Source organism: Lepisosteus platostomus, chromosome 2 (assembly GCF_059453375.1).
Source record: "Lepisosteus platostomus isolate fLepPlt1 chromosome 2, fLepPlt1.hap1, whole genome shotgun sequence".
Taxonomy (NCBI): Eukaryota; Metazoa; Chordata; class Actinopteri; order Semionotiformes; family Lepisosteidae; genus Lepisosteus; species Lepisosteus platostomus.
Window position 1 is genome coordinate 25,941,493 of NC_142612.1, and position 72,089 is coordinate 26,013,581.

A 72,089-nucleotide genomic window follows, 5' to 3' on the forward strand; every position below is an offset into this window, starting at 1 on the left:
CCAGGAGAGATGAGAAGTTAGGGTTTAAGTTCTAGGTTAGGTGATTAGGAAGTGTTGTAATTGGTTAATTAGTTGAAGTAGTGGCATTTTCTGGAATTACCTGGGACTGAATTAGGCTGAGGGCGTTTCTGATTAGTGGAGGGTGTGACATACAATATATACAGAAAACATGTGCACCAATAAGTGTTTTTTAGAGAATGAGGAAGTGTAGGCAGACTGCTCTGACAAATGCACCTTGAAGACTTTTGTCTTTAAACATGTTACAGGGCACACAGCACTGTACTGGAGGTTTAGTGGTGAAGGGAGAAGTGTATTTTCCCTTATTGACAGCACTACATGTTGACAAGCACACATTCTGCCCAGGTTTACCAGTCCCACTCTACCCTTAGAGGAGTTCAGTCAATTGTGTGCTGATAATTGGGGAATCCCACTTAAGGTCAATTAATGATATGGATTAAGACTCAACCTACAATCACAGGGATTAACATCGCTCAAGTGGATGGTTATATCTGTGGAGCCACTTGAGAGACACACTGAAACAGTTAAAGTTATAAAATACCTCACTTAGTAAATGGTAACACGTGTAACTCCTATAGTACACAATACTAACCTTCCTTATTGGCTGTGTACCTTTAATTTTAGACTGCAGACTAATGTTTGACTTTCTTTAGTATTGTTTTACAATATGTACAGTTAAAAAGTGCTCAATTACTTTGTTTGCATAATGACTCCAGTGGCATTGCAAATTAAATCTAAATTTTGCACTACATATTTTATAATGTTGCTTTAATTATAATTAATAAAACAACATTTTACTGATCTTCAATAAATGTATCTGTATGTATTTTGCAGCCTTACCTGATATAATCTTTTTTGTCCGCAGCTTGTTTTTTTTTACTTAATAATGTCCTGCCTCTTTAAATTGTAGATTAAAAAAAAACATAATTTGATTTGTTTATTTAGACTTTTTATGTTTATAGCCAAGTGAATATCCATGCAAAGATGCATTTAAATTTGTCCTCTATGCCTGAATCTTTCTGTAAATTCTACCTGCCAAGTTAGTGGTTAAAAGTTAAGAAGAAATAAAGGTAGAATAGTAGTATAACTCATTGCTATCCAAGTCAAAATGGCAATACATGTGAATAGTGCGGTAGGAAGAAAAGGTTCAAAATGATTTTGAATTCATGGAAAGGAAAAAAAATCCAAATAAACAGGGTACAGTCCATTAAATTGTACATACATGATGCAATGTAAACAAAATTGCACACTCAGGACATTGAGCTAACAGTAATTTTGTAGTGCCCATTTACACATTAATTAATGAAATAACATAATGACCTAACATGCCGGCCATGTTTTTCCTAGCATTGCAGTGCATTATTTATTGAAAACAAATACACATGACAGGCAGCACAGTGGGGCAGTGCTTAGTATTTCTGCCTGGGATCAATTCCTGGACAGCTGTCTGCGTGGAGTTTGTATGTTCTCTCTCTGTTCTAAAGGGTTTCCATTGTATGCTCTGTTTTTTTCCCAAGGTCCAAAAACATACAGTTATTGTAGGTCAATTGGCTTCTGGGAAATTGGGCTGGTATTCTGTGTCCTGTATGATGGATGTTAAAAAAGGTGAATGGAAAATATATGGCATTTTGAAGTTTTTGTAGAGAAAATGTATCTACAGTATAAGTTAATGCTCTTTATCACTTATTATTTTTTTAAAGTACCTAAATCTTTATGCAGTTTATTGTAAGTATATGAAATGTATTTGATTCTATATCAGATGCTCAGAAAGATTAAATTGAAGTTGTCAGAGAGTGACCAATCCACTGCATATTTCCAGCACAACAGAAGCTCTGGGGAATTTCTAAGTTTTAATTTTTGCATGTCAGTGGTTTCTTTTGAACTATTGTTCAACCTGTGAAAAACTGAATGTAATAAAAGACTGGGTGTGTGTGAAGTGAAAGATAACATTGACAGCTTGGATTTTGACATGGGTACAGGAAATATATTGTTAGCATTTATATTATTGCTAAAGCAGTTAAATCAAACATAGGAAAGTACAAAGCAACATATTCAGTCAAATAAAAATGTATTTCTAGCACAAACCAAAGCAGTATGAAATTTAGTTTAAATGTAATCATCCCTTAAACATGTTGCCCAGTTTTGTTAACACTTTAACAAGTTGTAACTTTAAAAAATGGACAGTCTTTTCACATAATATATAGGGCAACATAATACTTTTATAGCATAAAAATCGAAGAAAGAAAACACAGATAACATTATTTAAGATCAGTTAAATCCATGAGAGATTGTTTTATTAATTATAATTAAAGCAACATTATAAAATATTTAGTGCAAAATTTAGATATTTAATTTTCATGACACTGGAGTCATTATGCAAACAAAGTAATTGAGCACTTTTTAACTGTACATATTGTAAAAAAATTACTAAAGAAAGTCAAACATTAGTCAGCAGTCTAAAATTAAAGGTACAAATAAAAATATATATGCACCAACTGAGTTAGTGATACAGAAATTAAAATATGACCATTTTGTTTTCAATGTGCATCAGTATACTCTTATGTATTTAATTAAAAGGAAATTGGAATTTATCGTATTATTTCAATTACATAGCTAAAAGATCAGTAAAATACTACAGGTTTTGAAGTCCTAAGGAATAGTTTTGGAGACTGCTATCACAGAAAACACAACAAATTGCTTTATTTTCAAGCCTTAGGACTGAAGAATTTAAATTGAGTAAATGCATTATATCTAAGAACTGGGAAGAATCTGAGTAAAAACTTTTTGAAAGAAAACTTTATGTATTCAATTCTGGTTTGTATACTTCCTACCCATAAATCAAGATATAAAATGGTTATGTCACGATCGTCTTCCCTCTTCTAGAGGGCGCTCCTACCCTTTTGTATTCCCGTTAGTTTAAGTTCCTACACCTGTGTCTTGTTACCATTTTTACTATTTAAGCTTGGTCTCTCCGCTATTTTGGGCTCAGTATTGGAAGATGGACTTCTGAAGGCCCACCTATCCACCGGGCTCAGGAGAAGCCAGAGGGCAAGGTCTTTTCCCCAGGCTTCCTCACCATCTGTGTCCAAGGTTCGGAGCACCTTGCTCCGTTATGGTTTTACCTTCTATGTTCCTGGATCCTTTTTCCCCGTGTTCATCTGGATGGATCTCCCAGTACCTGGACCTTGAACTGCGCCCTGATTCCCCTTTTTGGACTTTCTTCTGGACTAGTTTGCTACGCCCCCCAAGCACCAGATCACTGCCGTCACCATCCCCTGTTCGTCCTCCCATCCATTCTTTGCCATGTCTTCATTTTGTCCTTCTCCAGCCACTTTCAGATTATACCATCTGCATAGGGCCTTTACTACACATTTTTTCCTGATTGTTGAAGCATAAACAATTACCTTAACTGCTGCAGGAAAGACCTGCAGATCCTTAGATGTTTCTCTGGGGTTTTTTGTTACTTCCCGGATGATATTCCAGTTTACCCCTGGGGAGTTTTTGGCAGGGTGACAAGTCCTGAGTAGAGTGACAAGTTCTGACAGAGGACAGATCAAGCCCCACCTATTTAGTAATGGTCTGGTAACCTTCTACAGACAGAGCATACGAGCATCACATACTCTTTTTGTAAAGGTCCTCTGAACTGTCTTTTGTTTGTGGCATGACACGTTACCAATAACATATATAGTGAAAACAAGATTCTTACCATTATATAGGACAGCTCTGCCCAAACATGGTCCTTGTTTACTCGTTACCCAACTATTTGGCTATGTGATTGTAATAACCCCCTTAATTGTAATTGTAAAAGAACCTCTATTTCACATACACTGATTTTTTATTATTTTTTTTCTACTTCACACACCAATCCATTATTGGAATTAGTAAAAACCTAATTGATAAAATAAGGGTACCATCATAAGAAATTATCATTCCCATTATTATATAGAGAGTTCCAAAACTTTTTTTTCATTGTAACCCATACCAGATATTGGATTCATAATGACACTGAAAATGATTTTAAAGTTATCTATTTCTATCTCAGCATAATTTCAGTAACATATTTTAGAATATGCTTTGTGGCTATTTATCAAAGAAAATTATAAAATGAACAAGAGAACAGAAATGAGGAGGTTTTAACTAAGCCTCAGATTGCAGCATGGAGTCAGTGTTTTGGGGATTATTTTGGGTGGGGGATGTATGACAGCAGTGATCTCTGACCAACACTGTCATTTCCTCAGCAAAGCGATTTATAGCCAGTATTTAGGATGCTATCCATTCCTATTCAGTGGTTCATTTTGGAGTTATTAAAATTTGACCATACAGCTGAAATGATGTTATTGAACAGAAGTTTGAGTAGAGGTAAAAATTCTAATCTTCCCTTCTCTATGCATTAAAACTCCCTGACTGAACATGGCACTGTATGCATCTTTTCTAGCAGATCTCCCATCTACTCTAACATCACCACAGCATTTTCTCCCTGCTTCATACCTTATAAATGAGAGTGGTGCACTGATCTCCCACCAGTGCTTTCATTTTCTCAGCCACATGAGTTAAAGCAAAAGTATGATGCATGCTGTCCATTTATAGTAGGTGTCTCATTTCATCATTAATAGAATATTTGATGGAAAATAAACTTCATCCCTGTGTAAGAAGGTATCAAATACTCTACTAGTTGTGTATTTGCACCTTTCTGATGTGTTGTGTTATATAAAAAATAAAATAAATAAATTATATGTAGCCTGGCAAAGAACACACTAAGTCAGGCATTGTCAGGCCTAATGCTTCCATGTCTAACTCCAAATATCCCAAATATGGAATTTCTAATCCATTGGCTGCGATCAACATATCTTCATCCTCCCCACACAAATGCTTTCTGAAAAACTCCTCTGTTACGGTGCTTACTTGACTTCCGGTATCCAACAAACAGGGTGCAGAAACTCCTGCTATCTTTATGTCAACCACTGGACAAACGCCAATAGCACGTTCCATTACTTGATCTCGAGATAGCTTCACTTGTTGGAGTCTACTGCTTGCCCCTCGATTGTCCGACTCACCACAACCGAGGGCTCTAGTTTTCCTGCTAACTAGGAGCAGCTGACCCCTCCCCATTTTCAGTCAGCCTCACTGGACAATTTCATGCTTTATGTCCTTCCATCTGACATTTAAAACGTATAGGCTTTCCATCATCTGTGAACTTCATCTGAATGCTTTGTTTACCTCTAACACCGCTAGGCCTCATTCTTTGGACGGCAAGATCTTTTACCGCTTGTGATAGCTCTCTAATGGCTTTCCCTTGCTCTAAGTATAGGATCCTCCCTCCTAAGTATAGGATCTTTGACTCCCTCTATATGAACTGATCTCTAAGCATCTCTCTCTCTTTGGCTCTTTGGCCACCCCAGGATCTTGTTTTAAGATCAAACTCCAAGCTTGAGACAGAGCATGTGAAAAATCTCAAATGTTCTCACCCTCCTTTTGTTTTCGGCCATAGAAATCATTCAGCAACTGAGAAGTACTGCACATATCTCTGAATGCATCTCTGAGATAGCCAAATATATCACTGATTTGATCCCTTTCATCTACACCATGCAGGCGAACCTCTTCTAAGGCGGGACCTCTCGGAAGAGACATAACAAAATCAAACTGATCAACAGGTGACAAGTTACGAACACGCAATACCCGCTCTACTTCTTCAATCAACTGACCTGCCATCTTTTTCATAGTCACCCCTAAATGGAGAAATATGAAGTTCCTTAGGGACATAGACATACAGATGCAGCCATTCAAAATGCGCGGTAAAAACCCGTGGTACAGTAACCTACCCACAAGCCACCGCAGGGCAACGGAGGGCACCGCGGTAAGTGATTGGCTGGCCAAAATGACCGACAGGGGCACTCGTGGTGCATTGGTTGGTAGTGCAAAGATTTAATCATTTAATGTCTTTAATGTGCACATTTTAATCCGCTTAGTTTTGAATATTTATATGGATTTTACCACTAAAGGGAAATTTTAGTAGCTGAGCATAAAAAGAAGAGGAGCATAACGCATCTGAAGGTCATAAACGATATTAATTTAGGAACATAAACATTACTGTATGTATGTAAACTGTACTGTGTATGGCTGGTCTTGGTAGTTTAAAGAAAAAATACACACCAGTCTTCCATTTCTCCCTAAACATTTTAAGCATGAAAGTTTTATGAAACGGTACCCAAATATGCGATTGCTGTATAGAATGAATTTTAATTTTTAAAAAATATTTAACACGAAAATTAAGCTGTTTACATCTTCCGCATGAGAACAGTCACCCGTTGCTACCCAACGCAGAAACACAGCCACTAACTAGCAAAGAGAGGACATTAGCTAGCCAATATGATAAAGAAATAAATGATTATATTGTTTATTTCTTTTGCACATTTATTTGAACATTTCCATCGATTGTACAAGCACTTGGAAACTGTCCAATCCCTAGTTCATCAGGCATTTTACCGGTCTGGCGCTGGTCTGTGTCTTCTAGGATATAATGCCAGCGAACTCTTGTTTTTATGTCCACTATAACAGACAATCCCCTTTGCTTTTAACCAAGCGTTTAATAATTTCCTAAAATGAAAATGATTTACTTTATTTCCCTCACGGGATCAAGAAAAGTATCTATCATCTGTCTAAACTATGGGACAGAATTCTGGGGTCTCCCCATACCAGAGATTATGGTAGGGCTTCAGAATGGTGATTGGCTGACACCATCTGACACCCCTCTGATTGGAGAAAAAAGACGTGCTGGTTTGCTATACATACTGTACCAGGAAGAGGATTTCTTTCTATTCAAAACGTGTATTTTAAAAGTTTAAGAAGTAAAAACCTTACAGCTTACACAGATTTCTAAACTGATCAGGATCGTTATCTTTGTCTTATGCATAATAATGTTCACCGCTCTGTCCAGCAAATTAATAATAAACTTTATTTTATATAGCGTTTTAAATGAATAAGTAATTAGATTGCTCATAAACCTAATCACTTGCTTTTTCTTTTTATTTAGGCTCAGATTTCAACTATAGATCGTATTATTAATAACCATAATAACAACCAATCAACAAAAACAACCATATAAACATAATACCAACCAAAAACATAGATAACAACAACAATACAAAATCAAATATATCAAACCATTTTACTCTCGCAAAGTCCTCCAATTATCATAATCCCGCCCCTTATGCAAAACCAAACCTTCCTCCCATCCCAGTTTATCCTGTTTATCATAAACAAAATCCACCTCAATTTTCAACATAAAGCATTACACAAAATCAATACCTCAACACTCCATACTCAACAACGATAATTCACAAACAGCCAGAACATGTAACTACACATTCCCAAACAGACCTAATTTTCATAGCCCCGCCCCTTATGCAAAACCAACATCCCTCCCCTGTTCTCTCTCTCCCCTGGCGGTTGTAATTGTTTTTATTTTCAAATAAATTTTAGCAAAGTAATGTATTTTAAAAATCTTAAGATTTTTATATTTATGTCTTTATTTTGTGGTTTCATTAGTGACAAAGGCTAAACTTTCTTGGAAAAATGTCTTTTTTGTAAACCATGTTTGCTATTAATTCATTCAGGGCTAAAATATGTTCATTGTCTTCTAATGAAAGAAGGGTTCCTTTCGCCGTAGTCGGGTTGAAATTAGAAGCTTGCCACGCCCGGACTGTTACACCAACGCATTAGCATGTTAAAGCGATTTCATTGAGGAGCCTAGCCTTTAACTAGTAAGTACTGTACTTACTGGGTTTTCGCTGGAAATCTCGCCTCCTACTTTGAAAATACCCGTGAAACCGGTTCAATTCGTCACAGCCAGCACTCCTGCAGAGAGGGGGGTTGTACTTGCAGTGTATACAGTACACGCGTTATGCTCTTCGTTAATGTCTAAGCCGGAACATATCATTATATCTCATTTTGTATTTCTTAAAAAAAAATCGTTTTCCCAGCCTAACAGTATTGTTTTTAACCTGTAAAGCGCTTTGAGGAGCCACCTTTAAAGGCGCCATATACAATAAAGTTCATTATTATTACTATTGTAAATTTGCTGGACGGAGAGGTGAACATTATTACACAGAAGACAAAGATAGCGATTTACGTTGCATTGTGTATCGTGCTGCTTTAATACAGTTTTAAATAATTGAAAGTCTAAACAGTATCAGCTTTATTTATGGGTTTTAAATAAAGGTGATTTAAACGCGATTTAAATCAATATAAATGTTTATATTGTAACGCATAGGTGACTATTCATTGTTATTAAAATGACTTAAATTAGATCATGTTGTGATATTTAGAAATATACATTTGTTTGGTGCGAGTGAAGTTTTATTTAATCTCTGAGCCATACTGATTCTTCTGGAAGCCAGTTTCCGCCAGGGAGTAAAAAAAAAAACACACTATGGTATTCTCTCCAATGCAGTGCAGTTAAAAACATACCTCTGATGCTGCTCCTAAATGAATATCGTTTATGACCATCAGAAGCTTTATGCTCCTTTTCTTTTTTCCAGTGGATTGAACAGGGAGAGGCATTTCATGATGTACTTTTCACTGATGAAACAACAGTGGCTCTGGAACAGTTTTCAACCAAGTCGTTTTATAAAAAGGGGAGATATGTACACGTTACTGAAGCTAAAAGTTTAGCCTTTGTCACTAATGTAACCACTAAATAAAGACATATAGAAATCCCTACGTTACAGACTGTATATGGCTGGTATTGGTAGTTTAAAGAAAAAATACATACCGGTATTCCACTTTCTCACCAAACATTTTAAGCATCAGAGTCTTACATGTGGTTATTTCGGAAACGTTTGTACGTGCTCCTTCTGACCGTGTTACTGTTTACTGTTACTGACCATATTAAGTTTAAGTGCCTGTGGGCACTTTTCCTGTCCGTGGGGGGTGGACCGTCTTTCATTAGAAGGTTAGTCTGTTCTACTCTGAGAATGTAGAGGGGATGGAAAGTGCCCGCGGTCATTTAATTAGTATTAAAATTCACACTGATTCCCTTGCGAAGATACGGACATAGGAATATTCGTGCGTGGTCAAAAAATGGCATAAAAACGACAAAGTGAAGGCTGTGAAAACATTCACAATGTACTTTATACACAAAGCAAATATACCCCCCCCCCCCCTCTCAATTCAATTCAAGCTGCTTTATTAGCATGACAGATGGGTACAATCAGTGTTGGGTATTTACTTTGCTTTGAGATGCCACTTTTAAAGGTGATATATAAAATCAAGGCTTTAACTTGCTTTAACAACGCCAGTCTGAGTTCTTGTGTCTGTCCTATCTGAACCCAAAAGTATTACAATATGTATCTTTATAGCAGGTGGTGTACAGCTTTTTAGTATAGATTACACTTTTCTAAAATGTATTTAAAAAATAAAAACAATTACAATCTAATCTTTGCACGTTTGATCCCAAAATAAATCTAAATGAGGAGAAAGCTATGCTGAAAGTTTATTAAGATACTTAGAAGACAAAGATATCAATTTATGTTGCATTTGTCTGATTGTGAATCAAAAAACACATATATTTAAACCCGCATTTGCGACTTAAATCAAAACGTTATTTAAATCAATATAAATGTTTATATTGTAACGCCTGGGTGACTATTCATTGTTATTAAAATGACTTAAATTCGATCATGTTGTGATATTTAGAAATATAAATTTGTTTGGTGAGAGTGAGGTTTTATTTAATCTCTGATTCAGTGGTGGCCTGGCACGGTGAGGTGCGCTTGCAGCTATGTGACGCAGTGGTGGCCTGGCACGGTGAGGTGCGCTGGCAGCTGTGTGATGCAGTGGTGGCCTGGCACGGTGAGGTGCGCTGGCAGGTGGGTGATGCAGTGGTGGCCTGGCACCGTGAGGTGCTCTGGCAGCTGTGTGGTGTGACGCAGTGCTGGCCTGGCACGGTGAAGTGCGCTGGCAGCTGTGTGGTGTGACGCAGTGGTGGCCTGGTACGGTGAGGTGCGCTGGCAGCTGTGTGGTGTGACGCAGTGGTGGCCTGGCACGGTGAAGTGCGCTGGCAGCTGTGTGGTGTGACGCAGTGGTGGCCTGGTACGGTGAGGTGCGCTGGCAGCTGTGTGGTGTGACGCAGTGGTGGCCTGGCACGGTGAAGTGCGCTGGCAGCTGTGTGGTGTGACGCAGTGGTGGCCTGGTACTGTGAGGTGCGCTGGCAGCTGTGTGGTGTGACACAGTGGTGGCCTGGCACGGTTACATGCGCTGGCAGCTGTGTGGTGTGACGCAGTGATGGCCTGGCATGGTGAGGTGCGCTGGCAGCTATGTGGTGTTACGCAGTGGTGGCCTGACACGGTGAGGTGCCCTGGCAGCTGTATGATGCAGTGGTGGCCTGGCACGGTGAGGTGCGCTTGCAGCTATGTGACGCAGTGGTGGCCTGGCACGGTGAGGTGCGCTGGCAGCTGTGTGATGCAGTGGTGGTCGGGTATGTAGAGGTGCACTGGCAGCTGTGTGTTGTGATGCAGTGGTGGCCTGGCACGGTGAGGTGCGCTGGCATATAATGAATATATTCATGTGCATCCAACACACAGTTCAACGCTAGCAACTACACAAAATCTAAAATATGAGCTCTACTTGCCACTTACAATACCAACAGTACCAGCTAACTTTAGTAGTGACATTTTCATGGATCTTTTTAACAATAAAATTTACAACATCAGACTTCAGACACAATTAAACAGGCCTCATAAAAGTCTGGTACAAACACTTTCAGCATGGTGAAACATGGTGAACATTTCCACCACTGCGTCACACCACACAGCTGCCAGCGCACCTCACCGTGCCTGGCCACCACTGCATCACCCAGCCGCCAGCGCACCTCACCGTGCCAGGCCACCACTGCATCACACAGCTGCCAGCGCACCTCACCGTGCCAGGCCACCACAGCGTCACACCACACAGCTGCCAGTGCACCTCTACATACCCGACCACCACTGCATCACACAGCTGCCAGCGCACCTCACCGTGCCAGGCCACCACTGCATCACACAGATGCCAGCGCACCTCACCGTGCCATGCCACCAGCTGCGTCAAACCACACAGCTGCCAGCGCAACTCACCGTGCCCGGCCACCACTGCATCACACAGCTGCCAGCGCACCTCACCGTGCCAGGCCACCACAGCGTCACACCACACAGCTGCCAGCGCACCTCACCGTACCAGGCCACCACTGCGTCACACCACACAGCTGCCAGCGCACTTCACCGTGCCAGGCCACCACTGCATCACAACACACAGCTGCCAGTGCACCTCTACATACCCGACCACCACTGCATCACACAGCTGCCAGCACACCTCACCGTGCCAGGCCACCACTGCGTCACATAGCTGCAAGCGCACCTCACCGTGCCAGGCCACCACTGCATCATACAGCTGCCAGGGCACCTCACCGTGTCAGGCCACCACTGCGTCACATATATTTCAGCACCATATATTTCATGGATATTATGGAATATAATGGATGGATATCTTAGTTATCTTTCTAGTTCACAGGTTTGCATGCATAATTTAATTTTGAAAGCCACTGAGACATCAGGTACTACTGTTGTATTTATGAAAAAGAAACAAAACAAAAAACATACTAACAACTGTGCCATCCTACTCCTTAGTTAATACATTTTATTATTCATAAACAGTTAACATTGTTAGCAAAATATTTTGAATTATATTTAACCCTATTTTTTCTTTAGTTTTGTATTTAACTTATTATATGATAGTCAGACTTAATGTATATTTGAACAATGAAAATATATTTTTACAAGATTTTACATTAAGCACTTAAAATTAATATGGTTAATAATAGTAAACTGTAACATGCTGTAACAAGATCGGTTAAACTCCGAAGAAAATGCTTTCAGAGAAAATGTTTCAGGTGTGAAGAACATAGATCTCCAATGCAATTTCAACCAAACCTGTTCCCACACACCCTGCCCCCACTACCATTAGAATATACACAAACATTTTAGCGTTTCATTCTGAGCAGAAGACCCTCACACCTGAATTAAACCGGTTTTACAGGTTTCAATCACAGACCATGTGACATGGGAGTCAGGAAACTACAGTAACACACAGCGCCACCGGATTTGATAACGCTATAAAAACGCTATAAAATAATTTTACAGCACAGTACAAAAATAAATGCTGACCATGACTTTAGAAGCATAAATTGCCTTACACTCAATTTAAACACAAGCTGTCTTTAGCCCTCTAAGCTGGTTCATACAGAAATGTAGAGATCCAGGCTCAGAACACACAGCTTCATTAGCGAATACATATGCAGGACAACTAGAGAAGACGTTTTACAGAGGATGGATTTTTAGAAACATCCCATCAGTGACATCACTGAAGTCAACTCCTAGATACTGTAACTGTCGTGTGGATAGTTTCACAAGAATCAGACAAAGGTTTAAGCATCGCTTGTTCTAGATAAAACTGCAAAAAAAAAAAACAACAACCCATAATGTACTTCTTTGCGGCTCTGTTTGCCCAAATCATATATTCACAACGTGAAATCTAGAAAATAATATTTAGTAACCAAAATCCGCAATATGGAAACAGAACCTGTGTAATTGTTGATAGATGATGTACTCGTAACATTTTTTCAAGATGAACTACAACATTTAAAAAATGACTTGTATGTACTTGATATCTCTAATCAATCCACGGGTCCCAGCACAAAACGAAAGTAAAACGCATACCGTTTCGCGCTTCTTATTAGTTGCTCAAAAGTAATTTGACCGTATGAAATGCATAATATAAACCTAGAAACATATACGTGAGCAGTACTTAAGCACTGTAGTATCGGTGTTAAGACATACCTCTCAAATACTGTAAATCAAGTTAAAAATATCTCAAGACCGATTCTGGTCATAATGAAACCATGTTTCGTGTATGTTTTCTTTTTCATCTTGAAATAACTCATTTCTAAATACCTTTTTCACTGTTAACATCTTGCAGCAACTCTGCGACAAAATATACACTCTGACAGTTCATCCTGCTACCAACATTAAATAAAACAAATCTTAAGATTTCTATATTTATGTCTTTATTTAGTGGTTTCATTAGTGACAAAGGCTAAACTTTCTTGGAAAAATGTATTTTATGTGTTGCGGAAAAAACTGACTTGCTTTAACAAAATATGTTTACAAATCCTTTCACCTGGCATTTTCGTAGTTAGAAATTATGGAATGCTCTGTTAAAAGCAAGGGAGTTTTTATGTCCGTTGCAGTTCTTTTGCAACATGAATATAATTATATCGTTATTAATTTCTTGAGATACGCGATTCCATATTATATTCCCTTTTAATCAAATTCTAAAAGTATACTTGTTGACTCCGGTATCACGTTAGTTAAAGACTTCGATGCTTAAAATGTTTATGGAGAAATGGAATACTGGTGTGTATGTTTTCTTTAAAGTACCGAGACCAGCCATATACTGTATGTTTATGTTCCAAAATTAATATCGTTTATGGCCTTCACACGCGTTACAGTATGCTCCTATTCTTTTTATGCTCAGCTACTAAGATTTCCCTTCAGTGGTAAAATTCCATATAAATATTCAATACTTAAACGGGCACAGTAAAGACATTAAATATACATATACACACTGTATACAGTACAGTTTGCATACAGTAATATGTTTATGTTCCTAAATCAATCTCTTTTATGAGCATGTGAAAGGCATGGTGAATTGGAGATTCTCAAAAATTACTGTGCTTTGAATGATTGGAAACAAATGCGTGATTGCGAAATGCTGTGGTGTTACATTTACAAAGATGGTCAATGAAAAAAAGAATGTGGACCAGGGCAATACTTTGAGTTTACAGCTTGTCCAAGGTCATTCATAATTAATACTATTAGTAACATCTTCGTTAAAGACTTTGATGGCGACAGCTCAAACATGAGAGGTTGAGCTTTATTAGATCCACCTTGCGGAAATTCCGGATACTATTATTTAGCTTGCGGTACTATAGGAGAATTTACGGTAACTCGCTGTAGACTGCGTAAAGCGCACCGCAAAATAATGCGGTATCGCCCGCTTGTTTTGAATGGCTGCATCTGTAACTACAAGCATTGTTTAGTGATTGGTTTATTTTAGCCTAATTTTTCATTAAATTGCAAAGAAAAAATTATATATTTATCATATATAAACATTACATAGAAACAACAAATAATTAAAATGATAACTGATGTTATAATTGCTTGCACAGAAAGTGAAACCAAATGAACTAGAAGTGTTTCATAAATGAAGCAATATGAATAACAAATCTGAACAGATACTTTTCCAAAATGACTGAGAATTTGTTTATGAATCATAAATATTTTTGTATATTCTGTAGGATTGTGGCAAAAGTCTGGATGCACCTTGAAGAGAATCTCTTGTGCTCTTTGAATCTCTATAGGACTTGGTAAAATCCAGAATGGCAGAACACAGACAATAACTGAACAGACTTTTCTAAAACTGGTCTATTTTATACATTTCTGTTTTGAATTTCCGTACTGTTTACTTAAAAATAAATAACAAAACTTTTATGGGAAAGTATCATCACATTGTCTACTATATTGCAGCGATTCCCCCTTAATTCCCTTTGCAGGGTCTCCAAAGTATGAAGAGAAGAAGGAGGTGGAAGCTGAAGATCAATAACCTGTTGTCCTTTGAAAAAAAGGGGAATTTAGAAGATGAATACACCTCCTCTCATGCAATTTAATGGTTTTCTGCCAAGTGCTGGCAACTGGTGGAGCTGGGGTAGGGAAATGAATGTCAATGCTCTCCTCATATATTATTTATTTGATATGATATTCCCGTGACCCATTTCTATTTTATGTTTGGGTTTATCAAAAGAGAAGCATAGATTAAACATCTATTAAATATGAAATCACCAAAAAACAACAATTGTGGTACTACAGATTTCTCACAAAAGCCATATTTAAAAAAATGAACATCAATTTGAGGAAATTAGAGCATATTAATCTTTCTTGTGTAATACAAACCAAACAAAATACAATTTAATACAATTTAATAGTAATAGTAATTAAAATACTATTTACTTTAGACAAATGTATAAGTAACATAGTTGACATGAGGTTCACATGGTTAAGAAGAGTGATCATTTATTTCAAATTAATACATTTTCTTTATCATTCAATTCTGCAATGTGCACAAATCTTTTGAGGAAAAACAAATTTTCATATTTGAAGGGATATGTAATCAATAAGTTAATCAATCAGAGAAGAAATAGATAATTCCATTATAACACAGGAAAATGCTTAGTAGAAGAAGGCTGTTTGGGATACTGCTAGTAAAAACTACACCTACAGAAATCCGTGGTTCTGCTTCTTTGAGTTCTGCAGGTCCCGACATTTTGCATTGATTTTTTAAGTGTATAATAGTTTTTAGCCTGGATGGGATGCAACAGGCTGATCTGCATCTCATCAGGTAGCCATCTTAAACTTTAGGTTTTTCCTCTGCTGTTCTATATTCTGTAGGGCATCACTATATTCCCTTAGCTCACATGTTAATTTGATATATTACTGTTGCAGTTTTTCCAGGTCTGTGCCTTGCTGATTGTCAGATGTTCTGCTGACGAGTGTTTTGAAACAAAGCATTCACCCCGATAAAGGTTCAACAGAGCACAATAGCCATATTTTAGTTGTGCAGGTTCTGCACTTTGCTGTACAGCATCTGGACCTCAGTCCTTGGTCCTGGTAGCTGTGAGCCTGCAGAGGTCTGACCACCCTCCTCTTGTATTCTTAATGGCTCTTTTGTCTGGGCTACTGTAGCAGACACAGTGTTGTAGAACTCTTCCATTCAACTCTGTTCACCCCTCAAGTAACACTCACCATAAACCATGTTTGTCCTTCATGATCTCATGAAACAGTAAAGTTGATTGTATTGTATTGGGCTACAGTTGTAGACTTCTGATCTTTGATCTTTGACCTGGGACCTTTGGCACAACTTCAACCAATTCTGAGAAGGTCATGGCATAATCTGGTCCTGCACCAGGTACTTCCTTAAACAAGAAGATATGCATGGTGCAGTTCATTGGATAGGGGCAGCAGTGCTACACAGCAGCCACACCTTTTAACTCAATATCTGTGGGTTTGAAATATAACAGGGAAGTTTGCATTGGAATTTACAAAAATATATTTATTGTATGTGTATAAGGTATATAAAATGTACAAATTAGTATTGAGACCCTTCTGTCTCAATTCCAAAAAGTTAAATTTAAATATATTAGTTAAATTAATAAGTAAAATATATCTTCATATTTCCTATTTTTTTTTAATTACTGACCAGTTAAAGGTTAATGATTTGAATTAATAAATACTACTTTTATAATATAGATTCATCCATTTTCTCACTGCTTGTTCCCTGTGTGGTATCCTGACCACAAGTCCATGATGGTGGTGGCTAACGCCAACCTGCCGGCATTCAGTCATGGGTACTGGAAGGTGAACTGGGAGATACTAGAGGAGGACGGCTTCAAGGCACTATTCAAGGAACACTACGAGAGCTGGGCCGAATTGAAGTGTGGGTACAGCTCGGTAGTAGAATGGTAGGAAGCAGTGAAGGAGAGGACCCGGACCCTGGCGCAGACCTACTGCAGACAACAGGCAGCCAGGGAGAGGAAGTAAGCTGCGCAGCTCCAGAAACAACTGGGGGAGGAGTACAGCTCAGCGAACAGGGGAGGAGCCTTCAATTCAGCCCAAGCATGGGACCAGAAGGAGATGCTCTGCAATCTGTACACTAAGAAAGCCAAGGCTTTCCTGTTTAAAGCACAAAGGGAACATTATGAAAATAATGAAACCTGTTCCTCTTATTTCTTTAATCAGGTCCGGGGAGCCTCGAAAAAGAGGGTCATCCACAGTATGAGATGAGGAGATGGAGGGCTGGATGAGGGCAACAAAGTAGAAGTGGCGACTACATTCTACAGAGAGCTCTTTTCAGTTAAGCAGATAGAGGTGCAAGCAGGTGATGCTTTTCTGAAGGGGCTAAAAGCAATAGTGCTGGAGGACTTGAGGGAGGATTTGGAGGGTCTGATTACGGCAGAGGAGCTGAACGCCGCACTTTGGTCCATGGAGAATGGCAAAGTGCCGGGGCCAGATGGACTCCCTAAGGAATTCTACATCTACATCTGCTTCTGGGACATATTAGAGGCAGATCTGGTGGAGGTGGCACAGGAGATCTAGGAGACAGGAGACATCATGAGGGAAGGCGGCATCTCCCTGCTTTTCGGGGGGGGGGGGGGGGCACCACAGACCTCAAGAACTGGAGGCCTGTTACGATGCTCTGTGTGGATGTCAAGATCCTGTCCAAGCTACTGGCCAGCAGACGGAGGAATGCCCTGCCCCACATCATCACATAGACCAGACATGTGGGGTGGAAGGGCGATCCATCAGCTGGAACCTCCAGCTAACCAGGGACCCCATCGCCTGGCCGATGATGCTGATGAATGTGGACCAGGAAGAAGCCTTCAACAGAGAAAACCACAGTTATCAGTTCAGAGTGCTGGAACGCTTCAGTTTTGGAGAAAGTTTCATCCACTGGATAAAGATACTGTACTATGAAGTGGGCAGCAGGGTCAACGTAAATGGACACCTGGGGGATTTAATTCCCCAGGAGTCCCGAGTATGACAAAGGTGTCCTCTTTCACCTCTTCTTTATGTTCTCTTCACAGAGTCATTAGCAGAGGCACTGAGACAGGACCCTGTCATCAATGGCCTGAAGACACCAGGAGGCTTGCGGAAAATTCTCAAGATCTTCCTGTCATGATCACTAACCCCCTCCTCTTAAGGGCACTCCAGCCCTTCCTTGTTTTCTCCCATTGTCTGTACCTGTTCCCTATTCCCGCACCCCCTTAAAAGCCAGACGCAGACTTCACTTTGCGTTCCTTATTGAACTCTGCTTCGTGAGAGCCCGGGGTCCTGCTGCGTCTGGCTCCATTATGGTTTTAACCTTCTGTTCCTGATTCCCTGCCCCGCCGGTCCCGACCCGGCCCATGCTTTTAACCTTTGGATGGATCTCCTGGCCTTGGACTCTACTCTTCCATTTGGATTCTCCGTTTGGACTTTGGCTTTGTTTGTTCGCCCGGACTCACTTTCCCAGGACACCTGCTCACCTCAGACACGCCCCCCTGTATCCAGACCCTTTTCTGCATGACTTTCTCCCTAGTGTATCTTCACAATTCCAGATCGCGTCGTCTGCACAGGGCCCGGAAAGAACTGCTTCGTGACACTTCCAGTACACAGATGACACAACGCTGTTCCTGAGCTCGGACAGGGGGTTGAAGAGAGCCCTGCAGGTCATAGAGCAATATCCCAGGGTCTCTGGATCAAAGCTCAACCGCCAAAAGTGCAAACTGAAGTTCTTCATACCCTGGAAGGACAGGACAACAGCACCAGAGGATCTTAAACTCTGCATGAAGCCCCTCAAGATACTAATTCATACCAGAGCCAAGACAAAGAGACCATTAACTGGACTGAGTTGATCGCCAAGGCGAATGCGAAGCTGGGTCTGTGGAAAACGCGGTTGCTGTCCCTGACGGGGAAAGTGATGGTGTTGAAAACAGACATCCTCCCAGCTTTGGTTTACCTGGCTGTGGTTTACCTGGTGCCAGCCAGTCTCAGACAAGCGCTGCAAGGGATGGTCTTCAAGTTCGTTTAGGGCGGTATGTACAAGTACATCACAAGGAACCTGATGTGCCAGTCAGTCAAGGAAGGGGGGAAAGACATGTCACATTTCCTCCTGAAACTCGAATGCATCTTCTTCTGCAACTTCTGTCGGGCGCTGTGGGAGCCCATCAGCGACAGGTACCAGTACTTTGTCAGGTGGTGGCTCTCCATCTCAATGAGGCACCTGGTCCAGTGGACAAACACTGGGCACAAAGCACAAAGGTGACCAGAGACCTACACCCACGCTATCAAGGGGAACAGGAGGCACGAGGCCACAGAGTCCTGTACAAGGAGGTGAGGGGGCAACTGGTTGCAGACCACAGGCTGCGGATTCTCAGACAAATCTGGGAAAGGACGCAGCCAAAGGAATTAGATTATAAGATGAAAGACCTCAAGTGGATGGCAGTGTACCAGAGGCTCGCAACCAGGGAGGTTCCTTACAGACACTCGCTCATCAGGAACCCGCATTGCCCCTGGGACACGTGTTTTGCAGAGGGCGCTTGGTCTGGTTTGCCAAAGCAGTGTGGGGCAGAATGAACAGTGGGATCGGTGCTCAGTTACCAGTGTATCCTTCTGGGGCTGGCACCAACCGGACTGGACAAGGGGACACAGTACTTGCTACTGGTGTCCCTAACAAAACAAAGACTGTGGAACATGAGGAACACTCTCATCTTGCACAACACAGAATGGGGAGGGAGCTGGAGGAGAGCATCCTTGTGGACCTCAGAGGGATGATGATGCACGACGTTGCCAAATGGGGCCTCTCTTCAGCTAGGGAGCGCTGGAAGGGACTTTGGGCCTTGTACAAGGACTAAAGTGCAAATCCCTGTTCCCTGAGTTCCTGCTCAGCAGTTTCAGAGCTGGGACTGGGAAATGGACAAAAGGAAATGGTAGGACTTGGAGGGACTCTTTCATTGTCTAAATCTGACCCCATCATCCACTTGAAATGCTTGATAATGGACAATCACCTCATTTGGAAAGTTTTTATTGAATGTTAGTTTGCCAGTCTGTTATAATGTTTACTATTGTGAGATGTTTTCTTTGAAATAAAGTTTATTTTGCTAGAAAAAAAACATATTTTGGAGGCACTTTATAGCACTCCTAATTTATGTGCATTAACTGTTTTAAAAGTGAAGTGTGTTATACAGTATCTTGTATTGCGTTTCTATACAGATGAGAAAATAAGGTTTACCACAACCAACTAAAATATTAAACTTTTTTTTATAAAAGATTTACACTTGAATAAATAGGAGGAGACATTGAAGGTCAATTATAACCAATCTGTAAATAAAAACGGAAAGAAAAATAAATTAAGCAAGGTTAAAGGAAGAAAGTGGTATTGCATTATCTACTCAAAAGGATTCTACTTCTATCATATACTGATTGCATGGAACTAATTCTATTGACAAAGTCTGTGCAAAAAAGCACATATCAGATCTTAAAAAGATGAAATCACTCTTTCTGAAACATATATTGACAGAAATTCTTTAAAAAACGTGTACTGAATTCAGTATCAAGAATTTTCCTATATTTTCCATAAATCAATGTATAAACACAAATCTAAAATTTGATTTTATATGTCCACTGCTTAAATTTAGGCCAAAAGTAAAATAAAATGTTTGGTGTTGTTTTTTTTGCCAAGCAGTATTTTGATAAGCATTCAACTTTACTGTGAGTGAGTGAATAATACACTTCATATCCGATACTTCATATTTTCTAAAAATGTATTGACCTCCAGGGTGATACAAGTGGTGCAGTGGTTAGCATTGCTGTCTTGCTCAGTTCAGTTCCAGATCTAGGGTCCTATCTGTGTGGAGTTTGTATGTTCCCTTCATGTTTGTGTGGGAGTGGCATCCCATTCAGGGTCTATCCTGCCTTGTGCCTGTTGCTCATCGAGTTAGGCTCTGGGTCCCCAGAATTGGATAAAGTAGTTAGAATTAATTTATAATTAAAAAGCTGAACAACTGTTTCTGAATTTAAATCACTTTTCTTTAACTGGTTGCTAATTATTAAAATCAGGAAATGTTGTTCAATGTTCATGAATACCTCAATAATATTTAATTTATCTATTTTAATAATGTCTTACAACAGCTTTTCAAAAAGAACAGCTTAATTGGAAAGTAACACTGAACTTGTATTAAAATGAGTGACTTAATCTATATTTTACTTCCACACATTTATAGTGTAGTGGCAAGGCTTATTAAAATAAAAGAATTGCGTTTTCTGCTGTGCTTTCCCAAATGAGCCCCCATCTCTCTCTTCATCTCTGTGGTGCAGCCACAGAGAAGCTATTCATGCAGGCTGATTTAAAGATGTTTTCTTTTGATAAGGGACAGCTCCCAAATGGGGATGCAGTTAGCTAAGCCTGGCTATCATGATCAATGGTCATCCATTGGCGCCTATCTGTCTAGGGAGTGCCAGATGGACATCTGGACTGCATTCCTTAGTGTCAAGAGTAAGTGACTCATATCTCACCTTGATCAACCAATCAGGGACTGGTAGGGCCGAGTAACCCACGTGGGTCTCTGATGCCCATGAAACTTTCAGCCAATGAACGAGCTGAAGTTCCTCCAGGTAAAAACAGGCAACACAGAGAACTATTCCAAAAAGGAGAATTCCAGGGGTGCGAGACAATTCCAGGGCAGGACGACCCGCAGGCCAGAACAGTTGGGAAGCACAGGACATTCTCGCAGTGTGTCTCCAGACCATCCTGAGACTCAGCCCGGACAACCACGTAACAGCCAGTGTGTCCGAGTGCCAGAACTTTGCTTTGTTTTAAGAGTCAAGAGCGGAGGTTGCCATGAGTAACCAAAGGATCAACCCGAGGTTAGCATCAGCCACAAGCTTCGTGAACAGGTCGGAATTGTGGACAGCTGAATCAGTATTCAGAACTAGTGCTTCATCAGGAACGAACCAGTCCTCTTCCTGACCTGCTGGGACCCACAGTCATCTTTTCTCCTGTGCACAAACTTCGCTAGTTAAAGCCAATGCTAACTAGCTGGTCTTCAGAGAGCACCGCAGAGCATTGCAGGATCTCCACCACTTTGCAAGCCGCAACAGCACGGCTACTGCTTGGCACCAAGCCAGGGAGCACGGATTGGACAGCAACAAGCCTGCAGCTGCTTCTTTGTGCCCGCATGAGATCTGAATCCCCAGAGATTGGATGAGTATTCAACTTCACCGGTTTACTGCTCGAGAATTCAATTGTTATCCCAACCAGTTGATATCAGTTTAATTCCTAAGAGTTATGTACTTGTTTTGACTATCTAGTGTAGAAGTTATAACCAAGTTCATTTACGAAACTGTCTAAATGAATGATATACCGAACATATGTCCTCTTGGTATGTGTAACTCTTTGTGACTGACTGAATATATATCTTTTGCATTCTGATGACCCTCACAATAAGATCTGTTAGGTTTACATGCATATTTTATGTATTAATAAATGTATTCTTGTGTATTAGTATCCATGTGTGTGCATTGTTTGAATTAACCGCATGGTTGGATTCTAAGGCCATTAAAAGAATCATTTTGTGACTTACTGCTACAATTAATAATTGTCCCAGTAAATGCCCAAACCCCTACAGAACTGGTGCCTCGTGAGAGCAGACTAATACAGTATACACATTAATTTCTGCTTGCTTTTTCCATCCAAAGGAAATGATTTCTAGTCCTGTGGTTCCTGCTTTTGACAAATATTTCCAGGTGAAATTATTAATATTTTTCCATTGTATGGATTTTAGCTCTAAACTGGAGACAGACAAAACTGCCTCTCCGAGCTTTTGTTCTTCTGTGCTATTTAATCTTTGCTGTCTGCCCTGTCTTTCTCATACATGCCCCCCCTGGAAAAAATGTCAATACTGCACTTCAGGGGCGTAGGTACAGGTGAGCTTGGCCCACCCAGCCAAAGAGAGATTCCTCTCTGACTCAGTCAATTAAAAGAAAATGAAACAAATAAAATGAGGGAAAGTCTGTGTGATACAATTGGCTGTCTCAGTCAAACTCTTGATTGATCTGGAGTAAAATAAAAAAAATTCTGCCAGTTGTGATACATCGAGTAAGCTACTCGCATACGAGCTTGTCAAAGTTATTCAGTTTAGTATGGAAAACAAATATTTTAAAAAAGCACGCTTAGACTGTTCCTATTCTGGTCAGTTATCATATTCAGTGCCAAACCCTGCCGTATTCGCTTTGTGATATACACGAAACATCCTCCAACTCAAAATACATCTCTACTATATAAGGTAGGGTTAAGTTGAAAATCAGACTAAATTAAGCCTGTTTACAAGATGTTATTATTTTTGTGTCAGTCTTGGCATGTCTGTAAAGGTTTCTAACTTAATTGTCCTTGCTATAATTTCATTGGGACATTTCATTTGCGTTCATTAGTTCATTAGCCAAATTCTCATAGATGGCTTTCATGTAGTTTTTTTTCTTCATGTTGTATTTTGCATTTGTAGGCTGTGTGCTTTATAGCGCATATGGGTGCATTCGTTAATTCACCTGGAATGCCCAGTTGTGCACTGGTTCGTCTTTGATTGGATTCAATTTATGAAGTATACCAAGTTGCATGCTGACTCCTCATGTCCCTAATGTAAGAGGAACAGGCCTCAGAAATGGACTGTTCCACAAGACACCTGAAGAAGGCTCCTCAGCCAAAACGTTGTTTTCTTTCTTCTTTTTTTCAGCATGGAATAAACCTATTACTTGTTCCTGTTCAGAGACTGCTATCAGAACACCATAAAAACATTTAAGCAATGCCTCCAGCAGCCTATTAATTGTGACTGCACAAGCATATGATATTCTGCTGTGCCCATTTGAGAGTGCATGCTTCCCCATTGTGCCATATGTTTCTATATGTATATAGGGCCAAGGTGGCTTTTTGCAACCGTAAGAATAAATTACTCTTTGGTTTTGATTCGAACTTGTCTTAAGTTCTGTATTTGTACAACATTTTGAACAAGATTTGAACTTCAAATGTAATGACATGTACAGATGCAGCCATTCAAAGTGCGCGGTACAGACACGTACCGGAGGTAATTGGCTACGGCGTCGTGCATCGTGACGCGCGATGACGCAAAATACCGCGGTACGTGATTGGTTGACCAACAGGGGCACTCGTGGTCCGTTGGTCTGTCGTAGAAAGACTTACTGTAAACGTCTTTACTGTGCCCGTTGTAGATATTGAATTTTACCACTGAAGGGAAATCTTAGTAGCTGAGCATAAAAAGAATAGGAGCATACGTAACGCGTGTGAAGGCCATAAACGATATTAATTTTGGAACATAAACATACAGTATATAGCTGGTCTTTTAGCTGGTACTTTAAAGAAAAAAATACACACCAGTATTCCATTTCTCCCTAAAGCTTCGAAGTCTTTAACTAACGTGATACCGGAGTCAACAAGCATACTTTTAGAATTTGATTAAAAGGGAATATAATATGGAATCGCGTATCTCAAGAATTTAATAACGGTATGATTATATCCGTGTACTGCGACAGGGCTGTGTAGGGCTGTTTCGCCTGTCTGTTCATGTGAGCTGTCTTGTAGCCTACTGGTCTAAGTGCGTGACTACCAACTAGCAGGTTGTGTGTTTGAATCCAGCTGGTGCTGGACTTTTCTTTTAACAAACATTTCTTCGAAAAAATAGGTTAGCGATATTATGGACAATCAATTGACTTTTATATTTCAAAATATCGCAACATGATCGATATTTGCAATATTTTGAACATATCTTCCCTTCTGACAGCGGTTCCTGCTTCTATTGTGTGTGTGTGTGCAACAGAGTAAATTTTTATAGAGAAATGAAGACTGGACAGTATGCGTTACAATATAAACATTTATATTGATTTAAATCGTATTCTGATTTAAATCGCAAACGCGTGTTTAATTATGTGTTTTTTAATCATAATCAGGCTAATGCATTTCTACATTTTCTGTATGAACCAGCTTAGAGGTTCATACAGAAAGACAGCATGTGTATAAATTGAGTGCAAGGTAATTTATGCTTCTAAAGTCATGGTCAGCATTTATTATTGTGCTGTGCTGTAAACTTTTTCTGTGCCTAGTCACATTATTTTATAGCGTTTTTATTGCGTTATTAAATCCGGTGGCGCTGTGTGTTAGTTTCCTGACTCCCATTATTTAAACTACGACACTGATCATTCATCTCTAAATAAACTTTATTTTATATAGCGTTTTAAGCGAATAGGTAATTAGATTGCTCATAAACCTAATCGCTTTTTCTACAAAAACACAGCGTGATTGGTCTCTGAAAATGCTTTTCCTTTATTTTTAAAGTAGGCTCAGATTTCAACTATAGATCGTATTATTATAAACTTTCTTGGAAAAATGTATTTTATGTAAACCATGTTTGCTATTAATTCATTTAGGGCTAAAATACGTTCATTGTCTTCCAATCGAGTTGAGTTGACATTGGAAGCCTGCCACACCCGGACTGTTAAACCAACGCATTAGCACGTCAAAGCCCATTGAGTCAGTATTGGCTTTAGTATTCCCCCCCTCTCCCCTCAATTCAATTCAATTCAAGGTGTTTTATTTGCATGACAGATGGGTACAAGCAGTGTTGGGTATGTATATTGTAACGCTTACGGCAGACAGGCACTGTGTAAGAGCCGGCGCACCAGAGGAGCGCACCGAGGGAGAGTCTGCATTTATAACTTAGTTTTTAAAATTAGTCAAGCAATATGAAGCATCTCCTTTTACTTAGTGCCTGAGCATAAAAAGAATAGGAGCATACTGCAACGCGTGTGAAGTCCATAAACGATATTAATTTTGGAACTTAAACATACAGTATATGGCTGGTCTCGGTACTTTAAAGAAAACATACACACCAGTATTCCATTTCTCCCTAAACATTTTAAGCATCGAAGTCTTTAACTAACGCCATACCGGAGTCAACAAGCATACTTTTAGAATTTGATTAAAAGGGAATATAATATGGAATCGCGTATCTCAAGAAATTAATAACGATATAATTATATTCATGTTGCAAAAGAACTGCAACGGACATAAAAACTTCCTTGCTTTTAACAGAGCGTTCCATAATTTCTAACTACGAAAATGCCAGGTGAAAGGATTTGTAAACATATTTTGTTAAAGCAAGTCAGTTTTTTCCGCAACACATAAAATACATTTTTCCAAGAAAGTTTAGCCTTTGTCACTAATGAAACCACTAAATAAAGACATAAATATAGAAATCTTAAGATTTGTTTTATTAAATGTTGGTAGCAGGATGAACTGTCAGAGTGTATATTTTGTCGCAGAGTTGCTGCAAGATGTTAACAGTGAAAAAGGTATTTAGAAATGAGTTATTTCAAGATGAAAAAGAAAACATACACGAAACATGGTTTCATTATGACCAGAATCGGTCTTGAGATATTTTTAACTTGATTTACAGTATTTGAGAGGTATGTCTTAACACCGATACTACAGTGCTTAAGTACTGCTCACGTATATGTTTCTAGGTTTATATTATGCATTTCATACGGTCAAATTACTTTTGAGCAACTAATAAGAAGCGCGAAACGGTATGCGTTTTAGTTTCGTTTTGTGCTGGGACCCGTGGATTGATTAGAGATATCAAGTCAAGTACATACAAGTCATTTTTTAAATGTTGTAGTTCGTCTTGAAAAAATGTTACGAGTACATCATCTATCAACAATTACACAGGTTCTGTTTCCATATTGCGGATTTTGGTTACGTAATATTATTTTCTAGATTTCACGTTGTGAATATATGATTTGGGCAAACAGAGCCGCAAAGAAGTACATTATTGGTTGTTGTTTTTTTTTTTTTGCAGTTTTATCTAGAACAAGCGATGCTTAAACCTTTGTCTGATTCTTGTGAAACTATCCACACGACAGTTACAGTACCTAGGAGTTGACTTCAGTGATGTCACTGATGGGATGTTTCTAAAAATCCATCCTCTGTAAAACGTCTTCTCTAGTTGTCCTGCATATGTATTCGCTAATGAAGCTGTGTGTTCTGAGCCTGGATCTCTACATTTCTGTATGAACCAGCTTAGAGGGCTAAAGACAGCTTGTGTTTAAATTGAGTGTAAGGCAATGTATGCTTCTAAAGTCATGGTCAGCATTTATTATTGTACTGTGCTGTAAACTTGTTCTGTGCCAAGTCACATTATTTTATAGCGTTTTTATAGCGTTATCAAATCCGGTGGCGCTGTGTGTTAGTTTCCTGACTCCCATGTCACATGGTCTGTGATTGAAACCTGTAAAACCGGTTTAATTTGTCACAGCCAGCACTCTTCAGGTGTGAGGGTCTTCTGCTCAGAATGAAACGCTCAAATGTAATGTAGGCTCTGAATGGGTTCAATTATGATTTGGGCTTGATTAAGGTCACTGCCTTTCATCTAAAACCCTACTTGAATCCTTCTAAACTAAAAACCAGTGTTAGTGAGTTCTAAATAAAGAGGTATCCAGGTAACAGTGAAACGGGCGGACAGTCTGGGGAGATCGCCCGTTTTCCAAGTAAATAGTTCCCTGGTTCCGCACCCCTTCGTGTTTCTCTCGCTCTCTCTCGGGTCACCTGATCATTAGCTCGAAAGATTTGAGTGCTTTGTGTATATTCTAATGGTAGTGGGGGCAGGGTGTGTGGGAACAGGTTTGGTTGAAATTGCATTGGAGATCTATGTTCTTCACACCTGAAACATTTTCTCTGAAAGCATTTTCTTTGCAGTTTAACCGATCTTGTTACAGCATGTTACAGTTTACTATTATTAACCATATTAATTTTAAGTGCTTAATGTAAAATCTTGTAAAAATATATTTTCATTGTTCAAATATACATTAAGTCTGACTATCATATAATAAGTTAAATACAAAACTAAAGAAAAAATAGGGTTAAATATAATTCAAAATATTTTGCTAACAATGTTTACTGTTTATGAATAATAAAATGTATTAACTAAGGAGTAGGATGGCACAGTTGTTAGTATGTTTTTTGTTTTGTTTCTTTTTCATAAATACAACAGTAGTACCTGATGTCTCAGTGGCTTTCAAAATTAAATTATGCATGCAAACCTGTGAACTAGAAAGATAACTAAGATATCCATCCATTTATAATGGTGGCAAAGTGGTTAGCATTGCTATCTTGCAGCACTGGGGTCCTAGGTTCAATTCCTGTCATCCTGTGTGTGTGGGGTTTACATGTTCTCTCTGGGTTACATGGTTTTTCTCCATATGTGTGATATGACTCCCTCTCGCACTCCAAAACATACTGATAAGTTAATTGGTTTATGGGAAAACTGGCCCTGGTGTGTGTGTGTTTGTGTCTGTCTGTCCTGTGATGGACTGGCGCTATGTCCAGGGTGTATTCTGCCTTGTGTCCGTTGCTTACTGGGATAGGCTCCAAATCCTCTGTCCTGGATAAAGAGATTAGAAATGGAAGTAAAGGCACTGTGCGGATGGAACTATACACAGTGTTAGAAACCCACTATGAAATGGCAGCATCTCACTGAGAATAAAATATTTTATAGTGCTGGCTTAAGGAAACAGCCTTTCAACCTCTCTTGCACATCAGTATCCATACCTAGTTATTTAAACAAATTGCCTCTAATTATAAATATCTTAATATGCTGGCTCTGTGGATCCGCATCAGCTATGTTTGCCCATTCCTTCAATTCATGTGCATCCAACACACAGTTCAACGCTAGCAACTACACAAAATCCAAAATATGAGCTCTACTTGCCACTTACAATACCAACAGTACCAGCTAACTTTAGTAGTGACATTTTCATGGATCTTTTTAACAATAAAATTTACAACATCAGACTTCAGACACAATTAAACAGGCCTCAAAAAAGTCTGGTACAAACATTTTCAGCATGGAATAAACCGTTACTTTAATGGTATAAACCTTAAATGGATTCATATTCTCAATAAGATTTGGTGCTCAGTAACATGACTTAGAAAATGACAGAAGACATACGTATCATGCTTATCCTTCTATTTTTCATAATCGTAAACTCCTTAAGGCAGTTACATTTTCTCTGTTCTGACCTGGAGTTACAGAGAAATTTAAATTCTAATAAGAGATTTGTCATGAGGAAAGTCATACCAATCACTCATACAGTACCAGGATTTGCAATTACAATACAAATACTTTCTTTCTGTATGTGTTTATTTTGCAGTTTGAGTCTATGGCATTCCTTTGGGGGTCTATACTCCAAGGCATGACTTTTTTATGGGAACATGACATTTTTTTAAACATATATTTTTGTGGTAGGAGGGCGCAAAACATCAGAATTTACTGCTATTAATCACTGTACGATTTATAGTTGAAATCTGAGCCTAGATATAAAGTAAGATATAAAGTTAAAATCTCGACAAAGCAATGTAGGAAATACAGAGAAAAGAAATCCTTTCTGACATCTAAAATCAGTTTCAATCAAGGTCTCTAAAACGAACAAGAAAAAGAGGATTTTCGGAGTGCAATTACTCTGTGTTTATATAGAATAAGTGATTTATGAGCAATCTAATTTCTTGTTAGTTTAAAACAGTGAAATGTCAGCTGCAAAAGATTGCACCAGAAACAGCACTCTCTCTGCCTGTCATAGACGTTCAGGAAAGGCTGAATGAAGTCATGTCAAGTACAATAATTCGGTGATCAATAATAACAGTTGTAGGACAGTATATAAGGAGGATAAGGATTTTGAAGTTGACTCGAAATCTGAAAGGTAACCAGTGCAAGGACTTGAAAACAGGTGTAATGCATCCCTGATAGGATTCTTGCTGTCATATTCTGAACATATTGAAGATTGCTCAGTGTGGATTTAATTTCCCCAGTGAACAGGATGTGCATTTATTAATTCTAGAAAAAAAGCCTTTCTTGATTTCTCTAGTTCTTAGTTTCTCTAGTTCCCTTTAAAATAAACTATTATTCCAGAATTCAGAGTATAAGATGAGGGTTTATTAGGGTTTTAGATGAAAGGCAGCGACCTTAATCAAGCCCAAATCATAATTGAACCCATTCAGAGCCTACATTACATTTTAGTGTTTCATTCTGAGCAGAAGACCCTCACACCTGAAGAGTGCTGGCTGTGACGAATTAAACCGGTTTTACAGGTTTCAATCACAGACCATGTGACATGGGAGTTAGGAAACTACAGTAACGCACAGCGCCACCGGATTTGATAACGCTATAAAAACGCTATAAAATAATGTGACTTGGCACAGAACAAGTTTACAGCACAGTACAAAAATAAATGCTGACCATGACTTTAGAAGCATAAATTGCCTTACACTCAATTTAAACACAAGCTGTCTTTAGCTCTCTAAGCTGGTTCATACAGAAATGTAGAGATCCAGGCTCAGAACACACAGCTTCATTAGTGAATACATATGCAGGACAACTAGAGAAGACGTTTTACAGAGGATGGATTTTTAGAAACATCCCATCAGTGACATCACAAGAAGTCAACTCCTAGGTACTGTAACTGTCGTGTGGATAGTTTCACAAGAATCAGACAAAGGTTTAAGCATCGCTTGTTCTAGATAAAACTGCAAAAAAAAACAACAACCAATAATGTACTTCTTTGCGGCTCTGTTTGCCCAAATCATGTATTCACAACGTGAAATCTAGAAAATAATATTACGTAACCAAAATCCGCAATATGGAAACAGAACCTGTGTAATTGTTGATAGATGATGTACTCGTAACATTTTTTCAAGACGAACTACAACATTTAAAAAATGACTTGTATGTACTTGATATCTCTAATCAATCCACGGGTCCCAGCACAAAACGAAACTAAAACGCATACCGTTTCGCGCTTCTTATTAGTTGCTCAAAAGTAATTTGACCGTATGAAATGCATAATATAAACCTAGAAACATATACGTGAGCAGTACTTAAGCACTGTAGTATCGGTGTTAAGACATACCTCTCAAATACTGTAAATCAAGTTAAAAATATCTCAAGGCCGCTTCTGGTCATAATGAAACCATGTTTCGTGTATGTTTTCTTTAAAGTACCGTGACCAGCCATATACTGTATGTTTATGTTCCAAAATTAATATAGTTTATGGCCTTCACACGCGTTGCAGTATGCTCCTATTCTTTTTATGCTCAGCTACTAAGATTTCCCTTCAGTGGTAAAATTCCATATGAATATTCAATACTTAAACGGGCACAGTTAAGACATTAAATATACATATACATACTGTATACAGTACAGTTTGCATACGGTAATATGTTTATGTTACGCGATTAAAAAATTAATAAATACAAATGAAAATTCCAGCACCACCTGGATTCAAACACACAACCTGCCAGTTGGTAGTCACGCACCTAGACCAGTAGGCTACAAGACAGCTCGCATGAACAGGCAGGCGAAACAGCCCTACACAGCCCTGTCGCAGTACACAAATTCTTTAGATACGCAATTCCATATTATATTAGCAGAAAAGCTTAAAACTACCACTTTTTCACACGCTATTTCACATGCTAGTTAAATACTTCGATGCATAAAATCGTTAGGGAGAAATGGAATACCGGTGTGTATTTCCTGGAATCTGACTGGCTGACACCCCTCTGAAGTGGTTCCATAAAATCTGGTATACGGAAAAGAAAGCGTTGATAAATACAAGTGTCTTTTAATACACTCTTTGCTGTGCTCTTGAGGATCCTTGTGATATTTTAAGCTATAGTTGAATGATAGGTGTCGCATTTTAAATCATTTTCGTAGTTAGAAATTACGAAACGCCCTGTTAAAAGCAAGGAAGTTTTTATGCCCGTTGAAGTAAAACAAAATGCCTGACAAAGTATGGCTTGGACAGATTCCAAGTGCTTGTACAAATGTGCTAAAGAAATTATACTTTGAGTATACAGCTTGTCCAAAGTCATCCGTTATTAATACTATTAGTAATATCTTCAGTAAAGGCTTTGATGCATAAATATTTCTGATAAAGGTAGGTTGTGTACTTTTGTCCAACTGACCAACTTGCTTTCATAAAATATACAAACATTTTAATGACTGATGATTAACATGCTGTAATACACAGTTCAAAATTAAAGGCTCAAATGCTGTACATGAGAGGTTAAGCTCCCCCTGGCGGTTTTACAAGGCGACGCCGGATAGTTAACCACGTGACACCACGTTAACTGCATGACACCGCGTGATACTGCGACACGCCCACCGGGGTATGCCGCGAAATACCTCACCCATTTTGAATGGCTGCATCTGTAGGGCACAGTTGTGTTTGTTGCTTAGGAGTGATGTGTGTTAGCAGGGAGAGGGGGCCCCTGAAAATCTATAGTGCTGGGGCCTGTGATAATCTTAATATGGCCCTGGTCATCAGAACAATTATACTTGTTGCAAAGTGATTCCAAAGTTATCAATTTGCACAGGAGGCAGAAGATTTGAATAGAAAACATACTGGTAATGTAAGTCATCCTATTGTAGTCAATTGTAAAGAGACAAACTGAGTCTACATTTATTGAAGCATCTGATTCTTGTAGTTAGTTGTATTCATTAACATGAGGTCCCTGCAGCACTATATGGTATCAGTGCATACTATAATATAATTATTTACAAATGCCATGAAATACCTTATGACACCTCAATATACATGTCAACAATCAACTATTAAATAAACATTTTAAAATGATTTGATAAAAATAATAATAAACTTGATTTTATATAGCCCATTTAAAAGTAGCATCTCAAAGTGCTTTACGGTAGGTTTAAAACGTTACAGTATAAGGATAGCAAATTACAAATAAACAAAAGGAACACAAACAGTTAGAAGTGAAGTGGTTTCAATGGTGGCAAGTGTGGTGGAGAGAATGTGATGCTGGATATTGTTAATCTTGGTTGCAAAAAATAAACAAAAAATGTTGTAATTTGGGTTGAGAGAGTTAATATAGTAGGGCAGTTAAACTTTAGCAATCAATTGATGGTGGAGAACAGGTATCTAGGATTGATTTGGTTATTCTCAATGATATGGGAGACGTAGCTGGATCTAGCAGACTTCATTACACCTTTGCATACAATCAAGTATTCCTTCCAAAACTGTAGATGTGCATTCAAGCAAGAAAGACACCAGCTACTTTATAGCTTGAGGGAGACTGCCTTCGTTGAATGCAACTGGTCTGTATACCATGGTACACAGTAAATATAGAAGATATCAAGTTTCAACTGAAACATGATTGCAGATCATTTTGAAATAAAGCTTTTTCCTACACAATGAATGTAATAGTACACATTAATTGTAACCTATGTGTATACAAACTACATTTTACAAATAATTATATTTACTATATAACTTATTATACACTTAAACTGAGTACAGGCATCCTTTGATTTACAAATATAATTCCTTCTATATAAATTGTAAAGCAAATGAAAAATTAATTATCATAAGATTATATGTAAATTAGATTTATTGCTGAATCTCAGAAAAATCACACAAAAAGAAATCAAATTTACTTTTGTGTAGTACAAAAGCACTGTAGCACAAAAAATGACATAACATTTTATGTTATTTACTGACCATGTAATCAGGGAGAATTAATCTAACAGACCACTTTCCACATTAAATAATATTTCTGAATAAAAACAGAAATGAGTCTCATAATAAAGAAAACAAATATATATTTAATAAAATATGTACATAATTAATTGATTGTGTCATTGTAGACAAATGTATAATAGAAACTATATATTATATATAAGAGTGGATGAGGTAGGATGCTTGGATTTATGCTACACATAAATACAGTGGTTCCTCCATCCACTGTAGGATGCTCACCAATAAACACATTTTGTTCATTATGCGAAAACATGCTTTTTCAAAGCATTGGAATGGATATTCAATTATTTGTAACCGAAATTAATTATCTGGTTGTTTATAAATCAAAGTATGTCTGTATATAAAATCTAAATTTAAATTGTGTTCTAAATATTATACTATGGGGCTGTCCATTGCAAGCTGTATTATATTAGTCCTTTACTTTCTGATGTTTTTTTAATACTATCTTGGGGCCTACATTTCCTACAGATGCAGCCATGCAGCCATCCAGAATGTGAAAGGTGTCAGTAGTACTGTGGTATCATGGAGTGTATTGCTTCATTGTTTTTTGTTTCATTCACATGCAGGACTGCACTACTCTGTAACACTTACAGGTGGCACAGTGAATCCTTTAAGTAGCTATGGTTGTCAGACTATTATAAATTGAGATGTTACCACATTACTACAAAACTCCAAATAAATTATGTCACAATACAGCATAACACTAATAGATGTATTGTTTTTTTATTTTTATCTAATTTTTATTTTATCTATTTTTATCTCATTTCCATATCATTTTATTTATTATTTAGCTGCCTGCAACTAGAATTCATTCCTTTTATTAAACTTTTAAAAATACTGTGCTTATTTTTTTATTATTATTATTTACATATACTTTAATAACAGAAATGGCTCTGTCTTAAAGAATTCAAGAAATCGATAATTCAACGCAAAAAAGTCTAAATAAAATACAGATCCAGCCATTCAAAATGTGCGGGCGATACCGCATTATTTTGCGGTGCGCTTTACGCTGTCTACCGCGAGTTACCGTATATTCTCCTATAATACCGCAATTAAAATAATAGTATCCGGAATTTCTGCAAGGTGGAGCTAATAATGTTTGAGCTGTCGCCATCAAAGTCTTTAACGAAGATATTACTAATAGTATTAATAATGAATGACCTTGGGCAAGCTGTAAACTCAAAGTATTGCCCTGGTCCACATTCTTTTTTTCATTGACCGTCTTTGTAAAAGTAACACCACAGCATTTCGCAATCACGCATTTGTTTCCAATCATGCAAAGTACAGTAATTTTTGAGAATCGATTCACCATGCCTTTCACATGCTCATAAAAGAGATTGATTTAGGAACATAAACATATTACCGTATGCAAACTGTACTGTATACAGTATGTATATGTATATTTAATGTCTTAACTGTGCCCGTTTAAGTATTGAATATTTATATGGAATTTTACCACTGAAGGGAAATCTTAGTACCTGAGCATAAAAAGAATAGGAGCATACTGTAACGCGTGTGAAGGCCATAAACGATATTAATTTTGGAACTTAAATATACAGTATATGGCTGGTCTCGGTACTTTAAAAAAAACATACACACCAGTATTCCATTTCTCCCTAAACATTTTAAGCATCAAAGTCTTTAACTAACGTGATACCGGAGTCAACAAGCATACTTTTAGAATTTGATTAAAAGGGAATATAATATGGAATCGCGTATCTCAAGAAATTAATAACGATATAATTATATTAATGTACCGCAACACAAGAATAGTACACGCTGTACATTGTCTGTTGGAATCTGGAATCTGTCCAAGCCCTACTTTGTCAGTCATTTTCTTGGAGAAAAAAAAGAAACTGGCACTGCTGGAGCAGCACTGTCAGACCTGGGCGCTGACAGTCAATCTGAACAAGACCAGAGTTATGGTTTTCCAAAAGATTAATAATAATAATAATAATAATTGCTTACGCTTATATAGCGCTTTTCTGGACACTCCACTCAAAGCGCTTTACAAGTAATGGGGACTCCCCTCCACCACCACCAATGTGCAGCATCCACCTGGATGATGCGACGGCAGCCATAGTGCACCAGAATGCTCACCACACATCAGCTATCAGTGGGCAGGAGAGCAGAGTAATGAAGCCAATTCTTAGTTGGGGATTATTAGGAGGCCATGATTGGTAAGGGCCAATGGGAAATGTGGCCAGGACACCGGGGTTACACCCCTACTCTTTTCGAGAAACGCCCTGGGATTTTTAATGACCACAGAGAGTCAGGACCTCGGTTTTACATCTCATCCGAAGGACGGCGCCTGTTTACAGTATAGTGTCCCCCTCACTATACTGGGGCATTAGGACCCACATGGACCACAGGGTGAGCGCCTCCTGCTGGCCCCACTAACACCTCTTCCAGCAGCAACCTTAGTTTTTCCCAGGAGGTCTCCCATCCAGGTACTGACCAGGCTCACATCTGCGTAACTTCAGTGGGTTGCCAGTTGAGAGTTGCAGGGTGATATGGCTGCTGAATACTAAAGTATTGGCTTTAGTATTAGCCATACAGAATATTAAAGTGCCCCTTTCCATTCAGCGGATGTATGAGCCGCTGTGTCCTATCTTCTGACAGTCGCTGTTGTGAATGTCTGTAGAGTGTATCTTATTTTTAGTACTATATTTTTATATTATATTCCCTATTAATAAAACTCTAAGAGCACTCTGTCAAAGTGCAATGAAATACAATATTGTTGTTGTTGCTGTTATTGTTGTTTGTTATTGTTGTTATTGTTGCTGTTATTGTTGTTTTTATCCTGTAAAGCGTTTTGAGAAGCCACCTTTAAAGGCGATATATAAAAGCGCTGATTCTTATGGAATGTGTTCCGCCGGGGAACAAGTATAACCTTATTCATGCACAAACAGTGGCATGTTACATTATTAATTTGGGTGTCTCCTCTTGCAAGAAAGCTCTAAATTGCATTTTGAGTGCGGTTTTTGACTTTTTTTAAATTGCAACCCGTAAATAAAGCTGATACTGTTTAGACTTATATTAGGATTAAGATTTATATTAGGATTATATACTTTGTGAAAAGTTATAGTCTTTTAACCTTTTCTGTGAATTCGCTTGTTATCTAACAAATGCATACTTTTAGAATTTGATTAACAGGGAATAAAATATGGAATTTTGTATCTAAACAAATTAATAACAATATAATTATATTCATGTACTGTCTGGCGGAATAAACTGAAGAGGTTAGTTAATGCGACACGGAATTACTTTCCACCCCCTCTACATTCTCAGAGTAGAACAGACGAACCTTCTAATGAAAGACGGTCCACCCCCCACGGACAGGAAAAGTGCCCACAGGCACTTAAACTTAATATGGTCAGTAACAGTAAACAGTAACATGGTCAGAAGGAGCACGTACAAACATTTCCGAAATAACCACATGTAAGACTCTGATGCTTAAAATGTTTAGGGAGAAAGTGGAATACTGGTATGTATTTTTTCTTTGAACTACCAATACCAGCCATATACAGTCTGTAACGTAGGGATTTCTATATGACTTTATTAAGTGGTTACATTAGTGACAAAGGCTAAACTTTTAGCTTCAGTAACGCGTACATATCTCCCCTTTTTATAAAACGACATGGTTGAAAACTGTTCCAGACCCACTGTTGTTTCATCAGTGAAAAGTACATCATGAAATGCCCCTCCCTGTTCAATCCACTGGAAAAAAGAAAAGGAGCATAAAGCGTCTGATGGTCATAAACGATATTCATTTAGGAACAGCATCAGAGATATGTTTTTAACTGCACTGCATCGGAGAGAATACCATAGTGTGTTTTTTTTTAACTCCCTGGCGGAAACTGGCTTCCATAAGAATCAGTATGGCTCAGAGATTAAATATAACTTCACTCGCACCAAACAAATGTATATTTCTAAATATCACAACATGATCGAATTTAAGTCATTTTATTAACAATGAATAGTCACCTAGGCGTTACAATATAAACATTTATATTGATTTAAATCGCATTTTGATTTAAATCGTAAAAGTGGGTTTAAATATATGTGTTTTCTGATTCACAATCAGACAAATGCAACATAAATTGATATCTTTGTCTTCTAAGTATCTTAATAAACTTTCAGCATAGCTTTCTCCCCGTTTAGATTTATTTTTCTTGGGATCTTTGGATCAAACGTGGAAAGATTAGATTGTAATCATTTTATTTTTTAAATACATTTTAGAAAAGTGTAATCTATACTAAAAAGCTGTACACCACCTGCCATAAAGATACATATTGTGATACTTTCGGGTTCGGATAGGACAGACACAAGAACTCAGACTTGCGTAGTTAAAGCAAGTTAAAGCCTTGATTTTATATATCACCTTTAAAAGTGGCATCTCAAAGCAAAGTAAATACCCAACACTGATTGTACCCATCTGTCATGCTAATAAAGCACCTTGAATTGAATTGAGAGAGAGAGATTTAAACTTCGACACTTATCATTCAACCAGAGCTCTCAAGAGCACAGCAAAGACTGTATTAAAAGTATACTAGTGACAAACTAGTATACTTTAGATCTTTTTTTCTGAACCGGGGAAAATCTGATCATGTTTCTCTACAATCTAACAATAATAAAAAAACATTATTTTACATATCACCTTTATGTGATATCACCTTAAGGACAGCACATACAAGGGTTAATTGCACAATGGACCGCGCAAAGAAATTTAAAATAGTCTTCTTTAGGTGTGAGGGCAGGAGTGGATCGCAGAAGGCATAATCGGCAAATTGGGAAAACAAAGAACAGGACAGGCGAGACGTTTATCCAGAGAGCGAGTGATCAGAAAAAGGAACAGCTGTTACGCCCAGGTTTTACGTTCTCTCAGCTGAATGAATAAAAGCATTTTATTAAAAACGCGTTTGCGTTTGTCTGGGTATTTACTTTGTAATCTGTGGTTTACATCTACTGTATTGCTTTGAGATGCCACTTTTAGAGGTGATATGTAAAATAAAGTTTTTTATTATTGTTATAGAGAAACATGATCAGATTTTCCCTGGTTCAGAAAAAGGACGATTAAAATCTGTAATCTTTCCACTTGTATGTCATCGGAAAATACAAGAAGTTTCTGCTTTGTGTAAGGATGGTATCAAAAAGTAATCTAAGTGGTGAGAAAGCTGTGCTCCTCAAAGCGCTTTACAGGATAAAAACAATAAGAACAATAGTGTTAAGCTGGGCAAACGATTTTTTTATAGAAATACAAAATGAGATATAATGATGTGTTCCGGCTAAGACATTAACAAGTACAACCTCCCTCTCTGCGGGAGTGCTGGCTGTGACGAATTAAACCAGTTTCACAGGTATTTTCAAAGTAGAAGGGGGCGAGATTTCCAGCGAAGACACCTCCCCCCTCCAAAACCAAGGAAGTACATACTTATTAGTTAAGAAAGCTACGCTCCTCAATGAAATCGCTTTAACATGCTAATGCGTTGGTGTAACAGTCCGGGCGTGGCAAGCTTCTAATGTCAACTCGACTCGATTGGAAGACAATGAACATATTCTAGCCCTAAATGAATTAATAGCAAACATGGTTTACATAAAATACATTTTTCCAAGAATGTTTATAATAATACGATCTATAGTTGAAATCTGAGCCTAAATAAAAAGAAAAAGCATTTACGCAATTACAGCAATTACGTAAATATTACGTAGAGCAATTACGCTGTGTTTATGTAGAATAAGTGATTAGGTTTATGAGCAATCTAATTACTTATTCGTTTAAAACGCTATATAAAATAAAGTTTATTATTAATTTGCTGGACAGAGCGGTGAACATTATTATGCATAAGACAAAGATAACAATCCTGATCAGTTTAGAAATCTGTGTACGCTGTAAGGTTTTTACTTCTTAAACTTTTAAAATACACGTTTCGAATAGAAAAAAATCCTCTTCCTGGTACAGTATGTATGTATAGCAAACCAGCATGTCTTTTTTCTCCAATCAGAGGGGTGTCAGATGGTGTCAGCCAATCACCATTCTGAAGCCCTACCATAATCTCTGGTATGGGGAGACCCCAGAATTCTGTCCCATAGTTTAGACAGATGATATATACTTTTATTGATCCCGTGAGGGAAATAAAGTAAATCATTTTCATTTTAGGAAATTATTAAACGCTCGGTTAAAAGCAAAGGAGATTGTCTGTTATAGTGGACATAAAAACAAGAGTTCGCTGGCATTATATCCTAGAAGACACAGACCAGCGCCAGACCGGGAGAATGCCCGCATCGTAAAAGAAAATGCCTGATGAACTAGGGATTGGACAGTTTCCAAGTGCTTGTACAATCGATGGAAATGTTCAAATAAATGTGCAAAAGAAATAAACAAAACAATCATTTATTTCTTTATCATATTGCCTAGCTAATGTCCTCTCTTTGCTAGTTAGTGGCTGTGTTTCTACGTTGGGTAGCAACGGGTGACTGTTCTCAGGCGGAAGATGTAAACAGCTAAATTTTTGTGTTAAATAATTTTTTTTAATTATTTTTTTTAATTAAAATTCATTCTAAACAGCAATCGCATATTTGGGTACCATTTCATAAAACTTTCATGCTTAAAAGGTTTAGGGAGAAATGGAAGACTGGTGTGTATTTTTTCTTTAAACTACCAAGACCAGCTATACACAGTACAGTTTACGTACATACAGTAATGTTTATGTTCCTAAATTAATATAGTTTATGACCTTCAGATGCGTTATTCTCCTCTTCTTTTTATGCTCAGCTACTAAAATTTCCCTTTAGTGGGTAGGTTACCGTACCGCGGGTTTGTACCGCGCATTTTGAATGGCTACATCTGTATAGTTTTCCAAAATTATTTTGTTTTACAATATTGTATTTCCACATCTTGAACTAAGTCTATTTTAAGGCTATATAAATCCATGTTCATTTGGGGGAGTTTATAATATTTGGACAATTTAATTTTTATCTTTCAATATTTTTTTAAAAACATGGACTTAATTCTCTGTAAGTGTTAAATACAATTTTATTTTCTGATCAAATCTTGATTTTTTTATAGTCAGAGACAAATCCTGATTAAGGTTTCCATCTACGAAGTTGGTTGGATTGAAAGAAAAGTGAATGCAAAGTGCATCTGAATCCTAGAGGAAAACCTGAATTAACACTGAAGTGGTCTGATGAGTGAATGTGCTTCATTGGCACACTCAAAGTCCCAAATCCACTTGAAAGGACTAGATTTGAATCCACTAGAAAAAAAATATGACAAGGTTTGCTGTCCATAAACTTCTCAACAAACCCGGCAGAGCTGGAGCATATGTTGTCAGAATAATAGACAACATTAAATGATTACACTGTGCAAGGCCTGTAGAGACAAATTTCCACAAATATAAACAGCAGCGGTTGCTTCAACCAAGTACTGCCACAGGGGTTTGAATGTTTGTGCATATAACAGTATTCAGTTTGATCATGACAGTTTTAAAATAAACAGATGATTTTAACAAACAGTTCACTTATATGTGTGGTCAAATCCACAGGAAAGGCGAGCTTCCATAACCAAACACTGTCAGAGAGGGTGTTAATAGGTCGTTTCCTCTGAGTCATGAAAATATCTCTTTGGCACTTTGCTGATCCAGCGAACCTCACAGTGGTACGGAACGTCTGGATATTCACTCTCAATTTCAGATAGGAAGTTCTTAAGCTGATGGTGATTAAGGAAGGACGATTGTATAAAATTCATTGTCTTCACATATCCTTTACTTCAGATAATGGTACATTTTTACCGCACAAAGCCTGCTGATGAATGATACAGTGTTAAATAATCGGTTTTTACCAGGTCTTCTGTGCGACGATCAATTATATTAGCTCACAGACTTATTTGCTTGAACAAAGCAACTTTTTCTGGACATTTTCTGGTTCATCAGCAGCCTTCATAATACAAGTTTTTATTTACTGCCATCAGTAAATGGTTTCCCTGCCTTATCTATAACATAAGCTATTTTGAAACTTGCCCTTACAATGGATTTTGATTGTTGTGATCACTTTGTGAATATTTCACACTGATAATTTTTTCTTCAGTGTATCTACTTTGATGAGTTGATCCACCCATCCATTCTAAAATTATTATTCAATACAGGATAGCAGACAGGACATCAGTCCAACACAAGGCAGGCACAGAAACATCTAAATCCTTTTAATTTCATAAATATTCAGTAAGTAGCTATACATTTCACAAAAAAGCATATGTGGTTATGCTTGGCTACAAAGCATGCACCTTGAATGTAGCAAAAATCTCTTTGTAATTGTGAAAAATGAAACAAATAATAACAAATTATTATTTAATATAATAATTAATTATAATTAATTATAAGTATACTTAATTTAATAATTAATTAATAAATTATTATTTGTTGTATGAAACAAATAATAACAAAAACATCTGGTGTTTGTAAGTTGAGGTATGGGTGTATTTTTAAAAACAATCTTATTATATCACCTTTTATGACTGACCAACTGTCTGAGTTAATGTATAAATTTATTTTTTTAATAACATAAAAGCTCTTCTATTTGCATTTGTTCAGCTCTTTTAAAGACAGAGTGACTTCCTATAATTATATTTATGTTGCTTTAAAATGATTGTTTAATCAAAGCCATAGCTCAAAGAAAGGATTTGAGAATTATAGTTTCAAGTCATTTGAAAAAAGCAAAGCTTTAAAAATGTACGTCAGCATTTATTTCATGTGCAGGGCAAACTTAAGTGTCAGCTTCTGTTGGCATGCAGTCTAATGTCCATGATATTTCCTGTCTGATGGGCAAGGTACCTAGAATTTGATATTTGTTGATCATTCCACAACACATAGATCCAGGAGTCATTTTCCTTAAAGTACAGTACTGAGAAGGATGGGATAATCCTTAATGTTCCTGGCATTCTATAATAGCTGCCTCCTTGCTTCCTTTACAGCATAACCATCTGCTTTCAGATGATTGCACAGAGTGCAAGAACTAAGTGTCACACAGTTCTTCTATAGTGCATCCAAAAAAAAAACAATTTCTTCAAAGACATTGTATATAACATGCTTTCATACAGAAGAAACAGCCTTTTTGTTAGCACTCAAATACTTTGTCTGAGGTTGGTCCTGATGGATGTATTTATATATATTTATTTTAAAACTGAAGTTTAGAAGGGACTTAAATAAAAGTCTTTAAGGGCCAACCATATGTAGGGCCAGGTTTAAATGTGTTCCAATGAGAAGAAAGACCTCAAACGTTTATTGTAGCGCAAAAGTATTAGAAAATATCACCTCACTGAGATTAATATTACAAATGACAATTACAATTTCTTCCACAGATTCTCAAAAGGATTCAACTTGGCCACTGAAGGACAATCACTTTCTTTTTCTTAAGCCAATACAGTGTAGCTTTGTCCCTGTGCTTTGGGTTACAATTACATCTAGCATGCCCAGCTGCTCAATTTGGAGGGCCAGTCTGTTTGGTCTTCCACTTCAAGGCAGTTGTAGGCAGCCAGTGATCTTGGTGCCTTCCACTTCTTGAAGATCAACTTCTTCTTCTTCTGCAAACTTATCAACAAGGAGTCTCGATACTTTTACAAAGCACTGTATATTTTGGAGCCATTGCATCCATACATTTTCTAATCGTTTTATCCAATACTGGGTTGCAGGGGAACCAACAAAGCCAAATACTTTCTCTGATTTTTGCTATACACAAAATAAGACTGTTGAACTCTTGCAGTGATCATAAGACAATATTTTTATTCCATTGCTTTTACATGTAAAATTTGCATAGAAGATGAATGCAATCTAATATTGTTTATCTAATATGTCTACTAAGTCTACTATGCTCTTTGGTTTTAGACTTTTAGTCGAGTCCAACTCTTCGTGACCTCATGGATTTTAGCAATGCAAACCTGTCCGTCAACAACTGCTTCTCTGACCTCTTGCAAATTCATATTCATTACTTCAGTAATATTATCTATCCATCTTAACCTCTGCCACCCCATTCTCCTTTTCCCTTCAATCTTTCCCAACATCAAAGTTGTGAATCCAGTGAATCTTGTCTTCGCATTATATGGCCAAAGTATTTGAGTTTTAGTTTTACTATCAATCCTTCCAAAGAACAATCTGTGTTTATTTCCTTGAGTATTGACTGATTTGATCTTCAAGCAGTCCAAGGAATTCTTAACAATTTTCTCCAACCCCATGGTTCAAAAGCATCGATATTCTGAGGCACAGCCTTTCTTATAGTTCAACTCTCACATCCATATGTTATGGCAGGGAAGACCATAGGTTTCACTATATGGATCTTTGTTGACAATGTAATATCTTTGCACTTTAATATCTTATCCAAATTTGCCATAGTTTTCCTCCCAAGAAGCAAGCCTCTTTTGATTTCAGGGCTACAATCACCATCTATCAATAAATCAATAAAAACTGTCACTACCTCCACTTCTTCTCCATCTGTTTGCAAAGGATTAATATGGCCCATTGACACAATCTTTGTTTTTTTATGTTAGGCAGCAGGCCAGCTTTTGCACTTTCTTCTTTTACCTTCATCAACAGACTCTTCAACTCCTCCTTGCTTTTGGCCATCAAAGTGCTATCATCTGCATATCTCTGGTTGTTTATATTTCTCCCAGCAATTTTGATCCCAGCATCTGATTAATCTAACCGTTAATTCGCATGATGTATTCAGCGTATAAGTTGAACAACTAGGGTGACAATATACAGCCTTGTCGCACTCCTTTTGCAATCTTAAACCAATCATTTTCTCAATATTCTGTTCTCACTATTGCTTCTTGGTCTACATACAAATTCCTCAATAGGTAAATAAGGTGCTTCGGTATTCCCATTTCTTTAGGAACTTGCCAGTTTATTATGGTCCACACAGTCAAAAGCTTTGGAGTAGTCGATAAAGCAGTACATGTATATCAAATATATGTGTTATATACAGTATAATACTTCATCCTACATCCCATCACTTTTTTGTCCTTTCTCACAACCCTTCTACTTCTAATCCCCTTTCAATTAATCCCTTACTGCTTCCTCTTCATGTTTTATGCAAAAAGTTGCACCTTATCTATAGGTTTGTCCTTGGATAAGGTGCACTTTATCACATAAGAACTAGTAGATATTTATTTGATGATTCCATGTGTATGTTTGCCTTCAAAGCTGCATTCAGACTTTGGATTCCTCACTTGGGAATCTTCATTCAGAATTTGAAGCCCCATATGACTCTTTTAAAATGAAGTGTAAATTTGAAAATTTGCATTTAGTTAGAACCTTGTTCTACCTATTGGGCCCCGACTAGCTCTGTCAGTAGAGCATGAGATTCATAATCTCAGGGTAATGGGTTTGTGTCCCATGTTGGGTGCCAGGTCCAGGTTGGAGGTTGGGCACAAGGCTAACAGCCATACCCTGGATTAAAAACAAACAAATGTTACAGTAACACATGCCGGAAGGCATCACGGGCAAACATCCATCCATCTACCTATTACTTAAATGTTTGAGAATTAGAGTTACATTTCGTGTTGCAATTTTGGGTGACACTGACGTTAGTGGTTAGTGGATATGTATTCCATCATTCATTGTTTGAGGGTTCTTTCAGGTTCCCATAAGTACAGAGTCGACTGTGTTAGATAAAAAGCATTTTATGACCTGGAATGCATAGAAGGAATGATCACGTTTTCTATTTCTTCAGCCTTACTTTTCTTTTTTTTTGGTGACCAATACGCCCTGCTTGATTATCTATTAAAGGCATAAAAAAATTTAGGGTATCCCTCTATGCATCATAGAAAAACTAAATAACTGTGTGTTACAGATGACAATATATTAAAAATAAGCACTATGATTAATAAAGTATAGACTGAAATGATCTGTAGAGAATATTTTTCAATATTTTCTACGGTAGTAAAATGGGGTATTTTTAACTAAATTGTCAGCATTTGTTTTATTTTTCAAAGACTGCTTTATGCTGAAAATAAATAAGCAGCCATTGATGGATGCTAATAATTCTGACTTTATTTTATTTTCTAGAAGTAAAAAACAGTCTGAGTGTTTTTCTTTCAATGGTGTATTTTTTGTTTAGTTTAATAATGTGCTTACAAGAAAATGTACAATATGACATTCAAATACTAATCATTATTGTAACTGTTATTAATAGTATAGCTTTTATCTTTCTAGAAATTGAAAGAGCTAGCAGTAAATTATGACATGACTTCTCATTTTCATGAATTGCTCTTGAAAATTAAGCATGGGAGGTAATGGTATGCTAATGTACCCTTCTGGGAATAGAACCTGATAGACTGCAATCAGTGTGGAAAACAATGTTGAAATGGCTTATTCTTAAACAACTATTACAACATAGTTTATGAAATGCAGTCTCTTGTGTTCCATGAATTTCAGTATACAGTATTATATGCAGCAATGAGCTGCCACATATTCAAAAGGCCAGCATAAACAAGCGTAAATGTAACTTATCCTACTGGTAAAATTCCTAATTGAATGTTTTGAAAGCAAAAATTGGTAAGGCAAAAAGCTGAATTGGTCTTTTCACTATAAACTTGTGTTAACAAAAACTACAGTATGCTTAAGAGTTATTAAACCGTTTTTTTTTTTTTCGCCACAGCCAGCCGGCCCGAACCACAGACACTAGCTAGCCTGCTAGAGCACCACAATTCACACTTAGCCACATCACAGATCACAGATCAGTCCCATTGTGTGAGATCTTGCTGTTTGATCTGTGCTTGATCTTTGATCTGAGCCTTAATAGAGAGCTTGTCTCTATTAATATATTAATATCGAGTTGATATTAAATGCAACTTTTTTTGTATAGATGACACTTTTCTAAAATGTATTAAAAAAACTATCACAATTGGCACGCCTGTAGCTTTTTCACAAAACCACCAAGAGCTATGAAAACACTTGCTGTGTGTACAAAGTACATGTGGCTGTTTTCACAGCCTTCACTATGTCATTTTTAAGCCATTTTTTTAACACGCTCAAATATTCTTCTGTCCATATCTTTGAAAGGGAAACACAGAAAGCCTTCAAACCAAATGCATTTTAAAGACCACGACATGTGAAAATGTTCACAACCTCCACATAAAACTATCAGTGAGCTAATTCTCTTTTTTTAAAACTCTGGTTTTTCATCTATGCGTAATTACACACTAACTGGAAACCAGGGGGGTACACACATTCACAACGCGAGAAATACTGCTTAATACGGCTTCGTGCGAAAAACGTATATTACCATAGGAAGCAGAACAGCGCAGCCTCCAATTACCCAGACTGTAAGCACGGGAATAAAGCTTTGTTTGATTTCTGAAACCCTTTCTTTATGTCCTGTTTTCATTCAGGTAAGGGTCAACTATATACACAATACTCCTATACTTTACTCAGCAGCATCTTAAAAACAGCACCCATGGTGTTCAAACCGATTTTTTTATATACAGAAGACTGACAGAGCTTTGTGTTGTGAATCTGTTTTTCTAAGAAAACATGTCAGAAAACATGTCAGTGGGGGAAGGTGGACTTGTTCTACTTTGAAAATACCTGTGAAACCGGTTTGTTTACAAACAATGTAGAGATACAAATATACAGAGAGAGAGAGAGATGCGAAAACTGCGCAGCACCAGGCGAATGCACAACATTAATGCATGACTTTCGGGCTAACGTGGATTTGCGCTCTACACCCTGCGGTACCACTGTGTACATACAGTACAAACATGTTGTGATATTTAGAAATATAAAAATGTCAATATAATGCCAATAATATTTGCTATTTTAGTTTTTCAAATAAACGTTTATTTGTTAAAAGAAAACTGATGGCGACAGCTGGGATTGAACACTTGACCGCAAGGTTATAAGTCAGTCACTTAAGCTTTCAAGTTATACTGTTATTAATTTCTTTAGATATGCGAATCCATATTATATTCCCTATTAATCCAATTCTAAAAGTATGCTTTTGTTTAATCCGATAACGAGCATATTCGCAGAAAAGGTTAAAACGATCAGTTTTCACAAAGTATATAAACGTACAGTAATATGGTCAGAAGGAGCGCGTAAAAACGTTTCCGAAATAACCACATGTAAGACTTTGATGCTTAAAATGTTTAGGGAGAAAGTGACTGGTGTGTATTTTTTCTTTCAACTACCAAGACCAGGAATATACAGTACAGTTTACATAATATGTTTATGTTCCTAAATTAATATTGTTAATGAGCATGTGAAAGGCATGGTGAATCGGAGATTCTCAAGACTTACTTTGTATGATTGGAAACGGATACGTGATCAGATCAACTAAATGGTGTGGTGTTACTTTTTGTCAATGAAAAAATGAAGTCTTTTCATTTACAAAGACAATTACAAATAATGTGGACCAGGGTAATACTTTGAGTTTACAGCTTGTCCAAGGTCATTCATTATTAATACTATTGGTGATATCTTCGGTAAAGACTTTGATGGCGACAGCTCAAACATGAGAGGTTGAGCTTTATTAGCTCCACCTTGCGGAAATTCCGGATACTATTATTTTGCTTGCGGTATTATAGGAGAATTTATGGTAACTAGTGGTATTTACCGGTAACTCGCGGTAGACTGTGTACAGCGTACCGGAAAATAATGCGGTATCGCCCGCGCATTTTGAATGGCTGCATCTGTATGTATACCTGTCATACATACATAAAATATAATGATGCATAAAATATTTCTGCATAATTAAAATATTTGTGTTAAAGGTGGTAGGTTTTATATTTCATAAAATATACCAACTTTTTAATGTATAATGACTAACATGCTGTAATGCAAAGTTTAAATTTAAAAGTCTAAAGAGTATACAATTTAAATTCTTAATTGAATAAAGATTGTCCCTCAGCAGTGATCAGGATTCGAAACCTGTAGTTTTCTGGTGACAGCTCCACCTGCCGGTTTTACAAGGTGATTCCGAATACTCTTAACATAATCTAATTCGAATCGAATTTGCATATAGTAATCGCGGTATACTGTGACACGTTGTACCGCGGCATTCCCTCTTATTTTGAATGGCTGCATCTGTAGATATACTGAAAAGTTAGAGAGAGCAACAAAATGTATCTACTGTAGGTTACATAGTAGTAACAGGTAGTAAACCTGTGGATTCTGAATTTTGAATACAATCTGTACAAGACTTGACTGCTAGAGGGACTTTACTATGAAGACCTCTCAATTAGAGTGTTAGAATTAGAATGTTAAAAGACTGAATGTCTAATCGGAAAAAGAAAAGTTAAGGTTAATTTTATTGTACCATACAAAATGAATCTAATCACTGCACCCCCTCATTCTAGCAGTAAATAAAACCCTGCTGCTTTGGCCAATCTGTTGTATTTATGTAAGCCTGGGTAGATAGTTCTTCTCTCTGATTTATTCATACCTTCACTCTAAAATCTAAAATCTAAAGTTCCTAGGGGAACCTACAATAGTTGCTGTATAAAACAATCATCTGTTCCTTTAGGCATGTAGACAGTATAGCTCTCTTGACAACAGTCAAGGATAAATTGTGGTTTAATTAAACATCTAGCAACAAAATCAAAAATGCTTATATATATTTTAAAATAATAAAATGCAAAGCTTTGTCATTTCCTAATTACTTCTGCATCCAAATTTATTGACTTTAGCCTAAATTATAATCTCATGAACAAACACAACAAAAATGTTCTTTTTCTGTCATTCACTCAATATTGTACATGCGCAACAGAATCAAAGTGAACATAAGCCTGGGGGTACTCATATCACATTTTAAAAACTGAGAATCATCCAATAAGATCATCCAATATTTTCAATTTTCAGCATTGTTTGGCAGAAGGGGGTCTATACAGATGCAGCCATTCAAAGTGCGCGGTACAGACATGTACCGCAGGTAATTGGCTGCGGTATCGCGTATCATGACGCAAGATGACGCGGTACGTGATTGGTTGACCGACAGGGGCACTCGTGGTCCGTTGGTCTGTTGTAGAAAGACTTACTGTAAACGTCTTTACTGTGCCCGTTGTAGATATTGAATTTTACCACTGAAGGGAAATCTTAGTAGCTGAGCATAAAAAGAATAGGAGCATACTGTAACGCGTGTGAAGGCCATAAACGATATTAATTTTGGAACATAAACATACAGTATATAGCTGGTCTTGGTACTTTAAAGAAAAAAATACACACCAGTATTCCATTTCTCCCTAAACATTTTAAGCTTCGAAGTCTTTAACTAACGTGATACCGGAGTCAACAAGCATACTTTTAGAATTTGATTAAAAGGGAATATAATATGGAATCGCTTATCTAAAGAATTTAATAACGGTATGATTATATTCGTGTACTGCGACAGGGCTGTGTAAGGCTGTTTCGCCTCCCTGCTCATGCGAGTTGTCTTGTAGCCTACTGGTCTAGGTGCGTGACTAACAACGCACAGGCTGTGTGTTCGAATCTAGCTGGTGCTGGACTTTTCTTTTAACAAACATTTCTTCGAAAAAATAGAATAGCGATATTATGGACAATCAATTGACTTTTATATTTCAAAATATCGCAACATGATCGATATTTGTGATATTTTGAACATATGTTCCCTTCTGACAGCGGTTCCTGCTTCTATTGTGTGTGTGTGTGCAACAGAGTAAATGTTTATAGAGAAATGGAGGCTGGACAGTATGCGTTACAATATAAACATTTATATTGATTTAAATTGTGTTCTGATTTAAATCGCAAACGCGTGTTTAATTATGTGTTTTTTAATCATAATCAGGCTAATGTATTTCTACATTTCTACATACGACAGCTTGTGTTTAAATTGAGTGTAAGGTAATTTTACTTACACTCAATTCCCTTACACAAAGCAGAAGGGAAATCTTCTGCCCCTTATGCAAAACCCTTATGCAAAACCAAACCCTCCTCCCATCCCAGTTTACCCTCTTTATCATCCTCAAAATCTACCTCGATTTTCAACTTAAAGCATTACTGCTTACTGGGTTTTTGAGGGGGAGGTGTCTTTCGCTGGAAATCTCGCCTGCCTCCACTACTCAACCCCCTCTCTCCCTGAGTGCTGGCTGTGACGAATTAAACCGGTTTCAAAGGTATTCAAAGTAGGAAGTACAGTGATAAGTGGTAGCTGGGCTACTCCCTCAATAGAATCGCTTTAACATGCTAATGCGTTGGTTTAACAGTACGCTGGGCAAACGTTCCGAGGTCAAATTCTTCCAGCACGGGGGTACCTTTAAAGCGGAGACGACGGCACCGAAATTTTTTGGCGTGCCTTCTCTTTAAAGCCCTGGCCAAATATGAAGACAGTACGTACAGTTATAATTCAAACGGAATTAAAAACTACACATCCCAGTTACCATGGTGGTGCCTGTGATCATTGCGTTTAACCAACGAAACAGGGCGAAAAATCAGTCACATGACTTTGGGGCAGAGTTTCGAAAGTCCCTTAAATACATTGAGCACAGCTTTCTCACCACTTAAGATTGCTTTTGATACCATCCTTACACAAAGCAGAAGGGAAATCTTAGTGCCTGAGCATAAAAAGAATAGGAGCATACTGCAACGCATGTGAAGTCCATAAACGATATTAATTTTGGAACTTAAACATACAGTATATGGCTGGTCTCGGTACTTTAAAGAAAACATACACACCAGTATTCCATTTCTCCCTAAACATTTTAAGCATCGGAGTCTTTAACTAACGTGATACCGGAGTAGTATACAGTAGTCTAAGCTTTATCAGCCTATTTAAAATAATTTTTTTGAATCCCCGGCGGAGCACACTCCATAGGAATCAGCGCTTTTATACAGTATATCGCCTTTAAACACATATATTTAAACATGCGTTTACGATTTACATCAAAACGCGATTCAAATCAATATATATGTATATTTTGTAACACATAGGTGACTATTCATTGTTATTAAAAATACTTAAATTCGATCATGTTGTGATATTTAGAAATATAAATTTGTTTGGTGCGAGTGAGGTTTTATTTAATCTTTGACCAAGGGAAATGTTTCATTTTTTCAAAGAAATGTTTGTTAAAAAATAAAGTCATAGTTCCATGGGATTCAATCACAGACCATGTGACATGGGAGACAGGAAACTAACACACAGCGCCACCGGATTTAATAATGCAATAAAAACGCTATAAAATAATGTGACTAGGCACAGAAAAAGTTTACAGCACAGTACAATAATAAATGCTGACCATGACTTTAGAAGCATAAATTACCTTACACTCAATTTAAACACAAGCTGTCTTTCTGTATGAACCTCTAAGCTGGTTCATACAGAAAATGTAGAAATGCATTAGCCTGATTATGATTAAAAAACACATAATTAAACACCCGTTTGCGATTTAAATCAGAACACGATTTAAATCAATATAAATGTTTATATTGTAACGCATACTGTCCGGCCTCCATTTCTCTATAAAAATTTACTCTGTTGCACACACACACACAATAGAAGCAGGAACCGCTGTCAGAAGGGAAGATATGTTCAAAATATCGCAAATATCGATCATGTTGCGATATTTTGAAATATAAAAGTCAATTGATTGTCCATAATATCGCTATTCTATTTTTTCGAAGAAATGTTTGTTAAAAGAAAAGTCCAGCACCAGCTGGATTCGAACACACAACCTGTGCGTTGGTAGTCACGCACCTAGACCAGTAGGCTACAAGACAACTCGCATGAACAGGCAGGCGAAACAGCCTTACATAGCCCTGTCGCAGTACACGAATATAATCATACCGTTATTAAATTCTTTAGATACGCGATTCCATATTATATTCCCTATTAATCAAATTCTAAAAGTATGGTTGTTGACTCCGGTATCACGTTAGTTAAAGACTTCGAAGCTTAAAATGTTTAGGGAGAAATGGAATACTGGTGTGTATTTTTTTCTTTAAAGTACCAAGACCAGCTATATACTGTATGTTTATGTTCCAAAATTAATATAGTTTATGGCCTTCACACGCGTTGCAGTATGCTCCTATTCTTTTTATGCTCAGCTACTAAGATTTCCCTTCAGTGGTAAAATTAGATATGAATATTCAATACTTAAACGGGCACAGTTAAGACATTAAATATACATATACATACTGTATACAGTACAGTTTGCATACGGTAATATGTTTATGTTCCTAAATCAATCTCTTTTATGAGCATGTGAAAGGCATGGTGAATCACTGTACTTTGCATGATTGGAAACAAATGCGTGATTGCGAAATGCTGTGGTGTTACTTTTACAAAGACGGTCAATGAAAAAAAGAATGTTGACCAGGGCAATACTTTGAGTTTACACTTACAGCTTGTCCAAGGTCATTCATTATTAATACTATTAATAATATCTTCGTTAAAGACTGATGGCCACAGCTCAAACATGAGAGGTTGAGCTTTATTAGCTCCACCTTGCGGATATTCCGGATACTATTATTTTGCTTGTCGTATTATAGGAGAATTTACGGTAACTAGCGGTATTTACCGGTAACTCGCGGTATTTACCGGTAGCTTGCGGTAGACTGCGTACAGCGTACCGGAAAATAATGCGGTATCGCCTGCGCATTTTGAATGGCTGCATCTGTATAAAGTCTACGAAGGACTGGAGGCAGCGGGAAGGCTTTGCCTTCTTTTTCTTAAGTATTTCCATCCATAATTTGGTGGTTTTAGCATAAAATCAATATGTTTTGCACTACTCTGTCTTATAACTAATCACCTTAAATTTCTTTTTTTATGTATTTTCTTAGAACATATTTTAAATGCTGATATCTGATATATTTTAAATGCTGACACCAGAAACCACCTTTGGTTGAGAATCAGAACATTTTTTCCCTACCTTTTTCTTTTCACTTTATCCCTGTCTTTCTTTTAAATCTCCTTGGTCTTCATGGTTTCTTTGTTGAATAACAATGTGAGTTGTAGCTTCAAAGTCTTTATATACATCATGGATATGGTAATACTGGGATACAGGAATTACTTTTGCTTTTTAGCCAGCTATGCCACCTAGCAATTATAAAGAGTGCTAGGTCCCTTTCTGCCTTTAGCAAAAAACCTATATATATATGTACTATAGAGACCTCTTTATATTATGTAATGGTTTTAAAATAGATTAAGTCACTAACAATCTTCTAATAGCTTCTGATTCTGGTTCTCTTTCTATCCTCATTCTTCTTGGTCTCAGTGCTGTTTTTGACACTGTTAACCATGATATTTTACTTTTTCATCTTGAGACGGTGTTTGGAGTTTCTGACACTGCTCTCAAATGGTTCAAGTCTTACCTCACTGATCGCTGTCACTTTGTCTCTCTTTGAGGATTTAGGTCTGAAATTGGTCTCGTTAAGTCTGGTGTTCCTTAGGGCTCAATACTGGGCCCCTTACTTTTCAGCATTTACATGTTTCCACTTGGTCAGCTTTTATGATCACATGGCCTCAACTATTATTTCTATGCTGATGATACACAAATTAACATCCATACCAAACCTGACATTGATGTGGCTTATTCTATCTAATTGCATCTCCAACATAAAAACTCGGATGATTTAAAATTTCGTTCATGTTAACTGTGACAAGACTGAAGCCATGCTTATTGGCACCCCCATCAACTTTGTAAAGCCAATCCTGTAACCCTATCTGCAGATGGTACTGTACTTGAGCTTCAGCCTAAATTGAAAAACCTTGGGGTGATATTTGATTCAGGCTTGACATTTGACCCACATGTGCAGCATATTGTCAAAACATCCTTCTTTCACCTCAGAAATATCGCTAGACTACGCTACATGTTATTACTTACTGTGGCTGAAAAGCTGATCAACACATTTGTCTTCTCCCGAATTGACTATTCGTAGTAGAGTAACACTCTACTCGCTGGGGTTTCTAAATCCTCATTGAACAAACTCTAGTACTGTACGTCCAAAATTCAGCAGCCAGAATCCTGACCAGGTCTAGTGCAAGTGATCACATTAACGTGACTTCCTGTCACGTTTTGTGTTGATTTCAAAATCCTCATGGTCACCTACAAGGCTCTACTTGGCTTGGCACCTCAGTACCTGTCTGAGCTATTATCGCCCTTCTCCCCACCTCACAACCTTCACTCTTCTAAGCCTGGTCTCCTATCTGTCCCCCCAGCCCCTCTACACTCTATAGGGGACAGGGCCTTCTTCAGTTATGCCCCAAAGCTCTGGAATTCTCTCCCCAATGATATCAGAGAGTCACCTTCTCTAAACTTCTTCAAATCAAGGCTCAAAACCTTCTTCTTTAGAAGAGCCTTTACTTAACTGGTTCTGTTCTTCTCCTCTGCTCCTACTGTATTTAATGCCATAATCTACTGTCTCCTCTGTGTATTCTCATCGTGTTTATCTTGTGTATTTTTTCATTTTTATTGTTGTTGTTGTCATTCTGTAAAGCACTTTGAGAGGCCACCTTTAAAGGTCCTGTATAATATAAAGTTTATTATTATTCTCCCTCTATGAATACAATTTTGTTATATTTCACACTATGGGTCTAATTTATTATCATTTTGTGGTTGTCAAATAAAAAGACTCGCACACCAGAGAAGGACTGACAGTTACAACAAACTGGTGGTGGTAGGTGTGACACAGTATATAGCATAGCAAAAGAGGTGAAGCTATTTATTTTTATATTTGTATAAAAAGCCACATATGGATTGTAAATCTCATGAAGTACATATTATTCTTGTTGTAGTAGAAGTCGGAACCATGGATAATTGCATCTTAGAGATCCTTCAAAGCTTCAAGGTAGGACTCAATAAGATGTTATGATAAGTATACCACATGAATATAATAAGGTTTTACAGCTCTTAGTGTTTACAATTGCTTCATAAAAACAGTGAATCCCAACAATGTAAACTTATTTTTAAAGTTAAAAAGGTAAATGATTATTTTATACTGAAATGCATCTGGATTATTTAGATTGTTATGTTCAGGTTTAGTCACCTTACTACAAAAAGGAGATCATAACCTTTAAAAAGCCTGGTCTCAACTAATTGCCATATATAGATTTAAGGAGCTGTGTAGTATATGAGGAGAATATATGAGGTCCTAAGGGTATTATAGACAGGGTCAACATAGGACACTATTTCCCATTTAATAGCAAAAGAAAGATATAGGTCACAAATGGAAACCAAGAGGAGAACAATTAGGATAGATCTGGAAATGTTTGATCTAGGCTTCTGAACTAATTGGCTGAAGCTCAAACTCTGGGGCTTTTTCAAGAAGTGAATAGAGAAAAATTCACCTAGCTGCATTTTTAACATTTCTGTTCTTATATTGTTTACTCCTTTAAAAACAAGCTGAAAACAAAGCTAGAAATGTTAGAATTACAAATAGGACTAGAAGCTCTTAACATGCCAAGCAGTGATATATTTTTCTTTAATGGGACTATTAAGTGCTGGCGAGTCTTTTTTTAGTATGATTTTCATGACAACTCTATAGTGCAGACATCAAAAGAAAATAATGTAAAGCTCTGTGCAAGTATAACATTTTATATAAATTTACTTAGATACCTAAATAAATGTATTTTTATTACAGAATATAATGTGTTGTTGAGCCTTAGAACAGAATGTGTTGTTTTGAAGCAAAAAATAGAAGTTTAATAAAATTGTAAACTAAAATTGATATACGGTAGGTGTTTGAATATTGATAAGTCATCTAATGAAACAGCAAGCTATAACAAGTCACTGAACACCACTATTACAAATGAAACCACCAGTCACAAAAGAAAATGATAATTGCAATATTTGGTGATATATACTATAATTTAAACACATAGGAGTTAAATAATGTTCACTCCAATATACTATTCTTCAAGCAGAAATAATAGAATTTGCCACCTACTGTAGTATAATCAGCAACATAATATAGCTGGAACTCTTTATAAAATAATTCCCCCTTCCAGCCTTTTAATTGAAAAAAAATAGCACTTTCAAAGATCACCCATTTGAAATTGTTAAATTGTTAAACAGGCTCCACGGCCGAAACGTTGTGTTTTCTTTCTTCTCTTTTCAGCATGGAATAAACCTATTACTTGATCCTTTGCAGCCTACGCATGCTGACACAGCGTCTATGGGGAGCTAGAGCCTATCCTGACTAGTAACAGTCACAAAGCAGGACTGTCTCCCTAATAGATAACTGTAAGCATTTTTGTAAGACCAGGAAAGATACAGTAATTAAATGACTACTTCTCTAAACTTTTCAGATTAACTTTTAATAATTTAAGTCTTACCAAATAAAAATAATTATTCAGGAACTATAGGCATTTATAACCCACAAGGGAAACAACATCAGAAAACCAGCTATATTTTGACCATACGATACTGTAACAATTTAATCTGTGACTTTAATTAATCAGTAATGCTTTTCATTTGTTTAATACTATTTTCATGGAACAACTAATTTATTTTAAAAAAATACGTTTTATAAACTTGGGTCTGAAGCACAATGGCAAGTGGTATTTGAAGTAATAAAGTCAACTTTTCAAAAGAGGCAAGAAAATTATTCTGCTGATATTCTATTCACCTAGACCTTTCTTTGTGATTATTCTTGACTGACATTCTATAACATGTTGTAAAAGCATAAATATACCTAAATAGAAATGAACCTGTAGTAAAGAAAACAGCAATTGAAAAGTAATTGGTGGTTATATCTGAATGCAAACTTACCTTTTTACCTTTTAAAAGAAATGATTAGCTTGAGCTGAAATGCATCCAAATTACAAACCCATTATGTGAAATCAAAGAGTACTTATGTACTTTTACAAACTTTGCAAGCCAACTTTCCACTCCAAAATAAACATATAGTATGACTGACAAGATAGTTTATGAGATAATTATACATCTGTGAGATACACATCAGGATTTCTAGGAATCATTTGAAGTAGGTTAGTTTTGTAAAGAATATCTATAAATTTCTGTTTCTGTAAATGCTTTACTGTCCGCATTTCAAGGAACATCAGACCAAGTTTCACTGCCTCTACATATGTGTTTTATAGCCATGATTGAGTAGTAGTAGAGGAGTAGTAGAGCAGTTTATATGTATATGTACATGCACATTGAAATTCTTATTTGTTCTGATCTCTCAGGACATACAGTACACAGTACATCAGACAACACAGTACATGAGACAACATCACATAATGTAAGCAGTACATTACAAACAAATAATAATAACCAGAACCATAAATAGATTGTAGAGAACAACAAATATGAAGTAGTGAAAACAAAAAACATGGTAGCCCATGCAAAAAGTGTATATTGCAGAGGCACATTGGGTTTTGAGGCATTGCAGTTAGCTGTAAAGGATGTGCATGGCTGCAGGGTAGAAGTTGTGCTTAAACCTAGTTGTCCATGCTTTTATGGAGTGGTACTCTTAGCAGAGCGTAGGGTGGAGAACAGTTTCTGACTGGGATGGTTGGTATCCTGAATGGTGGATCAGACTTTATTGCAACCGCAGATGGTATGAATCTCAGCAATTGATGGTAAATAACATATTACAGTATAACCCTCTTTGCTTTTGCCACAACTGTTTGTCATGCATGGCAGTATTGCTGCAGTAAACGTTCATGAGTAGCTGCTTATCCATTCAGCATTTCATTTAGCACTGCGGAAAGTGCAGACACTGTAGTGCCTTTAGTCAGACTGGCTACAATGTTGTGAGACCAACCCAAATCAGTGGAGATCTGCAGACCAAGGACACTGAAGCAGTTGACGGTTTCCTCTTCTCTGCCCTTGGTGCTGATTGGGACATGACTGCCTCTGGGTCTCCTGAAATCCACAATGAGTTATATTGTCTTGTTGACAATCGGGCCAGGATTTTTAAGATGTTTTAAATGACACTGGAAATTCCAGTCTAATTATCTAAAAGACACATACTGTATACTGTATAATGGCTTTTATTATTAAGATGTTTAACTGCATTTAGTAATATCAGATGTTTATCCTAAATTAAATCAAATTAACAAGTCCAAGTTACGATAGTCTAAAAAAACTAGCTTAACTAAGTTTCATTCACAACATTTATCGCTTTATCTTTTGTTTTTTTTTAGCCAGAAAGTAAAGTTTCAACAACAAAGCCATTTAACAGCCTGAAAGTCATCCAACACTCAAGCAGTGCCTTGCAAATTATATAGATGCTTCCAGTGATGTATCATTTTGTGAAATTACAAAATGATGCACACACATTTTAAAATTGATATTTTATTCAAAAACTGAAAGCTCACAATGGCCACTTCTGAAGATAGGTTATTATAAATGTCAGCAAACAAAATTTAAGGTAAAAACTGAAATATTCGTAATGACTAAATATTCAGACTCAAAAACTCAATATGTTGTGAAAGCACCTTTGGCAGCAACTATAGTTGCAAGTCTTTGGAAAAACTAATGTTGTATACTGACTTGGCATTATATGTTTGCAGTATAACTTACATTCTTTGCTGCAGGATTTGAGATTTTTTTTCTCATTTCCACTCATTCAAAGTTACCATTAGCCTCATGGTGGCAAACATAACCAGTTTACACATTGCTGCTCAGTTTGGATTGACAGACCGAACTAGACAGTTTATATGGGTCATACAAAATACCTTCCACTTCATAATGATCAACTTCACCATGCTGGGATATTCAATGTCTATGAAATTCTTTACACAGATCTATGAAATGTTTTGAAATCTCCATAATTTACATGGCTGGAACTGAGTATTATATTATTTAGTTTTTAATCATTTCAACTGTTTAGTGAAGAACTTTACAGAGACTGATGTATACTGTATATTCTGAAATTATGTGAACCTCTGTTATTGCACTTAGAGACTACACAACTAATCATATGGCTTTTAATGTACTTTTGTACAATGAAATTACCTTGTGATAGCTGCAAAAAAAACGTCATTTTTAAGCAATAAAATGTGAAAACCGCAAGGGTCTGAATGCTTTTGCAGGGCACTGTAAATATCCAGCTAATAATTAAATACAGATTATTCAATTTACATTATGGCAAAATTTCAAATTACACAATCTCTAATACATTAAATGAAGGAGAAATGGCTCACATTGTAACAAGAATAAAAAAAGTAATGATACAGATTCCACTAGTGAATAATAATAATTTGTTTTCTATTGGTTATGTAAAATCAATCTATAATATTTGATGTCACAGGATGCATATTAAAAATTAGAGACTTTACTGTGTGTATATCATAGGATACAAAATACATAAGTAGTTTTGGTTTGTTACTATCTTACGATTTTGGAATACTATTTTGAAATTTCTTCAAAGTAATGTATTAGAAAAATACATCACTGAAAATGTGTAGCGAAACATTTATAGTAGTTTTCATTTCTGAAATGATCTTATCCATTGATATAGTATATACTTTATATTTAATTTCTCTTATGTAAAAACTTAGATATAATTTAAAGCCATTTTATTAGCAGGCCAATACAGTAGCTATATTTAGGATTACCTTATTTCAACTCATACTAGATCAATTAATTGCTTGATGTTGACCAAAACTAGATATTGCATTTGTCACGCACAACAAGGGTATATTGAAGTCTATCGGGGCTCCTTCACTGATCTTAATTAACCAGTCTCTTCTGAGATTATTGCTCTCCCCTGTCTCTTCTTATTGGATTTTCAAGCTGCAGCCACTAGTCTGCTTTCTCTCTCTCAATCTTCTTAGAAACTTGCACTAGCATTGCCTCACACCTGCTGCTCTCATACCTTCATCCCAGCAACTGTCATTGCCGTGCCTAGGCATGTATAGACACGGGAGACCTGATCTTCTGTCCACTATAGTCTTTAGGTAGCATAGGACTAATGTCCTATCTTGGTCTCTGCCCTGGGAAGTGTTTGACTTGCTATTAAAACACTCCCACATCTGAGGCTCATTGGTTCTCACTCAGCTGGGGTTATCAAGGCAACGCGTCACTCTCTGTTGAGAGCTCTGCCTCCCCACCAGACAAGCCGCATATATCTCCACACTGCACGCATTATTTTCAAAGCACTTTTTTTTCTAGACTACAATTTTCTCTCACTCTCTCATCTCTCCCTAACCTTGCTCTCTGTCCACTCATCCTCCTTTGGAGACTGTCTATTCTTCTCTGTTTCTCCAACTCCAGGGTGATCTCATTCTAATGATTCACTCTGTAGTGGTGGAATGAATTACCCATTAAATTCAGAAGCGCTCAGTCCCTGAAGAAATTTTGGTATCTCCTTAAGACTCCTTTTACAATTTTTTATTGCTTACTGTATTTTTTCATTCCACTTCACAGAACAGTGATCAAAACCTTAAGAGTTATTTTAATAAACCACGAACATTCTCCACAGGTGATCATGCCTTGTAAACTGATGCTAATGAGATACCCTTTGATCTCTCCAGCACCAGCACTGGGAAGCACTAATGTATCTTAAGATTATTCTAGTCTTATTCTATTTAATATTTAATAATTCTATTTAATAATGAAGTGCTGTGAAAAACTACTTATACCACACATTAAGGCAAGTATCCCAAAAACACTTTATCTTCACCAGTTTGCCTTTACCAGAGTGCACAAACTGCTCCACGGAGGATGCAATCTCTATAGCTTTACACACCACACTAACCCACCTGGATAAAAAGTACAACTATACAAGAATGATGTTCATTGACTTTAGCTCAGCATTTAACACCATCAACCCACAAAACGTGCTACCAACCTCAGGGCTCCAGGTCTAGATACCACCCTCTGTAGCTGAATCCTGGACTTCCTCACCAGCAGACCCCAGACTGTCAGGATTGGCAACCTTACCTCCAACACACTCACCCTTAACACCGGTGCTCCTCAAGGCTGTGTGTTCAGTCCACTGCTATACTCCCTGTTCATCCACGACTGTACTGTCAAGTTAAGCACAAACACCATCATCAAGAATGCTGACAATACCACAGTCATGGGCCCGTTCACTAACAACAATGAGACTGCCTACAGAGAGGAGATAAAACAACTAGCAGATTGGTGTAGAATCCTCAACCTATGGCTCAACATCAGCAAAACTAAAGAGCTGATTGTTGACTTCAGGAGACAAGGAAAAGTCCACTACCCCAATTCCATTGAAGGGACTATGTTGGAGATGGTGAACAACTTAAAATTCCTAGGTGTTCTCATCTCTGAGGACCTTACACAGGCACTCAACCCCTCCAGTCTCATCAAGAAGGCACAACGTGGCTGTACTTTCTGAGAAGGCTAAAGAAAATATGCCTGTATCCACGAATCCTCACCAACTTCTAGAGATGTACGATGGAGAGCATACAGACCAGCTGCATCACAATCTAGTACGGCAACTGCACCGCATCCGACCGCAAGGCCCTGCAGTGAGTGGTCAAAACTGCCCAACACATCATCTGCAATGCCTTACCATCCGTCCAGGAAATCTACAACACCAGGTGTCTGAAAACAAAAACACCAAAATTATGACTGACCCCACTCACCCCAGTCACAACTTGTTTGTCCCCCTACCATCTGGTAGAAGGTTCTGGGTGATTCAATCGCACACAACAAGACTCCGAAATAGCTTCTTCCCAGAGCCGTCAATCTGGTGACCCCTTCACTCCCACCCACCACACTATGATATTTCCTCACTTCTTCCTGTGCCACACAATGACTGTACTCTTATACCACTACATACACCATACCTCCAACAATTGAATTTAAGCCAAACTTGAACCAAAAACTGTTGTACTATTTGATAACGCTGTATTTTTTTTGCACTGTTTGCTCTGTTTGAGTACTTTTGCATAGTTTTAACAGATTTTGGTGCCTTCATTCTGGTAAAATACTCATTGTTTACATTTTTATTGTTATTGTATTTACTGCCTATTGTCTGCTGCTGTGTATATGCTGCACCTGAGAAAGTAATGGGAAACACTTTTCATTATACTATGCACCTGTGTAAGTATAATGACAAATAAAGATGGATTGAATTGAATTGAATTTAAACATATTTTTATAGTTCAGGTGAGTAGCTGCGTCAGCATGCGTAGGCTGCAAAGGAACAAGTAATAGGTTTATTCCATACTGAAAAGAGAAGAAAGAAAACACAACGTTTTGGCCATGGAGTCTTCTTCAGGTGTGAGGAAGAAGAAGACTTTCTAGTTCTTTCTAGTTCAAAGATGTGCATGCATAATTTAATTTTGAAAGCCACTGAGACATTATATTTTACCCTCCTTTTTCTATTTAATTTTATGATTTGGTATTTTTCTTATTTTCTGATAGATTTAATGTGCATTTGGACAAAGTCTTGTAAATTGATATTTTTACAAGATGTGGAAAAAATGCAACAATTTATTACAGTGCAAATTGTAATATTAATTATTGATTACTAATTGTTTTTGCTAACACCTGACTTTCTTATTTAGATGTATTTAAAACTTTGAACCAAGTGTGACATAACATTCAGAAACATAATTGAGAATAGTTTAGAATAGCTTAATTACAAAAAGAAAAAACTTACAGTGAACACAAAGATTCTAATCTGATCACTAAGAAGAAAAATCACCCATTTTCCACACATAAAAAGTGGTTTTTAACTATCTAAATCTGTTTTATTATAGCTTTTCAAGTCATGCAAAGTCTAAGATAGACAGGGACACATCATTGTTTCTTCCTTTTGATTTTCATTAGACGAAATCAGTTGCCCGTCGTGTTTAAATAGTGTGATTTACAGATGGTAGGGGGACCATGAATGCCCCTGTCAGTCAACCAATCACGTACCACGGTATTGCGCGAGGACGTAGCCAATTACCCACGGTACGTGTCTATGTCGAATGAATGGCTGCATCTGTATATAAAATTACTAAAATACCATGAAACAACCCCAGTGGGCAAAAGACGTATAATATACGTCTATTAAACGCATACCTTAGACGTATAAATGTGGTCCGCAATTCGTCTAGAATAAAATTCTAATATACGTCTATTGTTATACGTCAATTAAATGTCTATGATTAGATGTTCATTATACATACAGATGCAGCCATTCAAAATGCGTGGGCGATACCGCGTTATTTTCCGGTGCGCTTTACGCAGTCTACCGCGAGTTACCAGTAAATACCGCTAGTTACCGTAAATTCTCCTATAATACCGCAAGCAAAATAATAGTATCCGGAATTTCCGCAAGGTGGAGCTAATAAAGCTCAACCTCTCATGTTTGAGCTGTCGCCATCAAAGTCTTTAACGAAGATATTACTAATAGTATTAATAATGAATGACCTTGGACAAGCTGTTAACTCAAAGTATTGCCCTGGTCCACATTCTTTTTTTCATTGACCGTCTTTGTAAAAGTAACACCACAGCATTTCGCAATCACGCATTTGTTTCCAATCATGCAAAGTACAGTGATTCACCATGCCTTTCACATGCTCATAAAAGAGATTGATTTAGGAACATAAACATATTACCGTATGCAAACTGTACTGTATACAGTATGTATATGTATATTTAATGTCTTAACTGTGCCCGTTTAAGTATTGAATATTTATATGGAATTTTACCACTGAAGGGAAATCTTAGTACCTGAGCATAAAAAGAATAGGAGCATACTGTAACGCGTGTGAAGGCCATAAACGATATTAATTTTGGAACTTAAATATACAGTATATGGCTGGTCTCGGTACTTTAAAAAAAACATACACACCAGTATTCCATTTCTCCCTAAACATTTTAAGCATCAAAGTCTTTAACTAACGTGATACCGGAGTCAACAAGCATACTTTTAGAATTTGATTAAAAGGGAATATAAATGGAATCGCCTATCTAAAGAAATTCATAACAATATAATTATATTCATGTTGCAAAAAAACTGCAACGGACATAAAAACTCCCTTGCTTTTAACAGAGCGTTCCATAATTTCTAACTACGAAAATTATTTAAACTGCGACACTTATCATTCAACCAGAGCTCGAAATATCACAAGGATCCTCTAGAGCACAGCAAAGACTGTATTAAAAGTATACTAGTGACAAACTAGTATACTTTAGATATGTTTTTCTGAACCGGGGAAAATCTGATCATGTTTCTCTATAACAATAATAAAAACATTATTTTACATATCACCTTTATGTGATATCACCTCAAGGACAGCACATACAAGGGTTAATTGCACAATGGACCGCGCAAAGAAATTTAATATAGTCTTCTTTAGGTGTGAGGGCAGGAGTGGATCGCAGAAGGCATAATCAGCAAATTAGGAAAACAAAGAACAGGACAGGTGAGACGTTTATCCAGAGAGCGAGTGATCAGAAAAAGGAACAGCTGTTACGCCCAGGTTTTAGCTCTCTCTCTGCTGAATGAATAAAAGCATTTTATTAAAAACGCGTTTGGGTTTGTCTGGGTATTTACTTTGTAATCTGTGGTTTACATCTACTGTATTGCTTTGAGATGCCACTTTTAAAGGTGATATGTAAAATAAAGTTTTTTATTATTGTTATAGAGAAACATGATCAGATTTTCCCTGGTTCAGAAAAAAGACGATTAAAATCTGTAATCTTTCCACTTGTATGTCATCGGAAAATACAAGAAGTTTCTGCTTTGTGTAAGGATGGTATCAAAAAGTAATCTTAGTGGTAGAGAAAGCTGTGCTCCTCAAAGCGTTTTACAGGATAAAAACAACAGCAATAGTGTTAAGCTGGACAAACGATTTTTTTATAGAAATACAAAATTAGATATAATGATGTGTTCCGGCTAAGACATTAACGAGTACAACCCCCCTCTCTGCGGGAGTGCTGGCTGTGACTAATTAAACTGGTTTCACAGGTATTTTCAAAGTAGAAGGGGGCGAGATTTCCAGCGAAAGACACCTCCCCCCCTCAAAAACCCAGTAAGTACAGTACTTACTAGTTAAGAAAGGTAGGCTCCTCAATGAAATTGCTTTAACATGCTAATGCGTTGGTGTAACAGTCCGGGCGTGGCAAGCTTCTAATGTCAACTCAACTCGATTGGAAGACAATGAACATATTCTAGCCCTAAATGAATTAATAGCAAACATGGTTTAAATAAAAGACATTTTTCCAAGAAAGTTTATAATAATACGATCTATAGTTGAAATCTGAGCCTAAATATAAAGAAAAAAGATTTTCAAAGAGCAATCACGCTGTGTTTATGTAGAAAAAGCGATTAAGTTTATGAGCAATCTAATTACTTATTCGTTTAAAACGCTATATAAAATAAAGTTTATTATTAATTTGCTGGACGGAGCGGTGAACATTATTATGGTTAAGACAAAGATAACGATCCTGATCAGTTTAGAAATCTGTGTACGCTGTAAGGTTTTTACTTCTTAAACTTTTAAAATACACGTTTCAAATAGAAAGAAATCATCTTCCTGGTACAGTATGTACAGTATAGCAAACCAGCACGTCTTTTTTCTCCAATCAGAGGGGCTAGACGCTCGGTTAAAAGCAAAGGAGATTGTCTGTTATAGTGGACATAAAAACAAGAGTTCGCCTGATGAAACTAGGGATTGGACAGTTTCCAAGTGCTTGTACAATTGATGGAAATGTTAAAATAAATGTGCAAAAGAAATAAAATAATCATTTATTTCTTTATCATATTGGCTAGCTAATGTCCTCTCTTTGCTAGTTAGTGGCTGTGTTTCTGTGTTCGGTAGCAACGGGTGACTGTTCTCAGGCGGAAGATGTAAACAGCTTAATTTTCGTGTTAAATAATTTTTTTAAATTAAAATTCATTCCATACAGCAATCGCATATTTGGGTACCGTTTCATAAAACTTTCATGCTTAAAATGTTTAGGGAGAAATGGAAGACTGATAATGGAATGGAATGGAATGAATGATAAGTGTCGCAGTTTAAATAATTTTCCTAGTTAGAAATTATGAAACGCTCTGTTAAAAGCAAGGGAGTTTTTATGTCCATTGCAGTAAAAGAAAATGCCTGACAAAGTAGGGCTTGGACAGATTCCAAGTGCATTTTTGCAATTTACGTTGCATTGTCCATTGTGCTGCTGTAATACAGTTTAAAATAAGTCTAAACTGTATCAGCTTTATTTATGGGTTGCAATTTAGAAAAGGTCAAAAACCGCACTCAAAATACAATTTAGAGCTTTCTGGCAAGAGGAGACACCCAAATTAATAATGTAACATGCCACTATTTGTGCATGAAGAAAGTTATACTGCTATTTCCTTAGATACGCGATTAAAAAAATAAATTTTTTGAATCCCCGGCGGAACACATTCCATAAGATTCAGCGCTTTTATATATCGCCTTTAAAGGTGGCTTCTCAAAATGCTTTACAGGATAAAAACAACAATAACAGCAACAACAACAATATTGTATTTCATTGCACTTTGAAAACCAAGTAATAACTTAACTATATGTGCAAACGTTTTATGATATGTCGCTGTTGTGAATGTCTGTGGAGTGTATCTTATTTGCCTGTCTGTCCTGGCTCTCTCGCTCGCCCTCCCCCCTCTCTCCCCCAATTCAATTCAATTCAATTTAAGGTGCTTTATTAGCATGACAGATGGGTACAATAGGTGTTGGGAATTTACTTTGCTTTGAGATTCCACTTTTAAAGGTGATATATAAAATCAAGGCTTTAACTTGCTTTAACTCCGCAATGTATTTAAAAAATAAAAATGATTACAATCTAATCTTTCCACGTTTGATATAAATGTTTATATTGTAACGCCTAGGTGACTATTCATTGTTATTAAAATGACTTAAATTCGATCATGTTGTAATATTTAGAAATATAAAATTGTTTGGTGCGAGTGAGGTTTTATTTAATCTCTGACCAAGGGAAACGTTTCACTTTTTCAAAGAAATGTTTGTTAAAAAAGAAGTCATGGTTCCACAGTGGGATTCGATCACAGACCGTGTGATATGGGAGTCAGGAACCTAACCCACAGCGCCACCAGCAAGGTCACATGCAGAGTGCTGAAAAAGCACTACAGAAACATTATCAACAGACAATGTACAGCGTGTACTATTCTTGTGTTGCGGTACATGAATATAATTATATCGTTATTAATTTCTTTAGATACGCAATTCCATATTATATTCCCTTTTAATCAAATTCTAAAAGTATGCTTGTTGACTCCGGTATAACGTTAGTTAAAGACTTCGATGCTTAAAATGTTTAGGCAGAAATGGAATACTGGTGTGTATGTTTTCTTTAAAGTACCGAGACTAGCCATATACTGTATGTTTAAGTTCCAAAATTAATATTGTTTATGGCCTTCACACGCGATACAGTATGCTCCTATTCTTTTTATGCTCAGGTACTAATATTTCCCTTCAGTGGTAAAATTCCATATAAATATTCAATACTACAACGGGCACAGTAAAGACGTTTACTGTAAATCTTTCTATAACAGACCAACGGACCACGAGCACCGCAGCTAGGATAAATTATATAATATTACTACCCAAACAAATGATGATTAATATCTTCTTTAGTATAATCTCAAAAATGAACTATTAAGGTTTACTAAGCTCAAAGCTGAAATAAACGTATAAAATTTGGCTTGCATCATAGCAGTTGAGCAATAAAGTCTGTCCTAATTAAAGAGTACCCAAAGTTTGAAAGTACAACATAGAATAAGAATAATTAGAGAAACGGCAAAACGATTTTGCGTCATCTTCCCCATTCATGCTATTTTTATGTGCCATTTTTTGCTTATTCACGTACTATTTTAATCAAAATAATACTAAGTAAGATCTGTATGTATTCAGATAGTATTATTATTATTTATACTTACTCGTCAAAAGAGGATTGCTGAGATATTTGCGGATAAATACTTCAATCTTCTATGAAAACGTGTCCAAAATGGTGACCAACGAATACTAGCAATGCATTGTGGTATATAACCGGAAAATATGCTGGGTTAGATATTTTCTCAACGTATGCGTTTATTAATGTTGTCGATATTATGGTTGAAATGTAACATTGATAATACTTCGCGGGTATGTGCCCCCTGCTATGTGCTGATGTGCAATTTTAACTCATGCAGTTAGTAAGGATCGGTCACTGTTGTATGGTATTATATATAATGACATTATGGAATAGGATGGGGACAGGCCTGGCATCACGGGGGGAGGGAGGAGTGTCGCCCCTTCAGTTTTGGGCAAAAGGATTTACTTAAATTAACTTGCGCCCTAAAAAAATAGTTGTACTTTGTCAATGGTCAGACAACACTAATTGACACTAACAGTCAATCAGACTGTTTGATGTGCAGGAGGGCTATCCATCCAGGAACGGCACATATCAGTGTCGTTAGTGAGTGTCAACATTATGATCCTGTTTGCTCAGGTGGACCGATTCCTTGCAGTAGTTTATCCTTATACTTAAAATTGTTATATAACTAGGACTAGTTACAGCAGTCTGTGCTTTCTGTTGGTTTTACAACTATTTGTTCTTAAAGATTCAGAACCTCCGTCGATGTAGCTGCAAAAATGAACGCTTGTGGTACTTTTCGCTCCAGGCAATACAAACCGCGAGAGTGACGAAAAATGTGAAACTGAACTTCATCGCAAATACCAGATTGCTAGTCATTATCTTCTATCATGAAGCACTAATCAATGGCATAGCTGCGAGATTTCATTTGGGTAGCTGCACCGTACAGCTCCGTTTCAACCGAAATATCACCCCCCCTTAGAATTTCAGACGCCCCCCTACAGATTTTTCCCCGGGCACCACGCACTGATGGGGGACGGGGTGCCCAGGAAATGGTATCAACTTTTCTCAAGAAAATAAAAATAGAAAATCTATAGGCACTCAAACATTTTACTGTTTTTTAATGTACGAAGTAAATTATTTTCGCGGTAATTACTTTATTTACACGTGTATAATAAATATAGTAATAAATATAGTAAATAAATGAATAACTGCAAAAATAATTTACTTCATACACTATGCAAATTGCTGTATGCTCCTAGATGCGGCACACACAATATATACAGTAAAAAGCCTCAGGCACTGTGTTAGATGTGTTTTCGACGTTATATATACATTTATAATGTCGTCGATTTTACGGTTGCAATTCGACGTTGATTATACGTCGCGGCAACTTATATATACGTATGGCTGTAATTTCGCCATGATATTTACGTATATTCGACGAATCACTGCCTACTGGGACCAGCTAAATACATATATCTATATTAATAAATTAATATTTTAAATGCACTCAGAATTTGCTGTATTGGCAGCAAATTCTTCAAAAAATAAGAAGCTTCATATTTTGGAAACGTCATTTATATTGCATTTAAATTATAATTTTTTTACAAGTATGAATCCACCAGTCCATCTCTTTTCTAACCACTTTATCCAGGACAGGTAGGGGTGGGATCTACGGTATTAGGTTACATTTCTTACATTTTGACATTGCAAAACCAAAAAAAAACCAAACCTTCTTTCTGTATAGTTTGTGACTAGGAAGTCCTCCTTATTTTGTAAGTAGACATTTAGGAATACAATCTCCCAATGTTTTTCTAACTCAAGTGTGTCAGACACACACTTCTAAAACTCAAACAGAGAGAAGGTTGTTTCATGGGGATCAAGCTGCTGTGCACAGCTTCTGTAAAATAACATTACTTGAGGACAGTACAGACCCTATCATGAGCATCATGAATGCACCCACTTCAGGCTTTGGATTAAAGGTAATGCTTTATCTCAATGCTTCTAAATAAACACTTCATAATACCTTCATAAATGCTACACAAGATGTTACAACCATATGCATAATGCTTTAGAAGGACATGTGCAAATGACATAATGTGTGCATAAGTGTTCATGACATTGGATTTAGCGCTGTTTATAGCACCTGCTATGGAGCACGTGACATTCACTGTATGCCATGTGATATACAGCTTTATGTAGTAGAAAGTGCCATACAGTAATGCATGCATAAAAGGAAATAACTAACATTATTACAACACTGTATTATGTCACATTGACATTACTGTGCATATTGTGTCACAGTTAATTATTTCTGCACTCGTGCAACCCTTTTGTTGTTGCATTTGTGATGGCATTTCCCCTTCTAGGAAAGCGCTGGTGCTGAAACGTAAGATCTCTTTTGTTTCCTCCTCGTAGAATGTGAACACATTGCACCAACATACAGTAATGGTGCCCTCTGGTACCAAACACCAGCTCAAGTGTCAGTATAATTGTTCATGAAAATGTTATATTTGCCATATATTTGAAAGAGCCACTGATGGCAAAACACAAATTATCTCAACCTCTCCACTAGACATTTGCACATTCCAACAATGTCTGTAGTTTCTCGCACTGCTAGGATTCTGCTATCATATCACTGTAATAAACTCTTATTCCTGTGCTATAAATACTGCCACATGTATAAAACAGATTTTGTGCAATTCAAATAAAGTGATACAGGACTGTCAAATCACTGTTATTAACAATTATGCAGCGCTGTTGTCACAGGGTAAAAAGGGTAACACTTCATTTGAATGTTGCTGCATAATAACGTAATAATCCCTTCATAACTGGTCATGTGCAAATGACATAATGTGTGTATAAGAGGTCATGACATTTGTTTTAGCATTGTTTATAGCGCTTTGTACAATGAAGTGCTAAAACAAATGTCATGACCTGTTATGTACATATTATTTTATTTGTGCATGTCCCTATAAAGCATTTTGCATGTGATTATAACATCTTGTGTAGCAGTCATGAAGGGAATATGAAGCCATTATGTAGCAACTTTAAAATATAGCACTACCTAATACATTTACTTCATTTTTATCACAGATGATTAAATAGAAAGTTCAAAAGGTTCAAACAATCACCAGCTATGTAATCTGTTTCAGAAAAAAATGATTCATTTACATTGTCATGGATTAAATTAGTACACTTAAACTCCACATTATTAGACTTCACATTGCCATTATTTTCTTTTTGGTATATAGCCAACTTTTTTGACTCTAAACTACAACCTTCTTACATCATAAAAACCTAGTGGCATAAGCCCTTCTGAAAATATTGCTTAAGAAGAAAAGCAGAGAAGGGAAATGGATGCTCAAAAGTTTTCATTCATCAAAACTGGTTAGCACTCAGTTTCTCAGAATAAAAAAAAGATATTAATAGACATAAAAGCAGCTTTGGTTAGTAGACATATTCCAGTTTCTCTACTGTGTTATTTAGTGTATCACCAACCAAGAAATACTGTTTATGATATTAGAATTAATAAAACTAAGCCTGCAAGTGTTCAACAGAGTTATATCAAGTAATTGACTATACCATGTTATAGTTGTAATTTCCTTTGATCTCTCTTTGTAGTGTGATTCAAATTCATCTTGTAATTTATGGAAAGAACTGTATTGTGAGCTTTAAAAATTAAAATTGTTGAATGGGCAAAAAGAGACACCATTACCATTATGCTACTGCTGTATATGGTTTAATAATAAACAGTTATTTCACAACTTTCATATCTTTTTACTTGCCTCTGGGTCTTGTATAAATATAATGGCATAAACAACATAAAAGAGTGAATGTGAAAGTCAGTGTTTAAACAACATTGAAATACTTAAAGTGGATCTAAATGTTAATACCACTTAAATTACATTCACACACAATATTTGTAGTTTAACATTTAGCTTATTTCCTGAGACCTTTCAAATACCTCATTTTGCTTAAACATTGTTGTTTGTTTTTACTACACAGCACTTACCTTTCAAGGACAGAAAGCCTGAGGTGCAGGATCCTCTTTTCCC